Source organism: Clytia hemisphaerica, unplaced genomic scaffold (genome assembly GCF_902728285.1).
Source record: "Clytia hemisphaerica strain Z4C2 unplaced genomic scaffold, Clytia hemisphaerica genome assembly, whole genome shotgun sequence".
Lineage (NCBI taxonomy): Eukaryota > Metazoa > Cnidaria > Hydrozoa > Leptothecata > Clytiidae > Clytia > Clytia hemisphaerica.
In genome coordinates, this window is record NW_027103363.1 from 99,022 (window position 1) to 171,110 (window position 72,089).

The 72,089-nt window shown below is 34.8% G+C and overlaps 2 protein-coding genes, 4 long non-coding RNA genes and 1 pseudogene across 7 annotated transcripts; 5 read left to right on the forward strand and 2 right to left on the reverse strand.

Moving 5' to 3' along the window:
* Positions 1 to 1,025: 1,025 nt before the first annotated feature.
* On the forward strand, positions 1,026 to 3,283 carry LOC136822817 (uncharacterized). Its single transcript, XM_067079132.1, has 2 exons — positions 1,026 to 1,106; positions 2,750 to 3,283. Exons 1-2 carry the CDS (start codon positions 1,073 to 1,075, stop codon positions 3,211 to 3,213), a joined length of 498 nt encoding a protein of 165 aa, XP_066935233.1. The 5' UTR covers positions 1,026 to 1,072; the 3' UTR covers positions 3,214 to 3,283.
* Positions 3,284 to 11,717: 8,434 nt separating this feature from the next.
* Positions 11,718 to 12,590, forward strand: LOC136822915 (uncharacterized; annotated as a pseudogene).
* An 18,459-nt stretch (positions 12,591 to 31,049) lies between these two features.
* On the forward strand, positions 31,050 to 32,054 carry LOC136822827 (uncharacterized). Its single transcript, XR_010848946.1, has 3 exons — positions 31,050 to 31,093; positions 31,515 to 31,637; positions 31,840 to 32,054. It is a non-coding gene; the product is annotated as an uncharacterized lncRNA (long non-coding RNA).
* Positions 32,055 to 41,025: 8,971 nt separating this feature from the next.
* Positions 41,026 to 46,521, forward strand: LOC136822926 (putative nuclease HARBI1). The gene is made up of 2 exons (XM_067079234.1): positions 41,026 to 41,650; positions 45,923 to 46,521. The coding sequence occupies exons 1-2, from the start codon at positions 41,026 to 41,028 to the stop codon at positions 46,357 to 46,359; spliced, it is 1,062 nt and encodes a 353-aa protein (XP_066935335.1). The 3' UTR covers positions 46,360 to 46,521.
* On the reverse strand, positions 42,283 to 44,910 carry LOC136822973 (uncharacterized). The gene is made up of 3 exons (XR_010848974.1): positions 44,811 to 44,910; positions 43,534 to 43,608; positions 42,283 to 43,290 (listed from the first exon to the last, which is right to left on the reverse strand). It is a non-coding gene; the product is annotated as an uncharacterized lncRNA (long non-coding RNA).
* Positions 46,522 to 54,616: 8,095 nt separating the features above from the next.
* On the reverse strand, positions 54,617 to 56,798 carry LOC136822833 (uncharacterized). 2 transcript variants are annotated; one of them, XR_010848948.1, is made up of 4 exons: positions 56,695 to 56,798; positions 55,764 to 55,937; positions 55,267 to 55,582; positions 54,617 to 54,689 (listed from the first exon to the last, which is right to left on the reverse strand). It is a non-coding gene; the product is annotated as an uncharacterized lncRNA (long non-coding RNA). The 2 variants fall into 2 exon arrangements; XR_010848947.1 differs by lacking the exon at positions 56,695 to 56,798 and having other exon boundaries at positions 55,764 to 56,018.
* Positions 56,799 to 64,171: 7,373 nt separating this feature from the next.
* Positions 64,172 to 65,014, forward strand: LOC136822845 (uncharacterized). The gene is made up of 3 exons (XR_010848950.1): positions 64,172 to 64,220; positions 64,454 to 64,642; positions 65,000 to 65,014. It is a non-coding gene; the product is annotated as an uncharacterized lncRNA (long non-coding RNA).
* The last annotated feature ends 7,075 nt before the right edge of the window (positions 65,015 to 72,089 follow it).

Below are 72,089 nucleotides of genomic sequence, written 5' to 3' on the forward strand. Positions count from 1 at the left end.
ATTTGACTCAGTATAACCATAGATCTATAAAGCCCGAAGAGCTAGATGTCGGGCTTTAAGCCATTACAGGCAAAAAAAAAGTGAATATCGGAAAAAATATTGTTGCTATTGTTTTCGAGCTTCAAGCTTCTGATTGGTCTATTGCTGAAATGTCACGTGTCCTACCTAACCACAGTACACTTTTCAGCATAAGCTTTACATCTAGCCCTTCGGGCTTTATAAATCTATGAGTATTAAAATATCCCCTTCTCACAGACAGACGATTTTTTCAGCCAGTGCGGATAAAAATAACGCACTGAAACTCGATGGGGGTTGATGTTCCCATATTTTTTATGGCTGGGGATTTAAATTCTTTTGTTTTCAAGTCCGAAAATTGACTGAGGATGGGAAAAATAACACAATATTTTGAAGTGAGGATTGGTTTATTTGATTATTTTCAATGGGAACATAAATTATAATATGTAAGTATAATAAGGAACATTTTCCACCCAGGACGATATTTTGGCCAATTTTTTCAGTGGAAAGGGGTCCCAGTGGGGCTGTGAGAAGGGAGTGCATTTAAGGGCTAAATGGTAACGTCAATTTAGTTTTAATCAAAAACTAACTTAAAGTCCAAGTTTGAAATAGCTAATATCTGAAACGATATAGCCGGTTGCTAGGTGGCTCTTAGCAACGGTCTAAAAGGGATGATAGTTAAGTGGAAATTGAAAGAAATATTACAAATATAGAATATACGGGAGGACGGATATGACGCTGTGATTCAAGCAAGTTACAAACAAACTAATTATAATAATTAAAAATATTGAAATGTCTGTAAACTGCCTCCTGTATGGCCCATATTAAAGTAATTTTCTTTTTCCGGCCTATATTTCATCTTCAAACGCGAGAAATCAGAAATATTATCATGCAAGAATGTTTCAGTAATTATCTCCATGGACATATATTATCTCCTTACGAAATGTGATTATCTCATCATGGTAAAAAGGGTGTTTCTTCGGGAATCAAAATCATCATCAAACTCAAACAACAACACTAACAAGCAAACACTGAAGAACAACCAACCAATCCAAAAATGAAGACCATCATTGCTCTTGCTCTTATCGCTGGTAAGTTTATTTCACATTGATTTTACTGGATATTTCTTTTAAAATGTGTTTATTTTTTATTAATTTCGCTTAGCGAAAGTATTACGATAGCCTTTCTGCGGCGGCGGCGGGGGAGAATTTTTTTGGGGCGAAGATTATGGCGTTGGCGTTTGACCCGGGCGTTCTCTGGTTAGTTGGTTCAGTATACTATGGAGATAATCATAAGTCGCGTTTTTTTTGCTCGAATATTAATTCCACAAATTTAAGCATATAACTGATTGTTTTTTTATTTATTTTCTTATAAGCATATACTTTATAAGAATCAACTCAATAACTCTTGATAGACGGTGATATACCTTTCGGTAATTAGTTCTTACAAAGTAAACAAGGGACAGCAAACAATATGAGCATATTTGTTTTTCTTATAAGCATATACTTTATAAGAATCAACTCAATAACTCATGATAGACGGTGATATATCTTTCGGTAATTAGTTCTTACAATGTAAACAAGGGATGGCGAACAATATGAGCATATTTATTTTTCTTATAAGCATATACTTTATAAGAATCAACTCAATAACTCTTGATAGACGGTGATATACCTTTCGGTAATTAGTTCTTACAAAGTAAACAAGGGACAGCAAACAATATGAGCATATCTATTTTTCTTATAAGCATATACTTTATAAGAATCAACTCAATAACTCACGATAGACGGTGATATACCTTTCGGTAATTAGTTCTTACAAAGTAAACAAGGGATGGCGCGCAATATGAGCATATTTATTTTTCTTATAAGCATATACTTTATAAGAATCAACTCAATAACTCACGATAGACGGTGATATACCTTTCGGTAATTAGTTCTTACAAAGTAAACAAGGGATGGCGAACAATATGAGCATATCTATTTTTCTTATAAGCATATACTTTATAGAATCAACTCAATAACTCTTGATTGACGGTGATATACCTTTCGGTAATTAATTCTTACAAAGTAAACAAGGGATGGCGTAAAGTATGAGTATTTTTACTTTTCTTGTAAGCATATACTTTATAAGAATCAAATAAATAACTCTTGATAAACGGTGAGATACCTTTCGGTAATTAGTTCTTACAAAGTAAACAAGGGACGGCGCACAATGTGAGCATATTTATTTTTTATAAGCATATACTTTGTAAGAGTTCTTAAAAATTAAACAGCAATTGTTCTTAAATTGGTCTTATTTTTTTAGTGATTTTAAGTCTCCTTGTTCTTATAAAATTGTTTCATCAAGGCTCGATGTAAAGTAGATTTCAGATTAGCTTTAATCTCTACTTCTTCTTTTTCCCATGCGGTTCAAATTCTAGGCGAAATTTTCGACTTCATGTCGTCTTGTTTTATGTTCTTTTAGATTATAATTTTTTCTCGAAATAGGTATTTGATGTCCATTAGGTATTGACGCAAGCTAGTAAAGTTCAGTGGCATTGACTTTCTTATATTCAGTTGACGCTCTCTAATTCGATATTTTCAATAGAAATTACCTTGGTTCATCGAATAAGGGAGAGTATCGAATTCATGATATGCAGTTTCTTGTTGACGGTGGCTTTCAATATTATCGAATAACGGAGCGCTTACCAAGGCGCCTTATAATAATCATCAATTTTATTTTATTTTTTCAGCTGTTTCAGCCATCACCAACCCACCCATCACTGGAACAACGCCACCAGCTATTCCATGCCCTAATTCATTATGTAACGGAAAATATGATGGCAATTTTGCTCTTGATTACTACACAAACTACTTCGTCCAATGTGTCGGTGGATTGGCTTACTGCCAAGCTTGCTTCCCTCTCTCTTTAGAATTCAGTCAAACTTGCAACCAATGTTTGTACAGCAAACACGACGACTGTGTCACCACACAAAAATGGCACCCAGCCACCACCTTCGAATGTCCAGACAAATGCCCCCACTATGGACCAGACTTCAGCGGAAACATTGAAGACCCAGCTCAACCAAGACAATATGTTGCTTGCTGGAAGGGAGTCACTGTCGGATGTGTTGCTTGCCCAGGAAACTTGAAATTCAACCAACAAGAAAACGCTTGCTTGTACGAAGGCAAATACCTCACTGAACCATCCCACTAATAATTTTATTTCAACCTTTATAAATTGTTAAACAAATTTTCTACTTAAAATGACAGAAATTAAGTTATTTACAGTACTAAATTTTCGAAAAACATTTTAGTCAACACCCTTTCTATATTACTGTTTGCAAAAGCTTGAGGATAATTGAGCGTGAGGATAAATGCTGTGCCATTCAACGTTTTCCCTTAATATAGTTCAACGTGAAAGATAGAGTATTTTCGATTATTTTCATCTAGCAGGTGCTTGGTTTATTGATTTGAAACGTTTCCATTGGCTACAATATTCTGATTGATAAAACTTGCCTTAGCGATTCTTTGAAGCTGTAGCGTGTAGTCAGCTAGCACACAACGTCGTTTCGACGTTTATCTAATGTTTACAACGTTCATATAACGTTAGATGAACGTTGAAACAACGTTATCTGCCAGTTGGGATACCAGTCATCATTGGCTGGTATCATCCAATCCATCAAAAGTCAATTCTCACATTACTGCCACACAACGTCCAAATAACGTTCTCTTAACATAAATAACATCCAGATGGCGCTTGAACCGCTTGTTGAACGATGTGTACCAGCTGGGAGATGTGGATCAGGAAGAGGTCAAAATAATCAAGGGTCCACTATTAAACTTATTTTGGCGGTCAAACTCCCTTGAAAAATCTTTGTAGTCTTAGAATAAACATTAAACGATTGTTATTGATGTTTCTTTCTCATTTTTTATTATTTTTTTCAACTCCAAGTAGTTTTATTGTTATTTGGATTTGTAACATTTTATCTCAAAATGGTGACCTCTCCAAACGCGCCTAGTCAAAAACTGGAACTGGAACTAAAACTAAACACTGGACTATCAGCGTCATAAAAAATGATCAAAAAGCAAAGTTCAGCCAAAAGTAAACTCTAGTCTAACTTCCCTTCCCAGCTGGCACACAACGTTGTTTCAACGTTCATTTAAAGTTATATGGATGTTGTGAACGTTAAATAAACGTTGAAACTACGTTGTGTGCCAGGTGGGTCGAAAGGGTTTTTGAAACGTCTTTTTTGTCATCAGATTAAGCATGCAATCCCATTTACACTGATGACATAATCTATTTACACATTGAGAGGTATTTGAAGGCCCCTTTGAACTCGTAACGCGAGATTGTGTTCTTAACGCTTGCTCCTATTTACTGCCACTCAACATTTTTTCTCAACTCTTTGAGTTGTTTCAGACAAAAATATTTTCTTCTCATAAATCATTATTACCAATAAGATCTTTTCAAACAACAACTTTCTTTTCTATACATATGACTCCACAAGTTCCCAAACACAATAAATAGAATAGGAACTTCGACCATAGTTGTGATAGTTTTTGTTTCTGTGTGTTTCCGCATATGTAGTACACCCCTGTATCACAGCCCACTGGAAAATTTTGCCAGAAATGTCACCTCCGGCGGGAAAATATCCTGGAATGGCAGCCCCACTGGAAAATTAACTATGATTTCATCCCCATTCGAAATTCAATGTTCAAAAACTGCACTCCAAAACCATTCCAACTGGAATTTTTAACCATGGAGCAATAAAACTTCTATCCCCATTGGGATTTAAATAAGATTGACTGAGGAAAAAAGTTCCACTGGGGTCGTGAGACAGGGGTGTTGTAGTGGTGTTTAGTCATTAGGTCTGAGTCCGGAGCTTATGACGCGTTGATTAATGACGTGTGCAATGAGCCTGTGTATGACGATATCTGTTTTTCAGACCATAAAGGTAAAGTGATCAAATTAAATATTTTCTGAGCTTTTTGGAAAGGAGTCAGTCTACTAAAAACATCAGAAAATCGTCGTAAAACCTTTTTAATTTAGTCTCACAAAAGAGCTGATTTTAGATATTATGCTCACACTTTTCAAGCAAAATATCCCTCGGGATTGCGTTAGTCCTTTAGTTTCTTTTAGTTTTAGTTTAACCTGCACGCTACGCGACTATATTTTGTATTTTAACTCAAAAATCTGTGTTTTGTTTTGTAGAGTTTATAGTTTAATAAGCACTGTTTATAAATAAGAGCTCTTGATTTGGAGCTTCAAGTGGTCTTAAAAGATTTTGACACCTATTTTCAACTTCAAGCAGCTTTTTTGTTATTTGGATTTCAAACATTTTCTTTCAAAATGGCAACCTCGTCGAATGCTTCTAGTCTACTTCACCCGTCACATCGTCATCAGAAATTATTAGAAAGCAAATTTCAACCAGAAGTAGACTCAAGTCTAGGTATCTACTGATGTTATATCGGAAACGAAAAGAGTGTTATCGACTTATTTTAGAGTACCCATCGACTTGGAATTAATTTTAAGAAATCACGTGACTCTCAGCCATCACAGTGGTAGAGCACCTGGCTACGGTTCGCAAGGCTTTGGGTTCAACCCCCAGCCAGGTCATACCAAACATTCTCAAAATGGTACTTCACGCCTCTTTGCTTGATGCTCAGCAATTAAAAGAAGGATCAAGGGTAAGTGGACAAAAATCAAGGGAGAAAGAGTGTCGCCCTTCCCTACCTTCGGGTAGATAGCTATCGAAAGAGGAGCCTTCGGGTCGCCTCCGACTGCGGTCGCAGACTTATTTACTTAGTTAAAACGGTGACTTCAATGCCTCATACTACTTTGTTTGAAGCTTTTAAATTAGAACACATAATAAATGTTGAATTGTATGTTCTTATAAGCAAATTGTCGCGTCAACTTGTTCAAAAAGAATCTTGTCCTTGAGTTTTGATTGATGTCAACATTTTTGCATGAGGATGTCAATGATGACAAGTTGTATGAGATCAAAGTTCAAATACTTTTTTTGCGTTTTTTATTTGAAAAGGCCAGCAGAATGCACTTCCCTGTTTAGTCGCTCAAATAGTCAAGTGTTATGTCATGTTACATACCGTTGGAAAGCATTTTTCATGCTTGTTCAGAAAGGCATCACAACCCATATCTGAGAATGAAGGCAATAAGAGTTATTGCAGAATGCTTTTTGAAAAATGACGTGATTGCTGACGTCAGCAAAAATTCAAGGACCACCCGAAAAAGTTCATTTCTATCAAATTAAATAGAGGACTTTTGGCACATTTAGACTACACTAAAAGTGCGATCGAAGCGCGCGCTAGTGGATACCGGCCTTAAGGTCTCAGGAATAACGTCGTCGTAAATTATCCTTCTTTTTAACGTCGATTTAAAGGGTTTTTTCACCCTTTTTTCATTATTGAACGTTTTATTGAAGGTCAAAAGATCCTGACCTTTTTTTGACGGACGTTTTCTGCTATCAGGAACGAGGAATGAGACCTAGTATTAAGGCAGGAGATATGGTGATAAGTTTAACCTTGAGCCCAGGTTAATGTTTATTTAAGAGTTTGATAGCCTCCGCCCGACGCGGTCCACCTGGTCCCGTCATTTTAGTGCTACTCTTCTTTGTTTCTTTGGCTATACTCTGAAAGCACTTCCAAGATCCGAAATGGAGGCATACGATTCAAGAAGAAAGTTTTTACCACCCTCCCGCCCTACGGATATTGGTTGCCGCCAACCCTTTTCTAGTTTATGTTAGTTTATCACTAGCAGGGGGGACTAAAAACTGATTATGGGTTGACCAAATATTTCAATGCTAAAACCTAAACGCATTCGTCTCAGTCATTTCTACCCCCCCCTACCCAATTGTACGATTTTTGTACGCTTCCCAATTTTTGTTTAAATGTTATTTAATGATAGTCATTGGCTTGTTTTCTTGGAGAGGCGAGTTAATATTACTTGCGAGGATGAGCTATTGTGCGAAGTTTTAATTTGTCGGGACAAGCCCCCTTTCTCCCCTAAGTGGTTTGCGTGGATGCGTGAATGGACTTTTTCACTTTCATGAAGATTGTGTGAATGCGTGAATCTTGAAAAAAAAATGCGTGATTGAAGGTGGAACGCCTTGGGAGATCATTTTTCCTTCAAAAAAATTCCTGCGCATATGGTACTTTTCAATTTTCTATATGAGTTCAATTTTCTGGATGAAATTTTATTCCTGCCAAATATTATCCTATTAAAGTAATTTATTTGTGACTTGTGTCATAGAAGTTCTAATATCTCTTCGAGCCAAGAGAATAGACCTTTTCATAAATTACGCCACGAACATCGCTTGCCTCGTTATAAAGTTATTGCCATGGTGATTAACTCCCAGCGGATTTTATTAAAGCTACTTTCTATTCTTAAAAAATCATTTCATGTCTCAAGGAATTGAAACAGTTACCATGGTGATTATGTAATCACCATGGTAACTGTTTCAATACGAGGCAGATGATGTTCATGACGTAAATTATAAAAAAAGCGTGTTTTCCTAACGTTTCGGCATTTCGGAACGATTTAAATCACAATCTAATGTGTGCGAACTTCAAAACAATCGCAACATTTATCCCTCCGCAAATACGACAAGACGACAAACAATGCCTTCATATCTTGTTGAAATGTAAGACCTCACATAGAGGAAGGTTACACAAATCAGAGATGCGATGCAGGCATTTTGTATCAAGTTGAAAAAAATGTCAACATTAGAATATTGTTTTACATTCAACTTGGATTTTTTTTTTTTTTTTGTTATCTTTGGGATAATTGAAAGTCCCACACAGAAAGGACAGATGACGGCATAAAAAAAAAGGATTGAAAAAACTTTGATGTTGCTACCTTTGAGTTTTAACCCGAAGAGGAACCTTTAACCTCTTTCAAGCGAGAAAAGGTGAAGCCTTCAAAATGTCACCGTATTTAGAATAACGGATCAAATCTATCGCATTCTTTGTTATAACGCGGCACATTTTTCGAAATCTAGCGATGGATTTTACTTTCAAGCCGTCGGTGTTTGTGTGAAAACCACGCAGTGGCTTTATTTGCCATCCAAGAGTTTCATTTTAGGCCCTTGGGGACTTTTAACTTAATTTTATAACTCCACCAAAAAAGGCTATCCGGGAAAAGGTTGTTTCAGCAGTAGTTAGCTCTAGTTTTATATCTAAGTAAAATGCTAAAATTCAAATACATGGAAAAGTGGAAAAGGCAATCAAAGATTTACGGTAAAACTGACCTTTGATTAGCATATTAGTGAAAGGTTTTACTTTCGGCAAAGAATTTTTCCCAGTTCTCTTGAGAAAATGATCCATGTTCTAAACATCACTTATAAACGTGAAATGACAAGATTTGATGACGTCATCAGAAATGTAAATATTCAAATCGCATGTCCCGTCAAAAAGTAAACCGCAGAAGAAAAATAAGGAAATAATTTCCTGTGCGTGCTCTAGAACTGGATACTTTTTATTACACAACCCTTTTTGAAATTATATTTGCTTTCTATAAGTTGCTTTTAGTTACATCTTTCTCACTACTATTACAAAGGTGCACTGAGCTCTAAAGAGTCTGGAACACGCACCAATTCACAACTGTCCATGTTACCATTGGAGCGATCAGTTTCCAAGCGATCTTTCCGAGCGGACAAAATCCCCGCACGCGATTTCTTCAAGATATATTCAAACAAACCAGATTGATTTTTGAGAAAATTGGGGAAAATTTTCGGAAAATCATTAACCTTTAGACACCGCTGTTTTTAAAAACAGCGCGCGCTGCTGCCGCTGTTTTTTTCATGAAAATGGAGGTTTCGCGGAAAATGTCATAAAATCTGAACTGCTAAAGCTTAAGTAAAAAGTAAACCCATTTTGAAAAGCTAAGGATCTATTTTTTCAGATAATACCAAAAAGACGCCTCATCACCCTTTTAAACCTGACTACACAGCCTCAAATCAAAACAGTAAAAATTCCATGTTTACGATTTTTTCACTTTTTTTCTTTTTTTTGACAGATTGAATGAAAAAAGTGGGTACAAGGTAAAGATTGGTCCCAGAAAAATTATTTTGTTTTAGTTTATGTTATAAGCCACCATTGTGTGAAATTTCAGGGCTGAAGAAGCTCATTTCATCTCAGAATCTAAGTTTCGGTGAAGCACACTTTTCCACCAAAATCGACACTCTGGCCGCAACAGGTAAATTAAGTGGTCCCGTTGCTCTAAAATTGGCCCTGCACTTACCTTAAGGCTGTAAAATTACTACAATAATCATAACAGACTCTCTATCATGTAAATTCAAGCAATAAAACACCAGAATAGTGGAAAAACTGAGGCAAAACAGCCCTGAGTTGTTGGAGCTAGAGATAGGCATGTATGTCAGGAAATACCCCCTAAACCCCCTTCAAACCACATAAAAGCTGCCAATAAAGGTTCTCTATCTCATATAATGATATTTATATGCTGAAACCAAGAAAAAACCAGACATAAACATGACTTTTCAGTCCAAAAATCCATCAAACCCTCTGTCTACCACTAAAACGATGTTTTGTTGACATTTGAAAAATACACCGACATTGAGTTCCGATATCTCAAGATGTATAAAAGCAGGACCCGTAAAATTTTGAATGAATGAACCTTCACCCCTATCCTGTCTGCTAAATTTTACAGAATAGAAAAATTTAAATTGGTCTTTATTTTATTAAACTTTGAAAGGACCCCAGTATCAAAACGTACGTGGTACGTCTCTCGGCCTGTATATATGACGTACGTGGTACGTCTCTCGGCTGCTAAAGGTTAAAACCTGCAGCTATCGGGTAAATTTGTATAAGATTGAGGAAAAGGTAAATTTAGAAAGGATAACGCAATCAAAAGTGAATTTTCAAGTTCACGCATTTTTTAATTCGCACATTCACGCTGTACTAACGCACTTTGTAATACATACTAACGCACTTTGTTATAATTGACCTACTACACTTTGTAAGAAAGATCGACGCACTTTGTAATACGAAAAATGCCCATTCACACTTCCACCCAAGTAGACAAAACAAAACATTTACCTGCCCCAATATTGAGAACAGGCCCTGGCCTTGGTTAGGAATCAGCACTTGAAGGGGGGACTACTCGCTTTTTTTATAAGAATGGTGTAAATCCATTTAATCAACTTTTTTGGGAAAATCATCCTAAAATATTCTTACAACATTCTTATGTTAGGATCCTAATTCAGACTAGATCTAACATTTAGTACATACGTCTCAAGCTTAAAATGACATTTTTGTGAAAGGAGTAAGCCTTACTTGGGGGTAGTTGGCAATTTATCCTAGCTTGAGTAGCCAAATTCCATGATGGTGATATTATATTCTTAGCATTATTCTTAATTTTTTGGCCATTTTCATCATGAACATTCTTATAAAGTGTATTCTTATAAAAAAAGCGTGTAGTTGAATGAGACTTTTTGAATGAATAAATATTTTTGTGACAGTGATTAGCCTGTGACATTAGAAACATTGGACTTTTGTCATTCCCGAAGTTCACCTGAAATAATACACCCCTGTCTCACATTCCCAGTGGAATTTTTTTCCTCGGTGGGTATAAAAATTCCTATTGAAATCCCAATGGGGATATAGTATTTGTTCCACGGACGGTTTAAAAGAATCCAGTGGGGATGTTTTGGAGTGAAATTTTTAAACATTGAGTCTCAAATGGGGATAAGATCAAATTCAATTTACCAGTCGGACTAAAATGGGTATTCTCCAACCGGGGACGGAATTTTTGCATAAATGTCTATAATTAACTGTAACCAAAAAATACATAAATGTACCTTTATAGTAAAACATACCGCCAGTAAAGAATTCCCATCACTTCAAAGGGGAGCCGTTTCTGTATCAAAAATATTTATTTAACAAAAAAAGTGACACTATCCCCTCCTGTTTGAGGACTATACGCAACAAAAATGTATTGAAGGGAATGAAATGGTACGATCAGACTAAAAAAGCAGAACACCCAAAGCTTCTATATAAAGAGTTGAAACTTTATACACATGTTAACTGATCGCTGGTGAGTGATGCACTTACTTAGCATTGAATATATGTGGATAGTTTTGGTGATATAAAACTGACAGGTTGGAAGTACGGGCGGCAGTTTCATAAAAATGGTTATATTGATTGAATAGTGAGAAAGAAGCACTCTTGATTTGATATCGATGTATGCGGGTCGTCGGTTTTATGGATATGAAATACAGCCAACTCACTCTAATTGGAACCTTTGTTATTCGAATCTTTCTCTAATTCGAGGGAAATTTTTGATCCCATGAATATCAAATTAGAGAGACTCAACTGTAAGTAGGCGATCCATATTGGTAACTTTGAATCAGGAAAGGCCTTGGTTTGATACAATGCTGTAATGAGATCACTGAAGGGGTTCATGTTTGTAGATGTGAATAGTTGCGTTTTTTTGCTCAAGATTGTGACTAAATGTGACTCGACTGCGACTGACTGACTGACTTATGTATAGAAACGAGATGGAAGATACATCTGCAGAAGGCTATATGCAGTGTTAAGATTTCCGTCTTAAAATTTATATTTCACCGAAGTTTCAAAAATATGTGCTAATTTATTGTGTAAAATCCAATTTCCGTCTCAAACGAAAAACCTTGCTTTGACCACTGTATAAAATTTGTTTTTTCGAAATTTATTTGTTCTGTTTCAGGTAGCATATTAATCCAAGAAATATTTTAAGATGTCGATGCTATATCTGAAATACATTGATTCTGGATTGCCCGTTCTCATTCATGCTATTTTATGCATCTTGGCTTATTTGGTTTGGCCTGTTGCCGCTCTCTTGATTGGCCCGGTGATCTGTCTTTTCCGGACTTTCAAGTTTTTTGAAACAAGCTTGATCAAATATAAAAAGTTTGGCACCATTTTTAGTACTACGTGCCATTTCTACATGAAACTGAAAATAACCGGAACTATATAGTCGGGTTGTTCTGGGTGCAGGGTGAACCCAATATTACCAAATTACGGAAATGGGTTTTGTACCGATTATTTGAGAGTAAAAGTGAATTGGACGAGACGTATAAGAGACTTTCACAGCGGATTCGAAGACGATATCTTTCTTATGTTTGGGAAGATGAAAATTGTTTCAATATTAAACAACACATGAAGATGTTTAAAGGAGCAACACCACGAACAGAAGCAGAAGAACAAAAATCTTCGAAAATCTTGCAACGGAAGAGATCTCCAGGAACATCTCACCATGGTTATTTAAAATCATCCCAACAGCAAATAAAAAATCGTATCTCATTTTCGTCAAGTTTCATCATACTATCGGTGACGGATTCGCGATGGTCGGTTTATTATCCCGACTCGTTGATAAACGTCCTGAATTTCTCAATTTCTCTAAATCGACACGATCGAAAAACGAACTTCATGGCTAATCCAATCAAAAGAGCCGTCACCGGGATTATCACCGGACCGTTAGCCATGTTGGTTTTGGTGTTCTCTTTCCGCATAAAGAACCCTTTCCGCGCCAAAACACCGCCCGTGAAAAAGATAGTTAGCTGGACACCATATCAGTAGACTCTCGCCTATTATTTTGGATTTAGTTCAAAGGATCAAGACTAAGACAGGTTAGTTTTAAATTTTCTTTGGCCCCATTAGCTAAATTTTGGAGCCGTGCGCAGCTTGTAGGGATAAAAACTACTTTCACTTTCGTTATGAGGCGGTATGCGTATTTTTTTTAAGTCTGAAAATTTAGACTCTTTTAATACTTTTGATACTGGATCAGTGACCACCCCCTTCAGATCATAAGATTGTTACATATGAAGCTGTTGTCTCGGTATGGGCTAAGTCTTTGGCGTTATATTGTCAAAGCTCTTTTGCAAATTTAACTAGGATGCGAATGTATACGTTTTCTATTCATTCTTTTATTCTACAATCATGGTCGTAATATTTGAGAAAAAAGGGAAATCCCCCGGGAAATTTTGAAACCACAATCGATTTGTAAGTGCTCTAAAGTAGGTTTGAAGGGTAGAGTTTTAACTCTGAGTTTTAACACTAGACTTAAGACCCTTAGGATCTCAGGATCCAAAAGTTCAAAAATAGTCCAACAAGGCTCAGAATATAGCCTGGAAGTCTGCCAACCCCTCCCAAATTGAAATATTCGATCAAGTTAAAGAAATAGCCCAAAATCGACTTTCTCGCCAGAACTTTAAATCTTGAAAAACGTTAAAATAACCGGAATTCTCATTCTATTTCGACCATGATTGTAGAGTCGACAGTCAATTAGCCTCCGTCTCGGAAGAGGACTGGGCCCGAATTTGCGGACTTTTTCACAGTTTCACTTTCGTTTTCGGCTATACGACAGCGTTTTCAAGCAGAAAGCAGAGGAAATCTGTGAAATTATGGCAGGGAATGCTAACCTATTTTTCCAGTGTTTCTCAAGATTGGAGCAAGATTATTATTCCAGAAAGTTTATAAAGGCCTAATAGTTTCAGATTAGTATGATTTCATCAGAAAAAACATTTACACCAAAGCTCCTTATTGATATGTGAAGGCTACCAAAAATAGCAATGTCCTCCATCAGAACAACTTTAACCCTATTCAAACTAGGCTTTTAGGGGCGGTTCAGAACTAGGGGGGGGCTTTTCCTGTACCACCCCTTAACTTTTGATCTAGTGGGTCTTTTTGGATGAAATTTGGCACACAAGATCCTTGTCACGTAAGGTAACTTTTGACAAAAAATTTTTTTGATGACGTCACTCATCATGCCCAAAGTGAGCAAAAACGGAAATTTTCCATTGTTCTTATAAATAGCTATTGTATTCTAACAGAGGCTTTAGAAAAAAGTTGCCAGAGTTTAAAATGCTTATTTTATCCTAAATATTCAATAAATTACGGTTTAAACGATATATTTGACATTAAAAATAAATTTGTATTGGAAAAGTGTGATTTTTTGTGACACCTTACTGTCAGAAATGTCATCATGCTCAAGGTGTGAAAATATTTAGGTGTCAATTTTTTTTTCATTTTGAAGCAAAATAAAAGTTAGGAATTTACAGAAAATTTCACGGCAAAAGCTCTATAATTTCAGGAGATATTACCAATAGTTTGACTTCCGAACAGAAAGAGCCCCCCCCCCCTAGTCCGAATAGGGTTAACATAAGGGACAAGGACAGTCAAGAAGTCTACTTCTTTGTTGAAAATTTGCACAAAATACTAAGAGAAAATGGTACTATGGAAGCCCATTCTATACTCCTAAATGATAGTTGAAAGATCAGCAGTTGAGAGGGTTGATTAAAATAGAACTCAAAGCACACAATAAAGTATACATACCCTATATATTTGTCCAGAAAGAACTGGCATGTTGTTTGCTTTGTTTTGGTGTTTAAAAATATGTACTTATCAGTCCTAAAAAAATAAAAATTCGAATATAATGAGGGCAATGAGTCTGGTTAAATGTTACTATATTTACAAGAAAGGATTACTGAAAAAATACTACTGTGTGTACTACTGATGAACTAAACTCAAAAACTAAAACTTTACCATAAATTTACATTACGACAATTTAAAAATCTATCTTTAATAGCAACAAAGAAAAAAACATGGCTCAAAGTTTTAACACGGCGATCTTTGATTGGATTAATCGGATTCAAATTTCCTTGTTTTAGCCAAATTTTAGGAAATTAACTGAGAAGAAATGCTTTCTTTTTCTTTTATCTTTTAAAGGACAAATATAAGTACATTCTCTGAAATTTCAAGTCTCTAGCACTTTCCTATCCGGAATTATCTTGATTCCGATTTAGAGGGATCTCAACAGGGATGAGGACGGGATAGAGGGATCTCTCGGAAACGAAAGTGCCCAATAACTGGTGAACAGTTTGATGTATCAAAAAACTATTTTTCCTACTTTTACATTGCTAAAAGGACACTTTAGATACAAAATTTCATCTCCTTATTTATGAGTATTACTTAATGAGATACAAGGGATATTAGCCAAAATAATCCCGATTTTACAAAAGTTACAATGAAAGATCACTGTGTAAAAACAGAGCTAGTCAGTCAGAGCTTCAATTCAGTAGGTATAGATCTTTCAAAATTTGAAAAAAGACACTGCATTGGTTACTACCACTGACCTTCATATAACCCTGGACAAAGCTTCTCAATCCCAGCCAAGCAAAATCTTTGATCGGAATTTTTTGTAAATTGGTACCCTAATATCGGCAATACTCGATAGCGGTGTAAATGCATCGAGAGCGCTAGGTCTACTTTTCCTCAAATTCTTTTGATGATGTAGCGGCGTTAGACGTTAATCTTTAGCATTGCAATGGCTTCTCCTTTACCCTGAGTATCAGAGGTTAAGTTTTCAAAGAAAATAGTAACCTCTGAAGACAAATAATAGAAATTTTATCGCGCATGTGTCAATCTAATCACTGTAGAAAAAATCAAAGATGAAGAGCAAATATTACCATATAAATGTCTAGCAGACTGTATCAGTATGCAGTTTACTATTTACGAATTCCCCAGAAACCTCCAAGTGTAGTTGAAATGAGTTTATTTCAAAAGAAATCTTTTACATGATCCCCAAATGTATAACAGTAATTACTAAACTTTTAATTATGGAAATGTCACTATTGAATCGAAATAATAGACAGACTTTATGTTATGATTCTCTATCACTGACTCTTTTTACAAAGCATTGATGACTTTTTGTAAGTTGTGTTTTCAACGACGGGAATAAAAATATCGACTATGACGCTCATCCAAGATCTTGGATGGTCGTCATGGTTACTTTTGTCTTCGATGATTGCGCGATGAATAGAATCTCGATTCGTCGGCACAGCGTAAATATATGATTTTGAGCTGTGCTTTTCACGGTACTTCTCCTTGGGTACCAATTCTAAAAAAACTCCAATCAAAGATGGCAGATATTGCTTGGTCCAGGGTTATATAAAGGTCAGTGGTTACTACAAGACATACTATCCACACGGTTTTTTCGATTCATGAAAAAAATAAAGTATTTATCAAAAAAATGTTCTCTTTTTTTTTGGTAATCAATTCCAAGAAACAACAATCAATATACCTTAAGGGAAGAAATTTTCGCGGGAATTTAATTTCGCGGTTGGTCAAATTACTTTTATTCGCGGGAATTTAATTTCGCGGTTCATCAATTTTCGAAAAATTCGCGGGAATTTAATTTCGCAGTTGCAAGATATTTTTGACCAAAAACGTTATTAAATAAGCAAAAAACCTGTTTTAATTCTTGAAATTATTACGAATTAGTACGAATTTGGGCGAATGCGTGAAATAAATTAAATTTCGCGGGAATTTAATTTCGCGGATTGACGATTTTGTAAAATTTCGCGGGAACTTAATTTCGCGGTTTTAGGCAAAATCCGCGAAAACCGCGAAATTTTGTTCCCGCGAAAATTTCTTCCCTTAAGGTAACAGTTTTTTGAAAACCATCCCACAGTGTAAACATTATCAACCAACTAAACCCACACCGCCAAAATTGTAAAAATAAGTCAATATAATTTCTATCAACAATTTCTTGTAAAATGTTTTTTTCCAACATCCTGATACCAATCATGGCTGGAGGCATCATGTGTAGAGTGACTGTGTGGCATTTGACATTATGACAGTCGACTTGAATCATGATACATTACTCACATTTCACTGGATGCATTTTCGCTGTGAAATTATCCGCAAAATTTTCTGACCGCGTTCTGAGACGGAGGCTAATTATACACATAATACATGTTACAAGTTCTGCCTACGGATTCTCAAGCTCGGCTATAATAAACTATTACATGTTAGTAGCAGACCCGACTGACCAATGTTATGTAGCAGGTTGAAACATGAGTTTCTGCTGGAAAGATGCAGTTTCTTTTCAAGTTAAATCTTCAAAATAAAACAAACTGTGTGGGTTTCTTTACTTCCAAACAACCTACCAATAGTTTTGGAACACTCCATAATAAAGGAAGATGGCTCTTCTTGTGGATTGGCTTTCTGATACCCCATATAAACACGATGTGACATGAAAGTGAAGAGACATGATTTGTTCATTTTTGTTTGATTTGTTGATTCATATACCTCATGGCAAATGGGATAGCAAATGACTTTTCATGTATTCCTTGGCTCTACATATGATACCTCTAACTTTGAACACCTCCAGCTCCAGAATGTTGAAAAAAGCATTTTACGAGATAAGTTTCAATTATACTGTAATTTTCATGAAAATTTTTAATCGACAGATTTGGCTTGGCCTCAGTTTTGTTTTGGTTGATGTTAGGTATCGTGATCATTAAAAGCAATGATGAAATCATACTAATCTGAAACTATTAGGCCTTTATGAATTTTCTAGAACAATAATCTTGCTCCAATCTTGAGAAACACTGGAAAAATAGGTTAGCATTCCCTGCCATAATTTCACAGATTTCTTCTGCTTTCTGCTTGAAAACGCTGGCGTATAGTCGAAAAGGAAAGTGAAACTGTGAAAACGTCCGCAAATTCGGGCCCAGTTCTCTTCCGAGACGGAGGCTAATTATGTCAGTCGACTTGAATCGTGATACATTACTCACATTTCACTGGATGCATTTTCGCTGTGAAATTATCCGCAAAATTTTCTGACCGCGTTCTGAGACGGAGGCTAATGATGTCATGATGTCTTGTTTAGCAGGTGCCATTCGTCGCTATCTTTCAGAAGTTTGTCAAAAAAAGCCACAAGATTTCCCAATCGCTATGACCTTCAATGCTAGATCGAGTTCCGCAAAACTCGCTGACACAATCCCGCTCGGGAATAAATCAGAAGGATTATTCTTGAGTCTCCCGATCTCAGTTGAGAATCCGATCGAAAGATTAGATATCACAAGAGCACGCTTAAACAAGCTGAAAACACTTTCACATCCTCATTTATTCTCCTTCCTCTATTTCTCAGTCATCGGGGGACTAGTCCGGGAGCCAAACCCAAAAAATGGCATTTTGCTTAACCAAAGATTCTACAGGATAAACTATACATTTTTGGAATCCTCAACTATCCTAGTTTTGGAAATGGTCGGTCCCCAAAGCTAACTCCTGGTCAATTTTTCATACTGGGCCCGAGTTTAGGGGGTACTTTTTACCCTTTGTAAGGATTTGTTAAGGAAAATGCCATTCCAGGGATGATATAATTTGCTGTATCTAGTCAATCAGTTGACCAATTGCTTTGAAACTTTGCAAAAAGTTTCAAAGTAGGCTGATAATTATTTTCGGCAAAAAATTTTTGTGAAAAATGATTTTTATAGGTTTGCCTGGGAAAAAAAGGGGAAAATTTGGGTATTTTAACTAAATTTTGACCCTTTTTAAGTCTGGGACCTACCCAAACAACTTTTAATGAGACACAAACTAGGTGTTATGATAGACTTTGATGCAATACATCAGAAAAATTTCAAACAGACAGTATTTAGTATTATTTCAGGGCTGCAGGGGGTAAAATTGCCCATTTTTATAGGTTTTTACCTTATTTGAGCAATTTTTACCACTAATCTTGGTTAAAACGTTATCAAAAGTTGTTTGAACTTGATTTTCGTGTAATATATCCTGAAAGATTACAATGCTGACTTAAAACTGACAAAACCAGGGTGCAAATGGACAAACCAGGGGGTAAAAATGCCCATTTTAGGCTATTTTTATCGTTATATACCCTTCAGTCATTTCTTAGTACTTTTGTTGACAACTACACAAAGAAATGACGGATTTAAAACTTAAGTTATGGCCAAATGATGACATTTATTTGACGTAATTTTGTCAGTTTTATTTTTCTTTCCTCTTCCGTTCGCGTCGATTAAAAAAACACAATGGTAACTTGAGCTGCAGAAATAGACATTTGACCCCTCCATACAGGGCGATTTTAGCTTTAGGTTCTCTTTGCTTTTTCTTTCATTCTTCGGTTGTGCAGAATAATTAACAGCCTGGGAAATGGTTTGACACTAGACGTATTGTATAATTCGCAAGTTGCTAGCAAAATAAGAGACTCTCTAAAAATCCCTCTTCTAATAAAGCCGCTATAGAGACAGGGTCGTAAGAGCCTTAATGCCCCAAACACATTACATAATCCACGGCGGCACAACACCCGCCGCTGCCTGCGCATCGCTCTTTTGTTTTCCTTCTAGTTATTCTAGTGTAGATGGTGCCTTAAGGATCGAACATTTTTTATTCGAATCACAAACCCCACAAATCGTCCGTCGAAATAATCACAAAACATAAAAATAAAACAAAAACAAAAATGTGATTTATTTCTTGACAAATTTGACAAATTTGATTACCTCTGTACTTCTTTATCATAGAAAATCCACTTGGTTTTGCAAGGTAAGTTTCGTTCACTAAAAGAGCACTCCTCCCGCCCGCGCGACTTGCAAAAACCTCTCATTGATTGACCTTATTTGATACTTGATACTTGCTGTTAAAAGTCAAGGGATGATGAAGATCCTTTCTGTCACCGTTCAAACTATATTTTTCTACATTTAACAGCAAAATAAACATTAAAAGCCGAAGAACCACTGCTTAGATTGCTTAGATGCGTGCCACCCGCGCGGCAATTTGATCAACTTCAGATTTTAAGTCCGTGTTTCGGCTTCCGGTAATTTTGTTGCTGTTCACTGCTAGGGTACACCATTTTAAAACGGCATTTTTCGCAGTCCTAGCTACCAAACCGAGAAAGTTTTCATGGCTTCAAGCCAAACCATTCAAGGTCATTTTGATAAAATCATCGGTTTGAAGATGTGATTTATATAGCAAATTTTATAGCAAATTTTCGCTTGGGATAGAAGTTAAAGGTACGTGCACAATATTCTTCGCAATAATCTTGGTTGCTTGTTACAAGAAATATTCCTGATAAATTCATGATGGATTTGAATTTAAGTTAAGGTGAGTAGTTATATTGTTAGGGACAGATAAAAAAGGCAGATAGGGTTTTTTAGCTAGGCCTTTTTACCATTTTTAGGGTTAATGAGGGTTTTTGTGTATGTCATTATTTATTTAATCACTTGTATAGAATTTTGAATTGTTATTATCTCTTTGTGACGTCCATCCAGCTCACATAAATGACCTTCAAAATGCCCCTCCATACTGTGTATATCTATGTATACACATATAATAGCATGCCACACAGAACAGGCAGTCAGGCACTTTCTGTAATTGCAGTATAATTGTGTATACTTTAGGCGTACAAACTTTCGCGAGCAGAAACTTTCGCGATTTTCGCGAATTTTGGCCCTTTTCGCGAAAGTAAATGTATTTAAAAATTCTAGGTAGGGCCATTCGCGAAAGTTTATGCTCGCGAAAAATTCTTGAAAAAATAGAAAATCTGTAAAACTTCAAACTTTGAATAAAATGTAACTTTTATGGTACTTTTTTGCCTGCTAAAAGACTAATAAGTCAAAGGAAAAATGTTTCAAGCCAATCCAAGAAGTATTTGTCCCTCTAAGCCATTGTTTTATGTGAAAATTCTCAATTTTACGTCTTGATTCGCGAAAGTTTATGCTCGCGAAAAATATTTTTCCGTTAAATTCGCGAAAGTAAATGTCGTGAATTTCGCGATTTTTCGTCCTCGCGAAAGTTTCTGCTCGCGAAAGTTTGTACTCCTAAAGTACCTTGATCGCAGGAAGCGCCTGACTGACAGGTCGGAAAGGATATCCTTGCTTTATGCTTTGCACAACAATTGCATGGCATGGGGTTATTCTCATTGCAATCGGTGATTATGTTAGGCGGCAATCAAAAATATGTTCCATTCGGGTCGTCCAACCGACTGTTTATTTTCAAGAAAACCCGATTCGGAAAGACGGTAAGATCGCCGGGTTTTCATTATTTTTTGTTTACTTAACCCACATTGAGTCCCTTTCAAGTTTTTTCATGTACCCTTATTGAAATTTTCATGTCAAAATTCAGCAACGCGGTAGGGCCAATACCCTGGGGGCCGAAAATAAGGGCCACTTTAAGATTGACACATGCGTGCGCACATTTAGTTTGGCAAATTAAAGATGGCGGCATATAAGATTCGGTTGATTGCCGACTTGATTCATCGGGATTTACTAGATCTTAAAAATCCGACAAAATTTACTACCGACCGACCGACCAACCAACCGACCGACTGACTGGATTTGAAGATGTTTTAGGACCCGAATGGAACATATTTTTGATTGCCGCCTTATGATGAGCTGGATAAAATTTTATTTTTCAGAAAATTGGATTTCGTAGATGAAATATATTTTTCCAATGGGGTCATTTTTTTCTTTAATTTAAAGATTATTTTATATACTGAAGAAATAAAGTTGCTGTTTCAATTTTTCTTTTGGCGTTTTTAATTTAAAACATATGTTTTGCCCAAAATATCTTTTCGTATTTACACTGGGTATTGAAAACCTGTTAAGTGTTGCAAGTGCACACCTCATGTAAGATTTCGAGGTATGCGAGCGGCAGGTTAACAAAACACTACAAAAAATTAAACTACAACTACGCAGCTCCGCTTGCAGCTCTACTCTACCATTTTTGTTTTGATTTAACTTTGTATTTTAATGACCAGCCAGGTCTTTCATTTGAGGGCTATGCATGTTACCCTCCACTGATGCAAGTTACCCGATCTCACGGTATTGATAGATAATCAAGGTTTAAAAAAATTGTGCGTATCTATTTCAGAAATTAAGGTTGATTTCTGTAATTCTGAAACCCTGTGTAAGGCACGTGGTTGTTCTTCTGTTCTTAATTTTTTTTTAATATGAGCGATGGCTATTCTTTCATTCTGAGGTGATGAAACTTGAATGAAAGTTGTTAGTTTGATGGCTGGCTTTAAACGTGAAATATCACGTCTTATCGTTAGACCCTAAAATGCACTTAATTTTGAATTTATATTTTATATGAAATCCGTCATCAGATATAAGATATTTCAATATAAATATAATTGAAGCTGAAAAGACCTAGTTTTGAAAAAAAAATCATTATTTTTGCATCTTTAGCTTTAATTATAATTTTATTCTTATATTTAGTTTCTCTGGTTTGGTCAAACATGTTTCGAATTTTTTACAGACTGGTTTTATTTGAAAAAGCTAACTAGATTCAGAAGTAATAAACCAAAGCTACTTAACAACAAGAATAAAATTGGGGAAGAAGAAACTAATTCATACAACTCACTTAAGGACAAACGTGACACTGACACACGCACAAACATCAAGCTACAAACTTAGCAGAGAGGGGAACCCAATTTGAGAAAAGGCAAAAATAATGTGTGAAATTGAATTATGCCAACATAAATGCATGATATGACAAACAAATTGGGTTTAACTATATAAAGCCAAAAAACACACAGTAAATTTATAGGAAAAGACTGAACTTTGAGCAATCAAATATTCATAATCCTTTTTGCAGATGCGTAGAAATGGGAGAAATATGAATATCTGATAAAATTATTTGTAAGAGTCTTCATCTGTGGAATAAAGAATTATATTATATCTTTACTTAGTCTTTTAATAATAGTTTCAAAAAGTACTTAATGATATTCTTGACTAAACAAAAAAACAACAGCAGTATTGCTTACATTTTATTGTCTTGGGATGCAATTTTTGGGTTGTTAATCCAATTTATGATCATTTTAACTGTTACAACATGATTACCTTTACTACATTGCCGATAGGTTTCAAATAGTTACATTTCTAGCCGAACCTGGACATTTGAAAAGGAATATTCTCAAAGTACTAATATTTCTCCTTGTGTCCAAATTTTGAATATCCATGATGAAATGAATATTTTGATTATTGTTTTCAATTCATTTTGAATAGTTGATAATTCGAAAAATATATTATTTTGAAATTTATCAAAGAATTATATTAAAGATATTGATCAAACCATTACAAAATTTATTTCTGAAAATTTTATTTTGCTTGAAACAGTTTTGACTAATTAGTAATATCTACATAAGATGTTTTTTATAATAAATTGAACTAAGTGTGTTTTTAATTACAAAGGTTTAACAAATTTGAGCTATGGTATGCCTTTCGTTTAAATTAATCGTCACATTCTTTTTACCTGTATTTAATACTTTTAAGTGTAATTAGATATAATATAATGTATATATATTTTTAGATAGTTGGACAGGAATTCTTTGAATTTCTCACGTATTTATGTAAAAGTTCTCATGTTATATAGAATATTCTTTTGAAATTCACTTAATAATACTTTTTTCTTTTATTATTAATTCAATATATTTATTGCACTGAACAGTGTTACGAAAAACTATCAGTATTTTCCTTCTTTAATACTCCTTTAAATCGATTTTTGGACCTACCTGGAGGTCCTATAAATTAACCTGTGTTCGTCCGTCCGTCTGTCCGTCCGTCCGTCCGTCTGTTACCAACTTTTCTCGGGATCGAATCATAGGAATTTTTTGATTTTTGGTACAAAGGTGCAAAATGGTAGTGGCCAAAATGTGACGGAGCTTGATTTTCGAAAAAAAAATTTGGGGGCAAATTTGGGCCAAAAAACGGCTAAAAAACGGGTTTTTTGGACTTTGTGAAAAATTGGATCATCAATTTTTTCAGATTTTTTGCATGAAAGTAGGGTACCATCATAGGTAAAAGATGGTTCAAGCATATTTTTGCAAAAAAAATTTTTTGGCTCAAAAAACGCATGTTTATCTATAAGAACCACTATTAATAAGCATACATCAATGTTCTCAGTCAAATTACTCAATTTTTAATGAGATAGATGTTTTTTTGCTCATGAGGGCTTTTTTTTGAAGAATATGTGTGTTTAGACAGGAAATTTTGGTTGCTTGGCGTGTTTTTATAGAAAAACTGGCCAAATTCGTTATTTTTTTATAAGCACATTATCAATTACTTAGGTACTGTATTAGCTTTTCTCGAGATTGGCTTTTTCATTTTTTAAGATTTTTTGCACAAAGATGCATAACTATAAACCCTTGAATGTGACGGAGCCCAATTTTCGAAAAAAATGTTTTTGGGCAAATTTGGGCCAAAAAACGGCTAAAAAACGGATTTTTTGGACTTTGTGAAAAATTGGATCATTACATTAATTGTTTCTAATTTTTTGCATGAAAGTAGGGTAGTAGATTTTTGCAAAAAAATTTTGTTGGCTCAAAAACGTATGTTTATCTATAAGAACCACTATTAATAAGCATACATCAATATTCTTAAATTCAAATTTCAGCACCATAGGTTAACTTTTCAGCCCTCATACATAGCATGTAAACATTCTGAAATTTTAGCTCAACTGAAATTGAGAATTTATCTTCATTCCTCATACTATAAATAAATAAAATGATACTTTTATATTAGTTAAGTAAATCAAATACTTATAACAATCTTTTTTCCTTTTTTTAGGAAATAACAATTGAATCTACTGAACTTGAAGAGGGAAGATGTCTCTACTCCACCAAAAGCTATGGTAAATAATCTTTAGTAAATAGAATAATGCTGTTATGCTCTATAATACTACTAGAATCATTCACATTCAGATTATTTAACGACTCTCGAAAGTATACAACCTAATCCTTTCTTATCAAACCAGGAAGTAACCGTAGGCTTATCGCATTCCGAAGACAAACAAATAACAAACACCAACTTTTCATCTTCGGTAAATTTGGTTTTATTTTAGTACAGTTTTTTTTATTGGAACTGTTAATTTTGGCCAGGCCTTGATGTGCTTATTTTGTTGAGAAATTAATCGCTTAATCAGACTGGTCATGTTCTTGTGATGCTCCTATTTTGTATTTGAATTTCAGCTTATAATATAACCTGGGTTATAATAAAGAAAGAAAACTTGCGGGATATATTTCATTCTGGTAAGTCTCTTTACAGTGGTATCCAAATCAAACTCCATTTATTTTCAATTTTCCAATAATTTTTTTTATCTATTCAGGTAACAGTAAAGGTCAAGCCATACGGAAGATACGGAAGGCTAAAGCTTTGATGACTCTGGATGAACATTTTTTCACTGTCATTTTACCAGATTTTGATAAAAAGACTTATTCGTTAAAGGTTTTTCATAATTACTAACGCCAAATTATTTTAAGTTGTCACAAAAAGCTCAAGAAAAATTGAGCAAAAATAATGTCTTGCCATTGATTAAGTTTATTATTTCAAAAGATTAAGTTGATTTTAAAAAGTTACGGCCGAGTAAGTATTATTAAGTAACGACCTAACTTCCTAAATTGTTACAGCCCTACCTCTATTTAGCAATAAATGTTCTTATATTTTTAAAAGAGCTAATATAACTGAATGATACTTTAAAGGGTTTTAATACCAAATTTCATTGTTTTAAGTTAAAACTGAGTAATTACTGTTTTCCTCCTTTTGTTTACGTTTAGAAAAAAGAATATGTGGTTATCCGCCGAAAATTAGTAATTCAAGAGGACAGCTTATCTTGGTTGTATGGTTGCTCGTGTGACCCATTTAAACAAATCTACATCGATGGCCTTTCATTTGATAGCGATTATGTCCAGAAAGATCAAGGTATTTTGAAATACCAGTGCTCAAGCGTTTTGAACTTCCCGTGGAAAAACGAATTTTCTTGTCCAAATAAACTAGAAAATAAATAATGACTCCCCTCTTTAGAATAGAATTTTCTTAGAAAAAGTCTCATGGCATCGATCTGAAATCAGCAGAGTTGCAAAAACATCACATATTTTGATGGTGAAGTTGTAATAAACTAGTATGAACCGGTAGTATTAATTTAGGGGAGTTAGAATTTACTGTTACACCTTCAGTTAAAAAACATTTTCTTAAATATCTGATGCGAAATATTTTTGCTTTCCACTAGATTTATGCATCCATCAAACCGTTGCAAAGATTCTAATTCCCGAACTTGACGGGTGGACCGAAGATGAAGACCCTTTTGGTATACTTTTTTAGCTAAAGTTTTGTTTGCTTTGTGTTTTTTACATTGTTTACAAAATGACGGACTCGTGAGACCCTTGAAGGCTGTCCTGGGAAATTTTGCGCGCCTGAGGCGCCTTTGCGATGACCGGAGGGCAACATTTCCACTACAGCTGAAACGAAGTCTTTCATTATTGTATTTTGCGAACTGTTTCCTTGCACGCTTTTCGAAATTTTGTTGAATACGTCAATTCAAGAAAAATTAGATGAGAATGAAGTCATGCATTCCAGATAGTCGTGCAGAATTATTGCGAAAGATTAGCCGGTTAACAATATTCATTCTTACCAATGCACGCATTAGCCATTCTAATTACAGGACACAAAGTAATTAGATCTTTTTTTCCCTAAATTTAGAAACATTTGAAATCCATACACTGAAATCCAAAACGGTAAGTAATGCGAAATGCACTGAAGATGACTTACGTAGTTTGAAAAGAAAATGTTGGTTTTTAAATAGTATTAATCATCAGTCGTTTGTTTTGTTTTTTCTCCTGTTAATTGACAATTACTTTTAAGTAAATTAAAACTATACGTTTTAGGAGCTCTAGTTAAATAGATAATTGCGCTTTAAACATTTTGTTTGTAGCCTTTTTTTAGTGATTTGATTGGATCTTCATCATACTTTGAGGTCTTTGAAAAATCAAGACGTGTTTTTGTGAGCTGTGCTTTTGTCGGGGAGAAGATAAAAAAATTAGCCTGTATCTTATGTTGCATTATTAGGAGACTGATGTATACGATATCGCTTTCGCCAATATAAACACAGTTCTTGTGGTGGTCGAGGGGGATGTTGGGGTTGTGACGTTTAATGGAACGCGGTTTTACTGCAACATATGTCACAAAAACCATTGTATCCATACAACGTACCTGAAGAAAAGACAAAAGGAAGATGAGCCACCTGAATTTTTGGATGATTATTTCAAGATCAAGCCATCCACTGAACACACGAAAACCAAAGACGCAGTCTCTAAGAAGCAGATTCCATTTGATGTCCCTCCCCACATGAAACATACTGCTCAATCCCCGAATGAGTATTTGCCAAAATTTAGAGAACTCTTTTTTTGTACTGACGACGATGAGTTATGCCGTGCAGATTGTGGTGGTGCTTTGATGACATCAAGCAGTTTTTATGACGTTCCGCTTTATTGCAAAGGATATTCGATTATGTGCAGAGGTAGGTTGTATAGTCTTTATGCACACTTTCTATAATTCTAGGTTGTATTTTATGCCACATGCCTCATGTTTCTATTGTTTTTAATAAAAGTAGATAAATATTTAAAATCGTCTTTTCAGTGAAGACAAAAGAATGCGAACTGTGCCACAAAGTTTGGGATTATGGGGGGATTATGATGGTGGATGTCAATCCATTCTAAACATGGAAAAGTTTTTGGTGCACCACAGCCTTCTCAGAGACTACATGTATCATTTTCTCCATAGCAATAGGTACTATTAAAGGAGTGAGGACTCGAGAAGTTTTTTCTTTTATCAAATATTTTATTGCGTTGTGTTGGCATTATTAAAGATCTTTGCTCTAAAGCAAGGTCTAGAGTTTTGAGTCTAAACAGAATCTCGCGTTAAACGAAAAATTATTTATATTGCCTTTATTATGTTATTCTTCAATTATACACCTTTAACTTACATGTTCACCTTCAGTTTACAATAAGACAATAAATATATAAGAATATCTTGACTGCATCAAAGATGCTTCTTATTTATTTATCTATATTATAATACGCTTAAATCGGAACTCTCCCATTCTCGCATGAGGCTTTTTCGCTAGCGATTTTTAAATACACGGCAATTTTTTTCGCGCCTTTTTGATTGTATATTCAATTCTATTCGCCAAGTGCACTTCCATTCAAGAGAGCACATTTCTCCTTGATGGAGAAACACAACTGACTGTGTAATAGCACTATCAACATAATTTATAGTTTTTAAAAAAAAAGTTTATGTCGGTTATGAAATAATTTTGATTCACATGGGAATACGTCGAAGATAAAATTTGAGTTTTCAAAAAGACATCATATTTATGATTACCCTTGAGATTAATAAAGCTCCGATGACATTTCCCTTCTATTTGATACTCTGATAAAAACATTTCAATTTAATGGACTTGACAATATGAGAAAAGTTGATGACTTATTCCCAATTCAATTATGAAATTTTTTAATCAATGTTTGCTATTTTTTGTTCTATTGAGATAGCAAAATGAAAACGCTTTTACTTACGCATTGAGTTTAATTGTTAAATAATTGTTGACTCTGTTAAGAGGTATTGAAAAAAGGCACTCTTTATATTCCACCGTAAAGCACTGTGGTCTTTGGAGTGATCGGTGTTGCCAAGTACCTCTAATACTGAATTTGAATTTCTATTTGTTTTTTATCTTCATCCTTGCGTGAGGAAAATAATAGTCTTTCCTCTCCCAAAAACCCAAAAAAAGCACGTTTAAAGTATGACCGATTTCTCGCGAGAAATTTTTAACTCAATTTTCACCAATATTTGCATGAGCATTATTTTTAGCGAGTCAAGAACATTATTGTTTGAAGGTTTTCAACAAAAGAAATTATGACAAATTTACAAATTTAATAAGGAGAAGAAAAATCAAAATTCAACTAAAAATACTTTCACCATATTTTTTAATGTGCATTAATTTTAGTGTCCCCTTAAAAATTTTAAACATCAATTTTTACGAAAAAGGCCTAAATTTAAGAACATTTCTTCTCGCAAAATAAGTACATTTGTATACAAATCCCTACAAGTTTCTGAAAAATAGAAAAGCGAGCGAAGCGAGCGTATTAAAAGGAGTAAGAAGTCGTCTCGGACGACGCCGGGACGGCTAGTTTATCTTTATTCTTTTTATGTTTCAAGTTGCACCCTACACGGATATTACCAGATAATGGTGAAGGAACACAGTGACGCAGGAAGAACCCTTGAAAGATTCCGTCACAATGATTTACGGTCGTCGTGGTACGCTTTCCTCAATTTGTTGTCCATCTCTTTTGAAGACGGTGCTAAATGTGGTCAATGTGGCAAGATACCTGACATCGTAGTGTGTGATGCCACCGGAATGGGTTATCAACGAAAATTCCTGACAGCTGGTTTATCCGACAGTGGAAATCAATTTGTTCATAAAAGATATTCGTATGATTACCTTAATTGTTACTTATTACGTGAAACACAAGATATAAAAGGGGGCAGGCAATTGCACCACGACACCTATGACAGTCAGTACGGCGGTGACGCGATTGTCAAATTTGTAAAATGCAGTTAGTATACCCGGGTATACCCAGTTACTGATCGCAAAACAGATGGTGTGAGTATGAAAAGCAAAGCAAAATTTGTGTACTGTAAATGGTAAAAAAGCAAACTGTTCAAAAAAAATTGAGATTTTCGAGAAAAAAATGTTCTAAATTTTGATTTATCAATTTTAAAAAGAAGAATTTTGTTTCGAAGACGACTTTCGCAAAATTTCTTCCAAAAATGATTAGGCCTTGTAAGTACAAAAGGGGCTTATGGTCCTTTTCAAAATGTTGAAAAATCAGCTAGCTCACATTGCGTTCTGGAGCAAATGCTTGCCCCTGAATATATCAAAATACGTCAATTAAAATTTCAGGGAAATATTCACCACAATATTTTGTGACATGGCTAGATCTACAACGCAACTTGTTTGTTCTTTTTTAATCAAATAAACTTTGTCAGTAAGTAAAATTAATTATGTTGTCAAATTTCTCCGTTTTTGTTATTCCTCCAGAAAACATGAGGATAGAATTGCGATTTCAGAACAAAACATTCGGAAGAGGACGAAGAAATGGGTGGATGCGAAACTAACCAAATTCCAGTCGAACTCATTGATATTAGAGATGAGAACCAAATACAGAACCATCTATAACATTATGAAATGGTCATTGGACACATACACGAACGTTAAAAAGTTTCCCAAGAGCCTCAAAAATATTTTTCAGTTACTTGTATCCACGTCACCGGTATGTTCTTATATCGAGCCATCTGACGCTGTTTGCGAATTGGCATTGAAAATGCTTCAGCCTAATGTCAAGTCAGACAGTAAGCTTATGGAAGAGATCCAACATCACCTACCACATTTCCACCTTCTCCTATCATCATTGACAATCGAAAACCAGCTTCCTGATGATTTTAAAGGTTTGCTTCTCGATTTGACAGACAAAGCTAAACAGCCTTTCAAAGTCGCTGAAAGAATTAACACTGAAAAGTGTACAAGCACATCAGAAATTTGTAGGTAAGATTGAAGTGAGTCTACATCTGATATTATTAGTTACATGAGTCTTCTCGAGTCCCACCTCGAGACGACCGTGCAACGAATTTATCCCGTTGAAGTCCCTTGTTGCATCTCTTCTCCAAAAGCACGAAAATTTTTCAGAACTATCCAAGTAGATACTTACATCAACAAAGAGCTACAAAGTAAATCAAACAGTGAAAGTGGGATCAGTGAAAGTTACATTTTATAACATCGCAATCAAAAGTCTTGCTGTATCCATTAAACTCAAGAAAAGTAAAAATCAAAATAACTTTGAAGATTTTCCTGGATTTTCTGTTTCTTGACTTTCTCAACCCCGACCATTTCAATTTCGATTTCAAGTCTTTTCAAAACAAAACATTCGAATCTTGATCAAAACATTCGAAAGCACATTCGTCAATATGCAATGTCTTCTTTTTTTTCTCAATCGAACGTGAGGAAGACAGATACGGTATATATCCCACCTCCACGTGATGTCTTTTGACCAATGAAATTGTTAGATTCTTACTGATGCGGGATAAATGTTTGTATCGAATACGTTAGGAAAGAATTCTTGAATTTTCGCTTTTTGCAGGAATTTACTTTCGTGAATTGAGCTTTTCAAAATATTTCGTGACAGAAAACTGTCGCGATTCGGCTTTTCCTTCTTCTTATATTGATTTCCATTAATTTCTGTGAAGAAAAGGGCTAAAACCTGACGTTCTTCCACTAATGAGCCTCAAATGTGTCCCAAAATTATTCTTTCAGGCTTGGTTCTTCAGCCATCTTTTTCAGGGAAAAGGGGATCCTTAATTGATTATTATAGACGGAAGAAAATTAACTTTTTTTGATTTGTTTTTTTTCTCACCCAGCTTGGAAAAATAGTGACATATTCAAGACAAGACTTCCTACAGGTATAAACAAAGCGGGGGGGTACTAGGTTTGCGAGGTGACGGGTATGTCCGAGCCAAAAATCGAAAATCGACCCTTTGAGAGACAAAATTTTGGTGATTTTGGGACCCTTTGAGAGACTTTTTCCTAAATTTTGGTCCATTTTTTCCAAATTTTGGTTTGATTTTCACCAAATTTTGGTGGCAGAGACTAACTTTTGAATTTGTACCCCTTTGAGAGACTTTTGAGGAATGAGAAAAGGTACCCTTATGGCTCGCACATACCCGGCACCCATTTTGCCTAAGTACCCCCCCCCCGGGAAACAAAGAAATTCTACAACTTCAGAACCACGTCGAGCATCATTTACTTGTTTAAAAACTACTGCCAAAAGGTCTTATTTTGAAACGAGATATGTTCTTTGCATAGTTTTCTTTTTGATTTTAGCACCCAAATACATCATTTACGACAACGCCTGTCATCTACAAACGTACGCATTGAATAGAGATCCACTCTATTTCCAGTGGACGAAGTTTCTTGTCGACCGTTTCCATTGGAGAAACCATACCGGTAAGCTAGAAAGACCCAGAGTTATAAAATTTTATTTGTCCTTCATGTTATTCAAATTGCTTTAATACAATTTCTTTACAAACTATTCTACGACAAGAAACAGATTCAACACCTTTAACTCAAATTTTGTAACTTTTGAGACTTGCACTCAAAATGTTTCCTTTGAATCATTTTATTCCATGATTACGTGTATATTTTTCAGCTTGTTCACTGGGGTACAACATGGCCTTTTATTCGTTCCTGGAGAAAATCAATTCGGAGATCAACGAACAGGAAAATGCCAAAGTAAAAAAACTTAAATCACAGCTGGCGTACATGACCCCAGAACGATTTATCGCCCATTGCAAATTGTTTTTCTGGTTCAGAAATAAAAAAGCAAATGAAAAATAGTTCATATATTATTACATTTTCATACTCTTAGGGAAACTTATAATGAAGTTTTTTGTAAATAAATTTGTAAATAAAGATGAATTCAATAATTTAGTTTTATTGTTTACCTTTTAAATTATCCTGTCCTGTCTTTTCACCAGATTTAAAGGTAGATTAAATTGAAGGTTTTTGATTTCTTTTACACTTAGTCGTTTTTTGTTTTGGGTGGTCAAATTTTTTTATCCTCCAGCTCCCCCCCCACCCCCACATTTAAATTTTTTTCTGGAAGAGCCAATTTTGATTTCTTGTCTCTTGGTTGATTTTATTTCGAATTCCGAGTTTGTATCGTCCATCAGAAAACGAAAAGCCAAGAAAAACCCCGAATAATACTATCTGGTATAGCTAGAGTCAATATGTCATCAAGGATTTTGATTTCTTGTCTCTTGGTCGTTTTTGTTTCAAAGTCCGAGATTGCATCACCCATCAGAAAACTAAAAGCTGAAAACCCAAAATAGTACTATCTAATATATCTAGAGTCAATGTGCGTTCGAGGATTTTGATTTCTTGTCTCTTGGTCGTTTTTGTTTCGAATTCCGAGTTTGTATCGCCCATCAGAAAACTAAAAGCTGAAAACCCCGAATAATACAACCTCGTCCCCATGACGATTTGCTTTTTATATAGGATGTAGCAAATCGCCCTGGCAAACAACATTAGTATTCCCTTTGATCTGTTGTTATTCACCGACACGGAAAATTATGACAGAGTCAGCATTTTTTTCGTGTGGGCGTCTATATGTAGATCGATGTGAAGTGCTAACTGTCTGCCTGGTAAAAACAAAACAGTTTTCGAAGTAAAACTTTCAGTCAATATATTGGACATTGGATATATAATGAAATGTCAAAAGTGTTATCTTGTTATTTTTGTACGAAAGACTGGGTAGGTCTTTTTTTTATGATGTATACTATAGGTTGGAAGGAGACTAGCCTACCACTTACCACTACCACTATACAATTTTATTGTATGCCCAGCATTTTCATTAAAATTGCAACTGAATTTTTGGTTGTTGTGTTGTTGTGGGACTGTACTTTTGTAAGGACATAATCCAACAGGGGTGAGAGGGGTGAGATGACAATAAATCTCAATTGAACATATCTTTGGGCTTTGTATTTTCAAATTTTCTCGTAGTTTGCACCCCCCTCCCCCTTTTATGAGTATACCAACTTTTTTCTGGGGTCTTTCTAGGGGGTACAGTACCAGGATTTGCCAAAAAAACTGGGGTGGGTGAGAATTTAGGGGAAATAAAATAATAAAGGGGGTTTGAAAATTTTGGCCAATCTGATAAATACAAATATGGTCAGTTAAAGAATAAATGTGATTGATAGCAAAAGTGGGGCTGAGAGTTTGAATTTCTCAGATTCTTATAACGGTTGAAAACATAGCCAATCAAATTTTGTTATTCTTTTACTGGTCACACTTTCTTAGAGAAAGCGCAACTTTCGAAATTTGGTTTTTATTTTAGTAAGTGAGGACAGCGCTAAATTCGAATTTCCCACTGTAAAAAATGTGAGTCCAATATTGGACTCACAGCTCAAACCCGTCTTGTGTACATCAAATTATAAAAAACACACGACGGGTCTCCTGTCCAAGTTTCATTGGGCCATTCCAGAAAAAAAACATTATATACCCCCTAATGGATGACTTCAATTTTTGAAATAAATTTTGGCACAGAATTCCAGGCAAACTTTAAAGAGAAAGTATCGGAATTCCATGAATTTTATTACTTAATTTTGCATTAAAGAGTATTGGAATTCCATGATTTTTTTAGGTTATACAGTAACGGAATTCCACGGTTTTGATAGGTATTTTGTAAATTTATTCCGGACTTTCTTGAAAGCAATTTGCTACGGAAATTCCATGTCGTCCATTGGGGGGTAACGAATAAAAACTGGAGTGGCCCATTGTAATGGCTGCATATACTTTGTACTCTTTAGATAATTTTGGTGGTGCATATAGAGCAAGTTTTCTTCAAAACGGATGTTCTGTAAGAAAGGGGAGGGGATAAAATTCCATCATAGAAAGATACCCTCTGTGAACTATGTTTGCATAAACAGCCTTCTGACCGAGTCCCTGTTTCACTAATAATAATATTTAATTCAAAAAGCTAACAAGATGTGGTGTGGATAATTTTAATATGGTGCAGTGAGAGCTACAGATCGAATCTGTGTTTGGCTGGACGCACCAGTCTTTATGATTAACTTTATAAAGATACAGTCTGTATTGCAATAATTCTTTGTATTTGTATAACAAGTGTGTGCATTTTGAAAAAATCCACTTGCAAATATTATTTTTTTAAGTCAGCTTATTTTAAAGCATTGCATGAAAATTGAAACCAGCAATAGCTTTTTGTCAGCAAAAATAACTACTTTGCAGACAAAATTTTAGCCTATTTGGAAGAGTCTTTTTTATAATAAGTGTACTAATAAAGGGATAATCAGATTGTTTGTAATTCAGCATGTGGCATATCCTTCTATTGTCCATTTTAAAAAAATTCAAATTTTGATACCTCAATTTCGGAAAATTGTTACACAAAAATACTTTGAGGTTTTACTTGGTACATTTTGCGAAAATGATTTTCACGGTTGCCACCCACCTTTTGCTAAAATTCTTTCATATTCCAAGAGGTTTTTCAGGATATTTAGTATAAAGATTGCATTCCGTGGAACTAATTTTCGCAGTACTCTTTTGCGCTTAATTGTAAAGGGGGTCACTTTGCAATTTTCCAGGGAAAAAATCCCCCCCCAAAAAATCATTTTATAATGATACCCCCCAATTTTATGAAATTTCCCTTTATTCTCCTAAGGGTTATTGGGAAAATCACCCCAAAATCAATCTTAATATTGACCTCCCCATTTTATGGATTTGCTCCCAAAGAACCAACTCCCCTAATTATTCCACCCACCCCGCCTACAATTAAACACAAGAGTAGACACCCAAAAACGCAAAAATTATTTCCGCAAAAATTAGTTCCTGCGAAAAATATTGCTAAACTTGTTCTTGATCAGAGTGATTTATTCATCCCTAATATATGGGCTCTTTTACTTTATAGTGTGTTATAATTTCCTGGAATTCTCAGACTTGGAGAAGTAGAGAGATTTTTCTGAATGAAAACAGTGAAAATCTTTAAATATTTCAATGATCAGAAAAGAGCTTACAGCTTACATATGCATGTGCTTGATTCTCTCCTACTGTAGAAATAATTTGACTCAAAAATATTCCAAAATAACCTGCCTGATTTGTTTCCAAAAAGCCTATTATAGCACCATCAGAAAGAATTTATATGCCCAATTACCAACATCATATCCTTTTGTAATATGATATATATAGGATGAAAAGTGAAAAAAGAATAAACCTTGTATATCAAGAATATTTTGAAAATTTCTTTCTGTCACTAGAATTTTAACAACACAATCAAGTGTCAAGACACAAAATTTGTAACTGTAAGCCTCTTTGTAAAATACACTTACAGGGGGGGGGGGTTCATGGTTGGCGGAGGAGCGGAGTCGGCCCTTTTTTCGGACAGAGTGGCAGCAATTTGGCAAAAATTTAGACAGAATTACGGAAATTGGGTTCTCTGACGGAGACGGAAAATTAGACAATTTTAGTGCAGAATTTCGGAATTTAGCAAAAAAATTTGCGGAATTTCGGAATTGGTAAAAGATATTCAAAATTCTGAATTACAAAGGAATTTTCGGTGACGGAATTTTGGTTCAATTTAAGACGGTTTGACGGAAATTGGATAAAAATTCGCGGAATTGCGGAATCGGGTACCCCCTGAAACCCCCCCCTTACACGTTGATACGTGTCTTTTGGAACAGACTGTACGTCCTAATGATAGACCAGGCTAACGCAATGTTCTATTGAATAAGGGAAATTACTTCAGCATATATACACAAGTTGTCCTCAGTCAAAACAGGATAATTTATTTCATCTTAAAGCAATAATAGCTGTAATTTATGCTGTAGTGATTAGTTATTCAATTGACCATCCTGATCACCTAGGCGTCTATCATAAAGGTTGGTGAGTCCAGTCTAAACACAGATTTGATCTGTAGCATCACGCTTCACCTTCTCTTGATAATTTTCAGATAAATTGAAACAAACATTGCCAAACAAACTCTGGTACTTTTTCTTCATTTCAGAAGAAATACACAAAGATTTGGTTAAGCAACATAGTCGCAAGAAAAAAACCAAGAATGGATTACTGTATTATCAGAGATGTCAAACTATCAGTTTTTGACAGTAAAAATCTTCCATATATATTCCCAAGTCAAAACAGTTTGAAATGAGATAAAAGTGAAACATTTAAAGACGTAAAAAATCAGGAATCAGCTCACAAAATCTTTATGAGTAATCTCTTGTTCATTTTTCTTATCTAATTAAATCCAAACTTCTTGTGCGAGAGCCTCACAGTTTTGAACTAAATCTCCATAGATCTCAGAGTTTTTCTGCCACCTTTTAAAATCACAACAATTTCAATGTGAAAATTTTTGTACAAAGAAAAACCTCTCTGTACAGGGATAAGTACTGGGAATACCCAAAATTTTATCTTTCATATATATCATGATAGCCTATTTGTCATAACAAGAAAGTTCAGAATTTTATGAGGGAGGTATTAAACAGACCATTTTCTACAAGTTTTTTGGAAGTTTTTAACAATTTCCTCAAAAATAAAAATCACATGGCTTTCACACGAAATCTCCAAGTTTTTAGAGGAACAAATTAAGTCTCCAACTCTTTTTCTTTTTTATACTAAAGTTCTGGTTTCACCACCTTCGATATCATACATGGAAAATGAAAAGTGTTGACTTCAAGTATGAATGAATCCCTTTTTAAAAAAAGCATTTACCTTTTTATAAACCATCTATCATCTGTATGCTTCCTTCTTCCCATTTCTATCAGCCTGTGTCTGGTTTATCAATCTTTCCATTACCATTGGCATCAAGAGCCATTTTTTCAACTTTATAGAGGAGGGTAAAAAATGCATGAACAGAAACTTATACACACTTTCCATCGATGAGCTAATGTTTTGATCGATTAAGGTATGTGATTGGTTCTTAGTAGCTGTGACGTCAATGCAACCACGGCAACATCAGTAAAAAATTATCTTCCAGAAAATGAAAGCTTGCGAAAAAATAGTTGAAATTCAACTTTTTTTTCGCTGACGTCAGCGAATCTCAATCCTTTTTTGCCAGGGCGATTCGAAACGACCATCAAAATTATAAAAAAGTGAGAATCAGGCCCTGGGAACGAGGTTGCGAATAATAGTATCTGGTATAGCTAGAGTCAAAATGTCAATGAGGATTTTGATTTCGTGTCTCTTGGTCGTTTTTGTTTCAAAGTCCGAGATTGTATTGCCCATCAGAAAACTAAAACTTAAGAAGAACCCCGAATAGTACTATCTGGTATAGCTAGAGACAATATGTCATTTAGGATTTTGATTTCGTGTCTCTTGGTCGTTTTTGTTTCGAATTCCGAGTTTGGATCGCCCATCAGAAAACGAAAAGCTGAAAACCCCGAATAGTACTATCTAATATAGCTAGAGACAATATGTCATCAAGGATTTTGATTTCGTGTCCCTTGGTCGTTTTTGTTTCAATTTCCAAGATTGTATTGCCCATGAGAAAACTAAAACTTAAGAAGAACCCCGAGTAGTACTATCTGGTATAGCTAGAGACAATATGTCATCAAGGATTTTGTTCGTGTCTCTTGGTCGTTTTTGTTTCAATTTCCGAGATTGTATTGCCCATCAGAAAACTAAAACCTAAGAAGAACCCCGAATAATACTATCTGGTATAGCTAGAGTCAATATGTCATCAAGGATTTTGTTCGTGTCTCTTGGTCGTTTTTGTTTCAATTTCCGAGATTGTATTGCCCATCAGAAAACTAAAACTTTAGAAGAACCCCGAATAGTACTATCTGGTATCCAGTAGCGGCCTGGCTTAATTTTCTTGGTGGTGCAAATTATGAAATTGGCGCCCCTGGTATTTTTGTCTTTAATTGCGCCCTCCACCATTAAGTGAAAATATTAAACTGTGAGAGCAGCGACTGGTTGAAAGTAACGCCCGGAATCTCTGAGTAATCAAAGTCTTATTTATACGAAGGTGGTGGTAATGATAACTCGATATCTATTTCCTTGTTATTTCCTGGTCTTACTTTACTGTCCATTTATGATGAATGGCTGAATTTCGAAAGTTGGCAGGAGTAAGGGTTCTTTGTAATTGTGGCGCTGCAGGCAAAAAAAATTTGGTGTAAGAAAGGTCAAACAGCTTAAAAGATAGTTAGTCCGCATACTGTAAGACCACAAAAACCACAGCGAGCAGTTTCGATCAATCTCTCATTTTGGGGGTGAGCATCCTCTTTAACCCCTGGTGGATACAAAACTTCTCTTGCTTTGACTTTTCGCAATTCATTGTTGATAGTAGTTTTGAAAAAATTCGTAGAATAAAATGAAGCGCCGCAGGCGAAAAAAAATTTACATTGCACTTATAGAATAGAAGGCGCTAAAAACGTGTCAAAGGGTGCCAAATCGCCCAACCAAACATCAAAAAAAAATTTTTGCGCCCCCTTAAAAAGCTTTTTTGGCGCTCCTCTCAGGTCTTTCTGGGTGGTGCACTGCACACCCTGCACCCCCTGCCAGGCCGCCACTGGGTATAGCTAGAGATAATATGTCATTGAGGATTTTGATTTCTTGTCTCTGAATTCCGAGTTTGTATTGCCCATCAGAAAATTAAAAGCTACTGGTAAGGACCTAACAGAAGCACTATAAGATTTTTCAGCATGGAAGCATTTTGAGAAGTGTAAAGGGATAGAAAAACAGCTTCTTGAAAACAATTCCGAAATTTTATCGACCATTCCTATTTGAGAGGTTAAGAGCGTCAGATAGCACTCTATTGTAGTCAAAGGGCCCTATATCCAATATGGAATGTGAATTTCAGTTACCTGGAGCGTTTTGTAAATTATTCCGAAATTTTATCGATCATCCTTATTTGAGAGGTTACGAGCGTCAGATAGCACTCTATTGTAGTCAGAGGGCCCTATATCCAATATCGAATGTGACTTTCAGCTACCTTGAGCGTTTTATATATAATTCCGAAATTTTATCGACCTTTCCTAGAGGTTTACTACACGTTTTTTTTTTTAAGAAACTAGTTTTACCAAGCAGCCTCAATGTTTCTTAAGAAATCGGCCTTTTGAGCCTTAAATGTTTCTTACATGTTTCTAAACTTTTTGACATAATTAGCCTTGATTGGAAGGTTCTTATAAAAAACCGAGTTAAAAAATGTTATTTTCTCATTCTCTGCCTCAGCATGTTTCTTAGATGTTTCTTAGTTTTTAGGCATTCTGAGCCTCATGTTTCTTAAAAGTGTGTTTCTTAAAAAAAAAAAGACGTGTACCCTCAGACGGTCTTCGATAGTAGCTGATAGTAGCTGTTGACGTTATCTATTTTCAATGTAATTTTTGTACTCATTTGACTTTCATTTCAAAAATCCTCGGGTAAGTTATGGCATGTCTCAAAAACTGAAAATTACCATAATTTTTAGATCGCATTAGTCGACAGAAAATGACCAAACAAATGACTGAACGTGAAGGGTACTATGATGTAGTTTCTAACCTAATGTGTAACCTAATTGTTTTTTCGCTGATTTTCGCGAAAAACCGCAAAAACTGATTATTACGTCATAATCGATGACGTCATCAAAACTAAAAATTGAATTTCTCAAGAATGGTTTATCCAATTATCTTCAAACTTTCACCAAAGATGTATTTTACTAAAGTCGATCATTTGAAAAAAAAATATTATCGAAATTTTGATGACGTCAGTAGAAAATAGGATTTTTCGTTTTTTACTAATTTCTGCTGACGTCATCAAAATTTCGAAAAGAGTTTTTTTTCAAATGATCGACTTTAGTAAGATACATCTTTGGTGAAAGTTTGAAGATAATTAGATAAACCATTCTTGAGAAATTTAATTTTTAGTTTTGATGACGTCATCGATTATTACGTAATAATCAGTTTTTGCGGTTTTTCGCGAAAATCAGCGAAAAAACAATTAGGTTACACATCAGGTTAGAAACTACATCATAGTACCCTTCACGTTCAGTCATTTGTTTGGTCATTTTCTATCGACTAATGCGATCTAAAAATTATGGTAATTTTAAGACATGCCATAACTTACCCGAGTCAACGGTTACTCCTAGGTCTTAGACAATCAAGCAAACTTAGACAATCGTGCAACGTTTAACATTTTGGAAAGGTATTCAATCAATAAAATCATTTCGAACTACAGATTTATTACTCTGAAAACGTTAATTCGAGTACTCCATGTATAACAAAATGAAGAAGTTTACAATGATAGAATATCTCTTATAAAAAAATATAAAATACAAAATAGAATTTCAAAAAATATATGAAACACAAAACCTTTAACACTTTGTTACACCTATAACTCAACGGTTAAAAAAGCCACTTTTTGTATCGACTTCATCGATGTTCATTCTGCGAAATTTGATCAAAAGATATTCTGATATTTCATATACCAGAGATTTGGGAAAAGAGGATAAGAATCGCCGCTGCCGCTCGCTGTTTTCTCATTGTTGATCATTGAATTCGGCGTCGTCTGAAGTCGCTAGGCTAGGGAACAACTTGGCCAAGAAGGTACTGCGAAAAAAATGGCGTTATGTGCAGTATTATAACAGTTCAAGAAAAACTGTCTGAATTTACTCCTTTGGAGGGGTTTCCTACTTATATAAACAACTGGGCCCGGTTGTTCAAAAGTGGATTAGCGGCCGATTAGCTTAAGTCCGGATTAAATAGCGATTAGCGCCGATTAACGAAAATTTGTCTGTTGTTCAAAAAATATCACGATTAAAAAAGAGATTAACTTAGACTTAAACACCCCAAAACTTAATCCTGCTCGGGAGGTGGATTAAGGAAAGATTAAGCTTAAAACAAAGTGAGAAATGGCCGCCATGAACATGATTTTATATGGAAATTTGCAAAGAAGACGTCCAAGAACATACAGACTGAAAGATTTTATGCATAACAACACTTTTTCAGATGAGGACATTCGGATGCGCTTTCGCTTTTCACGACAAGGCATTGTGTTTTTAACCAATCTTCTCAGACAAGATCTGCAAAGACCTACACAAAGAAACCACGCTTTGTCTGTGGAAAGTCAAGTGTTGATTTCTTTAAAGTTTTTGGCATGTGGAAGTTTCCAACAAGTTGTGGAAGATGTTATTGGAGTGGATAAATCAACTGTTTCAAGGATTGTTCCCCAATTTTGTCAAGCTCTCAATCGCAAGAAAAACCAATTCATTGTATTCCCTACCACTGCCCAACAAAAGACAGAGATCAAGCAAGGTTTTTACAGAATGGCTGGCTTTCCAAGCACAACTGCTTGTATCGATTGCACACATGTAAGAATCTCTTGCCCCCATGAAGATGAAAAGGACTTTGTAAACAGAAAAAATTATCATTCTATAAATGTTCAAGCCCTAACTGATCATAATTATCGTTTCCTCGATGTTGATGCAAGATGGCCGGGGTCGACACATGATCACTGGGCGAAAAAAGAGATTTCCAGTGTGTGGAAAGGCGTGGAAATGTGACAATTCCACATCTTTCCAATGAGTGGAATGATGGTCTTTCCACATCCATTGGAAAGTTAATAAGGTTACCTTTCTATCTTTCCACAAGGTCATCTTTCTAACTTTCCAATCAGTGGAAAGATCATTACTCCAACTTTCCAACTATTAGAAAGTTCACTTTTCAAACTGGTGGAAATACGTAAATGTCAACTTTCTACATCTTTCAACTGATCAAAAATTTCATCTTTCCACATCGATTGGAAAGTTTGTAAGGTTACCTTTCTATCTTTCTACAATATCATCTTTCTAACTTTCCAACAATTAGAAAGTCCATATTTCGAAAAAGTGGAAATACGAGGAAATATCAATCTTCCACATCTTTCCATACTGTTCAAAAATTTCATATTTTCACATTGATTGGAAATTTAGTTAGGCTATCTTCAAGCATTTGAAAATTCTTTTTTCTAAAGGTTGTAAAAACGTGGAATTTACGTTATTTCTAAATCTTCCAAGCTATTGGGGATTTGATCTTTCAACAATAATAGAAAGTTACAAAGGTTTGAAATCTGAAGTTCTTTCCAAACAGCTGAAAGCTCTAATTCCCACAGGAAATTAGAAGTTATATAATTAGTGACAAGTTGCGTTTCTTGCTATTAATGCTACTAATTTAAGAGTAAAATTTTGACTAATAAAATATTTCATAATTATATGCTTTTACATCGATAAGTTAAAAGCCACTTAATCATGCATATGATATGGAAATAAAATCTAAAGTACACAGTTTTCATAAGAATTGCATAGATCCGGGAAAGCCTCAAATTTGTCAATTTTTGGAATATCTTTCATTTAATCGTCAAAATTTTCTCTATTCAACTACCAAGTAATTGTCTCAAACGTGAGAAATAGAGGAAGGAAACAAGAACTAATAATTTCAAATTTCAAAAGCCCAAGAATAATTTTAAGCCTTGTTTATTTTATAAATGGAAGACAAATAAATTTTAACTGAAAAATATTTTGAGGCTCAGCATGATTTTTAAAAGTTTGCAAATATTTGAGTCTTGCGATTCTTATAAAAAAATTAATCTAATCACAAATAATAATTTGAAAGAATTAAAAATGGTGAGGAAGAAAGCTTGAGAAATCAAATTCAGCTACCATAAACCAGATTTTAACTTTATATATTGAGGGTTATTTTTTTCTAAAATGTTTAGAAAACTCTAAGGTTGCAAAAAAAAAATCATTGTCAATCTTGCCTGGACACTCTTAAAAAGCTTTAGAGTATAATGATGAATCATTTTGATGATCTAAAAAACTAATAAATTAATAATAAATAATATAAAAAACTCTTACCAAGATAATCTAATTTCCATGGATTTCAAATTAAATGAAAAACTAAAAATAATGCTAAACTGTATATATTCCAAAGAGGAAACTTGAATAAAAACATGAAGCACAAGCAAAACCAAGTTTACATCAAATTCATTTGATAATTGTTCAAAAGTCAGCTTCCACTATATAGCTATAAAAATTGGTATGCAGCAATCATTTGAATAATGGCTGGGATAAATTCATAAGTCGATTTAATCGATATTGAAAATCACAGCATCCTACAACACTTTGATTGGACCATCTCTCCTGAACAAAATAAGAAAATACAAAAGCATTTAATTCATCAAGTCTGCCAGAAGTCTTAGAAACTATCAACTTTGGTACATGATACCAGCAGTCAAGTTGTTGCTTGCATCTCCCTGATGCCTGAAGGAGAAAAGTTTCTAGTACGAATTCAGTTTGTAATGCTCTTATTAGTTAAACTTAGGATACTCTCTGATTTTAATTGTGTTGAATACAAAAGAAATTTGAAGAAAAATACATACTTACAATATCAAATTTATTGCAGAACAATGACAATGATTTTATCCATGTTCACATCAACACATTGTCGAACGTTGTGACCTGAGGTGAGGAAGAGTAAAGCATATTTACACACCAGCTTGAATTAAAGAATTATCTAATCTCAGCTGTAAAAAAGCTAAAAGCATTTAAAGCTGAAACTTTTTTATTCTTCTATCCATCCCATTTAAAATGCCTAACATTTTGTGTAATCAGAGAACAATTATTTCTATCATTATGAAAAAACCAAAACCAAAAATTTAATTCATTCTCACTTTAGTTTAGCTAATTTGTTTTAATTACAATTTTCAAGAGACAATTTGATGCAATATAAATATAGATTTGATACTTCTTTGTGCTGTTCTGTAAATCTTGAAAAAATATATGGAGCACAACCCTTTCATAGCAAATGGACCAGGCTGGACTTAAAAAGGTTGGTTTGTCAATCCCCAAACCCTAGATTTTGAAGATGGGTAGGTTGGAAGGAAAAATTATTTTTTTCTGAAGGTTTAGTTCCTAGTTTAGTTGTTCCCTTCTTAGCCTCAATTGGACTGCATAATTCCACAAAAATGTTAGAAAACTGCTGAAAATCATATCCTGAATGCAACATATCAAGTGCAAAAAAAGGGGGGTTTGTCAGTTAGTAGGGGTTCGAAATACCGTTTTCACGTCTAAATTTTTGCTGAATCCCGGAATCTCGAAAATTGAAAAAAATAATAACACCGTCACACCGGTTTGTACAAGTTCAAATACCGGCTAATGACAAAAAAATAAGGCCAAATATCGTCACCGTCTAATTTTAAAATACCGTTTTCCCTTCTTTTTTTCGACTTAAAAATGGCCAACCCCCGTCACACCGTAAAAATACAACCCCCCCCCCAATAAAGGACGGCTATTCAAGTTTCCATTGAACCTATTTCTATATCTATTTATTTAATTTGAATAAACTTTACAAAAGTCTCGTAAAACATGTCTAGGTCTGTTTCTTTAGAATTTTAGAAATACAGTATTTATTGTTGCAATACATTCACTAGAAACAACAATCATAGAAAGAAAATATCTAGTCACAGTCCCCTGAAAAGGCATTAATGTGATATTGCCAGAGGCATCTCTCAGAAAAAAGTGACAGACTGCTGAAAAAGTGCCAAAGAAAGCATCATGTGAAAGAGTCTCAGAAAAACTATTCCAGCTAAGACAAAAAGGACATTTTCAGTTCTAATATTCAAGTGGCTAAACTCTGAAAAGTAGCTAAATTTGGTACTTACAAAGGCTTAGGGGAGAAATCTCCTCTTCTTCCAACAACTTGGTTTGGCTTGCTTCCTGCTTTCTGCTTTCATCAACCAGAATTTTGAAAGACTTATTTTTTCCAATGTTTTGAATTTGTAGACGAAAATGAAAACCGGGGGTTACAACCGAACAACTCAAAGTGGTTTTTAATTATTTAGCACATGTTTAGCACAATCTTTACACTTTGCTAGGTGCATAGATATTTTGAATTTATTTTAGACTTTTATATATTCTGAAAATAAATCATGAATTTAAACGTAGTTGAAAAAAGGATATTTTTACAAGTTATTCTTGACCCCCAGAAATCTTATGTTTTTCATTAATATTCAAAATGGCCAACGCGCCATAACCAAAAAAGCGCGCGCACACATTTAGACTTTGAAAACCGTGGGTTGACAAATTTTGATTTTCTGATATGCCTTAAAAAATGACACTATTTTATACAGAATTAGATTATGCCAAAAAAGTGATGCTTTTAATTAAGGGATAATAGGAATAAGTAGGGTTGCTTAATTGAATCGTTTGATTCGGTTCCGGGGATAGTAAATATTTTTAAAAATTTGAAAGTGAAGAAAACAACTTTCCATAGATTGGAAATTCCACTCTTCTTCCTAAAATTGGGAAAGTTAGTAATAGTCATATTTTTGAAAATTGTAAAGATGGAAAAAATCATCTTTTAACAAATTTCCATAGATTGGAAATCTCATTCTTCTTAAAATTAGGAAATTTAGTAAAAGTCATATTTTCGAAAATTGGAAAATTGGAAAAAATCTACTTTTAACAACTTTCCATAGATTGGAATTTTCACTCTTCCTAAAATTAGGAAATTTAGTAAAAGTCATATTTTTGAAAATTGGAAAAGTGAAGAAAGACCGCCTTTCAACGAGTTTCCACGATCATAGAAATATCATCTTTCAAATTTTTGGAAAGATAGTGAAGATGAAATTTCCAAAATTGGAAATATGAAGAAATGAGATCTTTCAACAAATTTCCACAAAATTGTAAAAATGGTCTTTCGCTAATTGAGGAAAGATGTTAAAGATGAACATTCCAACATCTTTCCAAAATGGAAAGCTCTAATTTCGCCCAGTGGATAGTTTTATTTTTCGTGTTTCTGCAGTCAAAAATCACTTGGATAATAACAACAACTCGATAGACGATGGCTTGGTTATTGGAGACTCTGGATATGCTTTATCACGCTACCTTTTGACCCCCTATGATAACCCTGTAACACCACGAGAAAGACGATTCAACCGATGCCAAAAGAGAGCTAGAAGTTCAGTCGAAAGAAGCTTTGGTTTGTTAAAAGCACGATTTCCTGCGTTACGATTTGGTTTGAGAGTCGACCCTATAAAAGCATGTCAAATAATTGGTACATGCTTTATCCTTCATAACATTGCTATTATGTTAAATGAAGACCCATTTGACGATGAAGAAGACCCAGACGACTTTGAGGCAGAACCTTATGATGGAGACGATCAAAATCGTGGTGCAATACGCGATCATATTGCAAATACATTCTTTTAAAAAACATGTTCAAATACATAAGATCTTTATCAAAAATATTATCAATTTACATTTTACAAACGACACAACACACCACCGACCACACACAGTCATTCAAACTTTCTAATATTATTTGTTTACAAATCTCTGAATTTTCGAATGTTTTCGTTCGTTCGATCTTGTTAAACCTGTTTAGCGAACCCGTCGAGCAGGTCGCACTTGTCAATCTCTAAACAAAACATTTTTTCAAAACAAAAGAATTTTTTTCAAAACAAAAGATTTTTTTTTCAAAACAAAAGAAGGCGAAAATTATCAAAAGAAAAAATCGTTTTCAAGACAAAAGAATTCTCTCAAAACAAAAGAAAGATTTTTTTTTAAACAAAAGGAACTAACCTTTGTCATAACAGTGTCGACAAAAATTATTTGTCAACAAAAGGGAGACAGTCAAAAACAAATGAGTGTGGTAAATGGTGTGCTGTGGAAAAAAATAAGTTAACTGTATATTATACCAAGTTTTTTATTTATTGTTCGTTATTGTTGATATTTTCTTCGGTAGGGTCCACATAAACAAAGTTTGTTTTCATTAAGGTCAACTCTAAAGCTGCCTTTTCTTTTTGTAGATCGAGCAACTCAGCATGCCTTCGTTCATTTTTTATCTTCAATAACACTTCTTTGTTTTTCAAACGCTGAAATTTTAGTTTTGCTTTTTGAATGTTCAGCTCTTTGATTAGACATTGTCTTTGAATAGTTAAGGTGCTTGTTTTATTTTTCTTTGAGGGTTTCTTTGACTGTAAGATGTTTTTCTTCTTGTTTATTGTTGAAGGATTCTGGCTGGTTTTAGAGGGTGGACTGAACAACATCACATCATTCTCGATGAGTTTATTTTGGCTGCTAGGCCCGGGTTGATCCAATGAAATCGAGTTGCTCTGGATATCTAAAAAGACAAGGGTGGATTAAAATATTATTTATTTTATTGGTATTTTTTTTCTTTCGTTATGTTCAAGAACAAAGAAAAACTTATTACATGCATTGTTCTTCCCTGACTGAGTGAAATTAATATCATAAAGAGAATTATTTGTACGAATAGAATAATCGAAACAAAGAGTTTTCTTTACCTGTATCATCAATGAATGATGAGGAGAAAAAACCATCTAGGCCTTCAAAGGAAGGGCGTCCTTCGAAAAGTGAAATTACTTTATGCTGAGCTTCAGTTGGGGGTTTTGTTGGAAAAGGGTTTTCCCAGAGTTTTCCCGCGCGATTACTTAATCTGACGTTCGAACAACGGAAGTTAATCCCCGCGATTAACTAATCGAAATTTAATCGCGATTAGTGTTAATCGGGATTTAATCTAATCGACTTTTGAACAACCGGGCCCTGAAAAGCAAATAACGGTCTTTTGGGGTTTCCACTGACAAAAAAATCTGCTGTTTCATGCTTTATTTTTTGAGAAAAAGATGGCGGAAGCAGGCATGCTAAAATTGGATGTGAAATGGGACCTTTTTATTTTTAGCTAGTTTGCCTTACTGGAAAGTCTTTCAGAGTCAAAATAAAGTGGTTTAGGTTGGAAAAAGGTTGTAGGTGACTAGCCTAGCTTTGGTTTTTATTGGCACCTTCTAGATCTTTTTGGCACATCCTTCAAAGATAGCTGAAAAATTATATGAAAAAGTGTATTTTTTGTGTGTTAAAAGTTGAATAAAATTAATTTTTTTGTGTTACAAACATAATTTTTATGGGTAGCAGTAAGGTTGATTAAGTGACAACCTATAGCTAGTTTTACATGACACATATCCTCAAACTTTCTTAGCATTTTGATTGAAGATGGGCAAAATCGACTAAAAAGTTGTATTTTTTTCCTAGTTTTAGATGAAAAAATAATGTTTTCCTAGCAAAACTTGCTTGATGGCAATGGATTTTAGATTTGGTAAGTACACACTAAATTATCCTTGATGCCTTCTTAGCTTCTACTGAGGAAAAACATTTTTTTGGGATTGAAATTTCAAGTTTTTGTAACAGAAAATTGCAATCAAGCTCTAATTTCTTTTACTTTATGTAATTTAAAAAACTATGATTCTGAAAGGGCGATGACTCTGACCGGTTAGTAGATTGGCTCTGACCGGTTAGTAGATTGGCTCTGACCGGTTAATTTAATAGATTGGATTGGCTCATGAAGTATTGACGGTTATCCAGTTATATAAGATTTATTTCACCGGTTGTTGTCGGTGGTCGGTGTAATTAAGATTTGTTGTTTGTGTTCTGTATTTGTTCATGATAGCTTGCTGCAAAGATCCTAATTCCCATTTTCATTATTATATACTTTCAGGTTAGTTACCATCATACTGCCCAATAACCTAGATCTATGAATTATTTTGTACCTTCACATGTTCACGTCGTTGGTATACAATGAGAATTGGCTTAAAATTTGTCTGAATTTGTCACGTACAAGGCTCAATATCTTTGTAAACACCAACAAATTGTGCTAATAAGATGGATGAGTGGAAACCATATTTTCAATGGAAACAACAATGGAATAATTCTATCAAATTGATTATGTGCATTGTGTTTACCTAACAATTTGTTTCTATCTTGGATGTTTTTGGATTCAAATTTTTCCCTGTAAACTGTACATCAATTTGTATCATATGAAATCCTCTCTGGAAAGTACATCTTGATTTGATTTTGATATGTAATGGCTGTAATTGCCAATGGAAATGAGTTCTTATGTGTATATAACATAATGTATGTAGTATATATGAAATTTATTTTTTAATGGCAACTGAATTTCAATACCAAAACATGCTGCATTATGTAAAATAATTTTTTTTTCTGATGACATTACTGATGTCATGGTTTGTTTGCAGTTGGATTGAGGACTTTTTATCCCTATTTTACCAGGATTTCCTGCTTGATTACGCAAATAGTCCCAAAAAAGACACCAGAATGCGGGTAGACTATAATTACAAGATATGAACCAACCATAGAGATATCAAAATGCTTTAATAGAAATTCCAGTTTGGACACTGAACTATTTTCATGCATTACATTATATAATTATTCATCTTCAGTCTGATATTTATGCTCTTTTTCTCTAAAATTTCATTTGAAAGGGTAAATTGTTTTTTATCTTTGAGTCACACCTCTATTGGAATTAGTGAGCCCCCCTAAATCCAAGAGTGTTTCACAATATATATGTTTATTTTCCAAAGTGCTTTTAGTGAGGAAATCAAGTCAAAGTTTTTTGATTGTAATTAATTTTCTTGCAATTATTTAAGTAACTTTTTGGAAGCAATAAGACAAATAAAATTGACAATTAGAATCAAATTGGTTCAGAAATTTAACCAGTTTATTATTATTTTTTGTTATTACAACACGCGACCAAATAAACATTTTTTTATAATTTTTGTTAATGTATTCTTTTGTGTACTACTGTTTTGTATTATATTGCTATGATTTTTCGCTTTGTTGTGTAAACTTCAAAAAGTTCTTACAAAAAAATTCATGATATTTTTGATTTCTTGTCATCGATATCATGAATTGCTATTGTTTCTGTCCTGTTTATTTTCCTTCCCTTCTCCTTCATTGTTTTAATATTCAACCAAGCTCTTTTTATGTTTATATGATTGTCAAAACACTTTAGCCCGAGAAGTAATGAAAAACTATTCGTTTTACCAGCTTCTTTTTGTGTTGAATGCAATGAATTTTAAATTCTTTACTAGTAGTTATTTCTACTTCTACAAAATAATATGTGACATCGGTTCGAGCATTCCTTGAGGAAAGTATTTTGGCTAAAACTGAAAGTTTTTGGCTCGACTAACACTGTATCCGCCCTGTCCAAAATGAAAAATGCTTATAAAAAAATACCAAAATACCCGATATTAAAAATATTTTTATTTCACTTTCGATATCAACCACGGCTGCCATTTTTTGTTTGTACTTCTAGTCTTGTGCGCATAGTATAATCAAGCGCTCCGATTGGTTCAGAACTAAAACAATCGATCGGGCGCAGATATTTCAATAGAACAAAAGGCTCCCTAGCCTATATTTCTATAGCTGAATAGCGCAATTCTTATCCCCTTTTCCCAAATCTCTGCATATACAAAGTTCCCTGAAATCATTGTTTGTATATTTGATGCAAAATCTCTTAATTAATCTCTACGCTCCTATTTTTTTTATAGTAAATCATATATTATATATACAAAACTATACAAAACCATTGCTCAATCGGAATAGTGAGCGCTCAAGCATTAGATTCGTGCATTTTCCTCTAACCATTCTTTTTATCAATTCCACGATAACCTTAAAATAGAAGAAAATGAAAATTGTTTCCCAAAGTATGCGAGAATTACAGAAAATTCGAATAGCGAGAGGTATTAGAGAGAATCAGGCAGAGTTGACTGTTGACTGTACGTTGACCATTAAATTTGCATCAAATTCTAGGCTTAGCATTGTTCTTATATTGTTCTCGCTTTAGACATCCATGTTTTTTTTTAATACTCGGACTAAAAAAGCAAATATTTATCCAATTCAATTAAATGTAATGGCTTCAAGGGGGGGCGTACGGTTTCACGGTATCCGGGATAAGGCTTTTTTAGACACGGGATAACGGTATTTGTGAAAAAAAACTACGGGATGGCGGGATTTCAGATGACCCACGGTGACGGTATTTGTCAGATTTCAATCTCGGGATACGGTATTTTGAGTAAAAATCTACGGTATTTCGGTGAAAATCATAGAAGGGTGGTACAGCCGGTACGCAATTCTCACCACAACCAGAGAGTTAAAGTGTACACGGGGCTTTAAATATTCGAATACTTTTTGGGTACAGCCGTTTGCTCCCATCTTTACGCAATTCTCACCACACAGACACAGAAAAAATTCCCGCACAGCGTGAAGTGTAAACGGGGCTTTTAATATTTAAATGGAATATTTTTCGAATGTTTTCAATTGAATCGAATGTTTTCATTGAAAAGTTTTTTTCACACTCGTGCTGCGTGGGCGACGGAGACAGTTGAAAAGTCTTTATCGTATCGATTAGTGTATGTAGTTGCTTGATCGAATGAATTGAGCATGTCTTCAATCCAATGCGGAGGACTTTTCTATAAATTCGGCCAATCTGGCAATTATCAGGAAAGCCTCTTCTTTCGTGTCACAATTCCTGAAGAAGTTCGAAAAAGACGTGACGAAGTTCAAAGATTACATCAGGTTAGTGTTATCCCGGGGGGGGGGTACTAGGGTTGCGAGCTGACGGGAGGGGAGGTGCCGCCCGACTTTCGAAATTTGGACCCTTACCGGGACTAAAAAGGAGGGAACAAAGGAAAATTTTTGGAATTTTACGACCCTTAGCGGGACAAATTTGACGAATTTTGACCAAATTTCGATCTTTCAGGGGGTAAAAAGTTAAAATTTTCCTATTTTACCGACCCTTAGTGGGACTGAAATTTGATTTTCTGATTTTTCCGACCCTTAGCGGGACTTTGGAAGTCCAAAAAAGGTACCCTTAAGGGCTCCCCCCGGGAGTGTTATTGAGAGTATTTTTATACTTTTTTATCTCGTATCCGTTTTATTTATTGCTGATTTTTTGTCTTGTATGTGATGTATTATGTAACTGAAAGATGATGTATGAGATGTTTTGTTCTCGAAATCATGATCTTTTAGACATTTGATATTTGAGGTCAACCCTTTGTTTTGTATCTCTCTTCTTGCTTCCCAGAGATAATCGTAGGGGGCTAGACTAGGGATCCTAGGGGAAGCCGAGGAGAATCTTTAACCTTTCTTAGGAAAGAAAAAGTGAAGCCTTAAATTAAAAAATGCGCCGCATTTTTGAGGACGGATTGAATCTAGCGATTTCTTTGTTTTTGAGTGATACTTTTTCGAAATTTTGGAGGTAAATTTTACTTTCAATCCGGCATTTGTTGAAAAACCAGGCGGGTCTCGCTAGGCCGCGCAACTTTGGTAGGATTTGTTGGCTTCAATTCCTTCCAAAGAGATTGACTTCTAGCCTTCTACTTCATTGACTGGAACGGTGGAACCCGGGAGGGGGTACTAGGACTGCGAGCTGACGAGTTGACTAAAACCGACCCTTATAGAGAGGGACTGAAATCGAGGAAAAACCAATTTTTCGTGAATTTTGTGACCTTTTTTGGGACTATTTTGCTTGAATTTTAGGCTTTTCAGGGTCAAGAAATTAGGTTCCGTTGTTTTTACAACCCTTAGGATGACTGAAATTAGATTTTGTGATTTTATGACCCTTAGCGGGATTTCGAGGTCCAAAAAAGGTACCCTTAAGGGCGGCACATACCCGCACCCTTCACTTGCCTAGGCACCCCCCTTCGGGGCTGGAATGACCCATGAGCATGAGCCACCCTGATAGAGTTATAATACACCTTTCCCGTAACCGTAATATAGGTAATGTCGGAATTCCAGTTTCGTTCTACAACGTTTCTCGAACCGTACGTATCATAATCATACGGTTGATGAGTGAGCTAAACGTCTTTTGCCAAATAAAAGGTCATGATATAAATCTTTGGAGTTCACATTACCAAACTATCAAGTTTGACCAAGGAACGTTCTTGGTTTTACGAAAATTCTTCACGGGATGACGGGATTTCCTCGAAAGATTTACGGGATGACGGGATTCCAGATTGCCGTACGCCCCCCTTCAAGCAGACTTAAATAACTTTACACTAACCTCTGGCAACAACCATCTTTCAATTACCATATCCACCAATACTGTAGAAAAACGGTTTTCGATAATCATTTTCGCATCAATGGTGAGTGATGACTTTATGCAATCGATAGCAAATTTACGCTAAAAAGGTCAAAGATATTATTTTTTGTCCTCGTTTAAAACTAGATTTTTTATTTCACGAACTGGACACAAAACTGTGTTAAAATAATTATATTCGATTGAAAGAGTCAATATTTTACATGGAGAGCCAAGTAATCTAGGACTTTTAGGCATTCTCTTGATTGTTTTTGAGGGAATCACAGCCAGCTGACTTGGCTATCTAAGACATCCCCTTCTCGCAGACCCGGTAGGATTTTTTCAGCCAGTGGGGGTAAAAATAACCAAAACTCGATGGGGATTGATTATCCGATCTTTTGTATGGCACGGGGATTTGAAATCCATTGTCTTCGAGCCAAAAAATACAGTGGGGATGGAAAAAATAGCACAATATTTTGCAGTGAGGATTTGCTTATCTGATTATTTTCAGTGGAGACAGAAATTTGAGTACAGTTTCCACTGGGGACAATATTTTGGCCAATTTTTCCAGTGGGAAGGGGTCCCAGTAGGTCTGTGAGAAGGGGGTGTTCTAAGACTCGGCCATCGCTCCTAGAAATTTAAAAAAATAACGTGAATTTGTTTGGTTTAAAAAAAGTAAGGAATGCTAAAATTCTTTGAAAGAGACTTCATTAATACATTTTAAAGCCCACCCTGTATAAAAAGACTTGTTGAGCTGTATTGAGACATTTACCTAAGCATATCAATATTAACCACGATTTTACTACGATCGCAATCACTTAAAGTGGTCATAATGCATTATCAAAAAATCAAACGAATCATTAAAAAAAACATTACCAAACCGAAATTTTGAAGAATTTTTTTCTGGAAAAAAGTTTATACCACAAGAAAAAAACAACCTTGAAATCAAGCAGTGAAGGCAACACTTTACGGCTCAATCTGTTTTAAAATCTAAATTATCATTACTTCTATCAGCTAAACAAGCTCATGTTAAAAATTCCTTTTAGAAAATGACAAAGCGAAAGATTTCAGAGAACTTTTTACGCTAGGTAGAGCTGAACAGTCTTCATGCCGTAAAATGCTAGACAACAGAACTTACTTTTGAAGATGACATAGTTTTCATAAAAAATCTATTTTCTTCTGCATCCCGATCGTTGACAAGTTTCGTGACAATATAGTAGAAGTAAACATATTAGACTTCAAGAACGAATCATATACAAATTCCTTATCCACCATCGTCCAAAAGATAGTTATAATCTAAGTTGTTCGAAACTAAGTATGAGTTTAGGTACAAATTTTAGTCATAATTCTTGAAATTCATAAGCTGTTTGAACGTGGAGCATTCTTTTCTGCAATATAGTTATGTCAATAATATATTTGAAAAGGAGAAATTAAATTAACCATATTGCACTAAAAATATTTCGACCAAACCAAATATTATTTTCGATCGATGTTATTAGGTCAATTTTATGTTATCTTTTTTCTTAAGAAAAGGTTAGCATGAATCAAAAAATTATCACTGAATGAAGTTACCTCTAATTGCCTATCTCGTTTGAAGAGCAGCATTGATTCTATATGTTTATCATCACCCTGAAGAATATGTTCTTTGATCCTGAAATGTAATTGGCAAGAGATTGTTGTTGCTAGTAAAGGTCAATCTCCCGAAGCAGTTCTTTCTTTATTTCAACTCATTTTTCATTGGTTCATAGAAATGTAATGGGTCACTTTGTGGCTAACCACCCCCGAGGACCAGGTACAATTTAAAAAAATTTAATTTTAATTCAAAATCATAGATAGAACCAGTGACATCGACAGGTAAGAAAATTTCTTAAAAACTTTTTTCTCCCAACACAGATAATTAGCATGCTAAGATTCTGACCACATAAAGAAAAGAGAGGACTCTACTATACCAAGTAGTTTGGCCCACCTATCACGAGTGTTAAATGTTTTTGTTCTACCTAGATAAAAGGATAAAATAGACCTTTTCATAAATTACGTCACGAACATCACTTGCCTCGTTTTGAAATTATTGCTATGGCTATTAACTCCCAGCGGATTTTATTACAACTACTTTCTATTCATAAAAACCATTTAATGTCTCAAGGGATATGATCACCATGGAAATTATTTGGATACGAGGTAAGTGATGTTCGTGACGTAATTTATGAAAAGGTCTATCAATCACTTACATTTGTATTACTTGAGATTCTGATGAACACCCACAATCACGATCGTCCGCGGCACAGAATATGTGGTACTCCAGCAAACTACTTTGGCACTGGAATGTTTGTGTTGCCGTCAATACCGCATTACAATAGTGGTTGTGTTGGCGGCAGGCTTTATCAAATGATACGCCTTTCAACAAACAACAGTATTCTGTTGTTTGGTCATTAAACAAGAGATGAATCTTTCCCTCCGTATCTCCGAACACAAAGAGACCGGCTTCTGTACTAATGGAAACAGATATTCCGAAGGCTAAAAATACACCAACAAGCTCAAAAATACCTGAAAAAAGAATTTTTTCTTTTGCATTTTCTAGGTTTATAATTCACCATACTCTATATTTTATCATATATTTTAGCAAATATGTCGGAAGTTCAATTTAAGCCATAACTAAGTGATGTTAAATCATAGAGAAATAAAAGATGTCGCATTAATTGTCGTCTACATGAAGTCTGTAACAAACCTGAGCAGTTGTTTATCTGTCATCGTTATATGTCAATATTGGTCGTTCTATACTATGAGCAAAATATTTGTCATTATTTGTAATTACGTTTACAAAGGTGTCAGTTGGTCAGTTTAATCAGTTATGAGGTTCTTGCAAGTTTTACCAAAGTTTAGACGTTTGTTGTTTTGGTGGCTTGCATGAACAGAAAAATATGTAAAAAAATGTCTTATTAATTGTCGTCTACATGAAGTCTGTAACAAACTTGTACAGTTGTTTATCTATCATCGTATCTACACTCACTAGTCGTTATTTACCGGGTTCAACAAGAAAAGTCCATCCATGAAAATTCTGTAGTCTTCAAAAGCAGTCAAAATATCTCATAACACAATAGACATCCCTGTCTCATAGCCCCGGTAGAACTTCTTCTTGCAGTGAGGATGAAAATTTCTATCGAAATCTCAATGGGATAGAAACCCTTTTGTCCTCAGGTAAAAAACAATCAAATGCAGTGAAATCAAAATTAAAAAAATCATTTCATCAGACTCTTGAAATATTTGAACCTTGCTTTTCCTATCTTTGTTGCATAAAAAGTTAGTCATTTTTTGAAGTAGACCTAAAACGGCTAAAAATGACCTAATTCACAACGTAATGCAACTCTTTATCTGAAAGAGAACACAACAGCAAGGTTCAAATATTCCAAAACGTCTGGTGTCACTATTTTTGAAGCAGAAGAAAAACTACATTTTCTTTTTCATCTTCATTTTCCAAATTTTCAAAAGTCTTTAATCTATTTGATTATTCTCCTTGAAAATACCTTTCCAACGGTGTATAGTATTTTTGATATAGCATATAAATACATGCTGAGAACATTTGAAAAGTTTATTTTCTTTCTAGGAGAGTCGAGTTTCGAGTTTACATGGATTTTTGTTGAACAATGAAAATTTCTTACTAGAATCTATTGTTTTCTGGATTATTTGTTCTTCCAGCTCCTTCTTGTTTGTTGCACCAAATAAGGTTTGCACGACCTCATAATTCATATCACCAAAACCATTTTTGATCTATCGATTAAAAAGAAAATATCTCTCGGGTGAGTTAGGGCATGTCTAGATTTTTAAAAATCACAAATCCCGAATCCGCGACCAATAGCACCCATTCTCAGGGATTCACTTATGGATTTTTAGATGACCTATACCTTCAAGTTTCAGGACCCGGTGTTACGTAATTAAATATTAACCTAAAAATTAATTATTAAACAAAGTGTGAATTGTGACGTCATCAAATTATGACGTCATAAATCGTAAATTAGCTCTAACTCTATAAGTACATGTCAAATCTTTGTCAAATTTGGACCAAAGACGCATCTTAATGGTGCCGAGCTTTTCAATGAAAAATGTTTTGAAGATTTTGATGACATCAGCAAAAAATGCAAAAAATTGAAAAATGCAATTTTTTTGCTGACGTCATCAAATTTTTCGAAAATTTTTTTTTCAAAAAGTTACATTTCAGTTAGATGCATCTTTGGTTCAAATTTGGGATAGATTTGACATGTATTTTTTATATTATAGCGATTATACGATTCATGACGTCACTAAATTCGATGAAATTATGACGTCATGATTACAATTTCTTTAATAATTAATTTTTAGGTTAATATTTAATTACGTAACAACCGGGCCCTGAAACCTTAAGGTATAGAGGTACTTTAGAGCCCTAAGTGGATCTCTGAATCTGGCTGCTATTGGTAGCGAAAACTTAGGGGAAACTGTTAGGTTTTTGAGACTTGCCCTAAGTCACTCGAGCTCTTGACAAGACGAAAATAAACCAAAACATATTCTCTCTCTAGGAATTGAATACAACAAGTTCCGAAGTCTGTACATCTTTTGCAGTTCTGTTAAACAAAGCTTATGTTTCATCTAACCTTGGGTAAGGGGGAAAAATCGCAAAAGAAACCCTCGACCTTTATTCCATATTCCAGCAGGCATCCTATTTTATCCGGGCGAACTTAGAATTTTCTAGATACCACCCAACTTAAAATAAAGAATAAATAAAAAAAATAAAAAATAATGAAGGTGGTGTTTCCGTTGGAGGTGGTGTTAATATCGCTACGCGGAAACTCTATGGAATGGGGAAACCAAAGTAAAAGATCAATTATGTTTACACAAGATTTTTCTTCCTTTTATCTTGAAAAGTAAATAAAAGCCCCGACTGATCCGACTAATCACAAAGTATAAAGGCCTATCTACACGTATATTTATACATGTGTTTTATTCTCCTCTTTGGATGTTTTAGTCTTAAACAAACAAACATTCTTAACGCTAAAATTTCGCCCTGCCCTGAGTTTCATAGCGCTTAATGGAAAAGTTAAGCTCACTAAAGGATATGACTCGTTCCAGAAGAAACTTACATATTAGAGGCTTAATCAAAAGAACCTTATTAGGAGAAAGAAAAACGAATTTTTCGAAGTGTTCGTACATATAGTCCATCTAAAAATCCCGGTCTGGAAACCTTTTGTTTCTTTCCATTGTTTCTTACTTGAACTTGGGTTTGAGAAATTAGTTTGTTTTGTTCACTTTTTGATCATGTTATTGAATCTCAAACCAATCCCAAGAGGAATACTTGTTAACGTGATCAAAAACCGAGCAAATTGATTTTTATCTTTTTATAGCAACAAAGGAAAAAACTAACAAAAAGTTAAAACAATAAGCTTCCAGACCAGGAATTTTTATACGGACTATGGTTCGTATGCTATTCTGTAATGCGGAAACCTTCATTCTAAGTGCTTCTACGCTATTTTGTAATGTGGAAACCCTCATTCCAAGTGCTTGTACGCTATTTTGTTTTGTAATGTGGAAACCCTCATTCCAAGTGTTCTAACGCTATTCTGTAATGCGGAAACCCTCATTCCAAGTGCTTGTATGCTATTTTGTAATGTGGAAACCTTCATTCCAAGTGCTTGTACACGTTTTTTTTTTATAAGAACGTCAAAAATTTTCGAAGCCTTCGGATGTTCTTAGTTTTTTGAATTTGAAGCCTAAAAATGTTCTTAAAATGTTCTTAAAATGTTCTTATTTTTAGCATTTTTTGAGCATTTTGATGTAATTTCTTAAGAATTGCATGTTTTAAGTCTCCAAAGCCTTAGAATGTTCTTAAATTTTTGGGCCTCAAAGCCTTATGTTCTTATATAGTTTGTTCTTATAAAAAGAAAAACGTGTATATGCTATTTTGTAATAGGGAAACCCTCATTCTGTCATTCCAAGTGCTTGTATGCTATTTTGTAATAGGGAAACTTTCATTCGAATTAGAGAGATCATAGGTACTAAAGAATCATTCGGACTTGAATTAAAAAGATAAAGTACACGTTTTTTTTATAAGAACGTCCAAAATTTTTGAAGCAAATAATAGGAGGAAAGTTCATGTAACAAAAGTGGCAAGTGTGAAAAGAGCTCACACCATACGCGTTTAAAAACAATGGAGAGAAAAAGAAAGAAAAAGTATCAGACGATCATGTTTATTTAACGCATCAATAGCTCTATTTATTTAATTTGACCCCACCATGAATATTTTAGTGATTTCCACATTCCATAGAGTTTCCGCATAGCGATATTAACAGGAGGATAACCTGATAACAGATTGTGTATTTTCTGGCCCAGTACGCTGAAGCTCTAAAGACGTGGGCGAAAATATACAATCTGAAGAATATGGTCGCGCGCCTTTACGCGGACCGCGTAGAATTTTATTTAAGAGGAACAGGTCCGAGTGCAATGTCGACAGGGAAGGGTGTCATGGCCGACAACTTTTGGGTCGGGAGATATGTCAAGTTCTCTCAAAGCAAATTCAGAACTTTTTTTGAAAAGAAGCATGCAAAACATTATTGTATTCCACAAACAAGGTTCTTTAATGGATGAACATGCTCAAAAAAGAATCTTTTTTTGCTTTAAACTGATCACACAAGAGAAAACAAAGTATAATAACATCATATACACAAATATCACTTAAAAAGAGAGAAAAATCATAAACAAACATCTTTATATTATCAGTAGAAGAAAACTGAAGCTATAGAAAATGAATAAAAACCATTACTGAATACTTTTATGAAGTTTATAAAGTATAAAGACCAAAAAACTTGAGTTTTAAAACAATAACAAACATTCATTTTCACCTTCCGCCTCCAATTTGAAACGGATGCTCTTAGATCGGATGGCCAAAAGTCACCTTCATTTTTTTTTTTATTTTTTTATCCACGGATCGCTGATAGTCACCTTTCCGGGTGTTTTGTTGTTTGGAATTACTTAGGTCAGGATTGCTAGTAACGGCTTGTCACTGTGCCGGGTGCATACTCGGCGCCTTGGGCCCCGCAGGGTTGCTAGTAACGGCTCGAATTTCAGTCAGGTTTAAAAAAGGGGTACTTTTACCCATATTATAATAATATTACCCCCGTCTTTGCCAGTTCGGTATAATATGTTATGAATTGCTTTTTTTGCTGTGCGGCGATGGCTCAACGGACATGAATCTGAATAACTTAATAACGAATCTGAAGATCTTTCTTTGGTGGTGGTTCGAATCCCACTCGGTGCGAACATTAGACTGGTCAAAATTGATGGACAAATGATTGACAGGTATGAAAACTCAGTCAGAAATGAGAAACTAAGTCTCAGAAACTCAGACAGTCAGAAAAGAGAAAAATAGGATAAGAGATAGGAAAGAAAAGAAGGTGACTTTTGGCCATGCGATATAACATTTTCCATTTGAAACCTTCTCACTGGCAAAGCATTGTGGGACATAATTTTAATTCCTATCTATAAAACGCACTTTTCATGGAGCGCCATTTTAATTTTTAAGTTTTCGGCACAAGACAAAAAGTTGACTCAAAATTTCTGTAGAGATAGGGCCATTTTCCTCAGATGTTAGTTTTTAGCGATCTTTTAGAGCTTCAGCGTGTCGCGTTAAGAAAACTCCACAGCTGTTATCAGGTTATTGTAGGATGGCACCAACATTTGCCAAAAAAATTGGAGGGAGTGGGAATGATGGGTGATGAGTGGGATCAAAATTTTGGTCAATTTAGTCATATACAAATGACTACAGGCTGTTTTAAAGTAAAAGTATGTACCAGCAAAACACAAATATGCATCATGTTAAATAAAATGCTAGTTATTGCTATATTGTGGAATTGTTTGCTCGTGTTTGGTGATGCATTTAGAGCGAGTTCTTCTAAACAATTTTTTGCTGCAAAAAAGGGGGAATTGGTATAATGGGGGGATACATAATTCAATGCAAACTATGCTTAGCTTTACAAAGCTCAAAAAATTGACCTATCAAATTTTATTTGAAAATGTTCATTGTAAGCCTTTGTTTATTTTCAGCTACTTACAGGCATCTCAAAGCTGGAGCATTTCTCAACCTACCCAGTGAAACAACGCTGAATGCCTACAGCCAGTTTTGCTGCACGAATACCGGTTTTGATGTTAAAAAGATAGAGCAACTCCTGAAAGAAATTAAGATAGACGATTGCAAGGATTATGAAAAGAATGTTGCTCTGGCATTTGATGAAATGCATATCAAATCGGGACTAGTGTATGACAAGGGATCAGGGAAGTTGATTGGGTTTACAGACCTTGGTGACATCAACACTGAAATCGAAAAAGTTGAGCAGCAGTTTGCTGGCAGCCAAGAGCGTCCATTATCCACACAAATATTGTGCTTTATGATGAGAGGTATATACACCCACCTCAATTATCCGATTGGCTTCTTTGGTACCAACGGTTGTCGAAGTGATCAGATCTATAATTGTGCCTGGGAAGCAGTCAGAGTGCTTGAAGCAGTTGGTTTCAATGTTAGGGCATTCATTAGTGATGGGGCATCAAGTAATCGAATATTTTATGCTATCCACCAATTGCCTGATTCTAGTGATCAAGATGCTGAGAGCAACATCCACAAGGATGGTAACCTTTATTGGTGCTGGAATGGGTTCAATGTTGCTAATAAAATATATTTCTTTTGTGATGTCCCTCATTTGATCAAAACAGCTAGAAACAACTTGGAGAACTCGCATGTACATCTATGTTCACGAAGTAACAGTAAGTAGCACTCATTACTTTTTATAAAATGTTCACTAAAGTCTATTCACGATAAGTGTGCACTCTTTTTTCATTTACCTATAACTTTTGAAGGAATTCTTCAATCTTTATAAATTTAGTATCATTGGAAAGATATTAGTGAGTGGAACAATTTGAAATAAAAAAAACTTTAAAAAGATTATAAAAATGAAGATGAAAATGAAGAAGAAACAAGCTATATGCTGAATGGACCTACCTGACGATGAAAGTTAGATAGCAATGCGAAAAGAAAAATGAAAAAAAATCAGTCAGAAAATATAGCACTTAGCGAAAATACACAACACAATAAATTCATCATTGATTTTTGATGGGGGGAGAGGGAAGGGTTGTAGGGAAAAAATAAATAGGAAGTTATGGTCGCAAAATTCAGTTTTATTGACAATTGAATCATGCTTGATGGTGAGCATTGTTATCAATAATGTTTTTGTGTGAAAAATATAGAAATATAAAGAAAAAATCCAATGAAGATCTGCAAAAATAAAGAAATTCAAGAAATACTGTCTTTCCGGCGAAAAAAGGTTGTTCCGGCGACTTTTAAAATAGTTCCGGCTTCAAAAATCAATTTTATTGAAAATTGAAACATGCTTGATGGTGGGCATTGCTATTAATAATGTTTTTGAATGAAAAAACAACCAATTATAAGGAAAAAGTCCAATGAAAATCTAGAAAAACGGCGATTTCCGGCATATTTCAGGCATTTTCCACCGGAAAAAAAATTTTCTCAAAAATCGGACTCGGCCATGTTTAAGGCATTGTTAATACGCATCTTTGAGCAAAAAATCAGAAAAAACTAATGATAAAATCTCGAGAAAGTGCCAAAAAAACAGTTTTTCCGGCATATTTCCGGCATTTTCGGCCGGAAAAAGATGTTTTTCGAAAATCGGGCTCCGTCACAATTTAGGTATTGACATTTTGCATCAGTGTGCAAAATTTCATGAAAAAATATAAAGTACAGCTCAAGAAATTCAAAAAATACCGTTTTTCCGGCGAAAATCGGCTGTTCCGGCAATTTTTAGAAAGTTCCGGCTTCAAAAATCTATTTTATTGAAAATTGAAACATGCTTGATGGTGGGCATTGCTATTAATAATGTTTTTGAATGAAAAAAACAACCAATTATATGGAAAAAGTCCAATGAAAATCCAGAAAAACGGCGATTTCCGGCATATTTCCGGCATTTCCGGCCGGAAAAAAATTTTTTCTCAAAAATCGGACTCGGCCAAGTTTTGGGCATTGCTAATACGCATCTTTGTGCAAAAAATCAGAAAAAACTAATGATGAAATCTTGAGAAAATGCCAAAAAACCGGTTTTTCCGGCATATTTCCGGCATTTTCGGCCGGAAATGATTTTTTTTCGAAAATCGGGCTCCGTCACATTTTGGCCATTGCCATTTGGCATCTTTGTGCAAAAAATCAGAAAAAACTAATGAGCCAATCTCGAGAAAAGCTGGTAACAGACGAACGAACGAACGAACGAACGAACGAACAGACAGAGGTTAATTCATAGGACCTCCACCGGGGCACCCGGAGGTAGGTCCAAAAAATGAAGATCTTGTAGAAAAGTGCTATAACTATCATTTTCACTGAGGTGAATCCCTAATCATCGAACGTCATCACTGTGACAAAAATTCTCAAAAATAATCATTCAGTCAAAAGATATCAAGCAAAGTTATAAGCTGATTGAAGTCTAAAAACGCTGTTTTCTGCAGTTTTTTGCTGTTTTTTGGGGTCAATCACTTATGAACTTTTTATCATAACTTTATGTTGAATAAATATTTTAATAAAATTTCTTTACAGTGATTATCTCCTAAGATCAAAAAATCTATCCAGTGAAAATGAAAGTTATAGCACTTTTCTACAAGATCTTCATTTTTTTCTTCTTCATTTTCATCTTCGTTTTTAGAATTCTTTTAAAGATTTTTTTATTTCAAATTGTTCCACTCATTAATATCTTTCCAATGATACCAAATTTATAAAGATTGAAGAATTTCTTTAAAAGTTATAGGTAAAAGAAAAAAGAGTGCACACCATCTTTAGTCGAATTTTGTAGCATCATCCATAGTTTGGAAACATTTCAAACAAAGTCAAATTTTCGTTGCTTTTGATTGTTAAGGGGTTTTTTGAATTTTAATAGGTTTACCCTATACGCAATGGGGAAATTTTGTGCTCATATATAGATAACTGTTATTTAGCTTGATGGTTACGAATTGAGCTGGCAGCATATTATCGCAGTCTATGAGCAAGATCTCATCCCAGATTACTAAAGACGAAGATGGTGTGGCTATGAGGAAGTTGCACAAGCTAAGCAATGAACATATTCATTTGTCACAAAGATTAAGAATGAGAGTGAACCTTGCAGCCCAGGTAAGTCATAAATTTAAAATTTTGGGAGGATATACTTATTAGCGTTGATCGATTCAGAGTCTTCTCATTTTTAGTGGAATCTTAAAGTATCTTGAAGTATTATTTATAAACTCAAGCCTTACTTCATTCAGATATTATTGACTTTGTTTGTGATAAACTTTCATCCGAAACAGGATCTTTTTATATGGGAATTAAATCTCTTGTGTATAATACTAAGTTAAAAAGTTGTACAGGTTTTGAGCAACAGCGTTGCACTAGCACTTGATAAACAGAATCTTCAGTCCACAACCTCGACTCAGAAATACATTCGAAAAATGGATCGATTCTTTGATTGTTTAAACGGTTGGTCACTCTTCATTGGACAGAGAACAAACAAAGACGATTTAAAACCTTATTTTGAAGTTACAGACAAAAGATTTAAGGTTTACAATGGCTATTAATTGTATTTTTATATGATATTCCTGATATTCCTGATTGCTTATTTTCTTAGCTATCATAAAAATGTCATCATTTTTTTATTTAGGCTATTACTTAAGGAATTAAATTTTGTGGTTTTTGCGGATTTATGCCCAAACCGCAAAATTAAGTTCCCGCAAAATTTTTCAAATGCGAAAAACAAAGGCCGAATAATTCACAGTACAGCTCTAATTTTCTTTCAAGTGAGAAATCCGCAAAATTAAGTTCCCGCAAATATTTAATATTAAATTTTGAACTGCAAACCGCAAAAATTAGTTCCCGCAAAAAATAGTTCCCTTAAGGTAAGTTTCTCTGTATTTTAGTTTCTCGAAGATGAGTTTTGGATTTCTTTTCGGATTGGGAAAAACAACTCGAAAACCTGAAAGGTGTTCCTGAAGAGGTCAAACCAAAACTGATGATCAGCAGCCAAACAACCAATGGAATAAGAACAACAGGTAAGAAACGTTGGATAAGATTGACTTTGATATCTTGTATGTAGGTAAAAACATTTCCTGATATTGTGATGTTATTTTTACTTTGTGAGTATCATAGTGAGTATCAACCAATCATCTTTCGTATTTTAGATAGTCTATTCCATTGTCCGTTCGCCTATAACGATTCAAAATTGCATCTTTAGTTTTTCGAAATGATAAGAATTCAGCTTGAAAATGCGCAAATTTTACAAAAGGTATTCACAGTTTAACTTTGTCATAGACAGAACCCATCCCAGGACACATCCCCCCGGGGGGGGCAGTGGGTTTACCAACTGAAGGTATGTGCGGCGAAAAAATTGGCTTTTAGAATCGCACCCTTACAGTGCAGAAAAAAATCGGTGAAATTCATACCCTTACAGTGCATTTTTTCAAATTTTAAACTCTTTTAGCGCAAAAAAAATCAACATTTTCGAGCAAAAATTTGCAATTTTTCCCAGATTTGCTGGCATTTCCAGCGTTACAGTGCATTTATCAAAAGTCCTCCCTTACAGTGCATTTCTGATATTTTGAAAAACATACCCTTAACCGCCGCACATACCCGTCGGTCAATTTGCCTGACTGCCCCCCCCCCGGGACCCATCCCCACTACAAAATCTCAGGCAAAATCTCGTCCCAGTGAGTTTAAATCAGCTCTAAAACTTTTGGGCCATTTACCGGGTATTTTTAAGGTCGAATTGTTTAAAAGGTATGATGTTACTATGGGTCGAAGTGTATGAGGGACAATTTCCAGCAATTTGTACAGAAAAAATGATGATTGTAAGCGAAGCGAGCAAGAAAGACTTTGAACTTTAGGATAGACCAAGACTTCAGTGACTTCAGTCAAAACAAGATAACTATACTGTCAAAATCATGGTTTTCAAGAATTCTTTTTTACATTTTATTCAATTTTCAAGGTTTTCAAGGTTGCTTGGTCTAATTTCAAGGTTCTCAAGGTCCCGTAGACACCCTGGTTCGGTCATTATGAAATCCTCCAAATCGATAGGAAACAGCACCAGAAGGATGAAAAAGTGCTTCCCTTCCCAAAGATTTTTTTATACCCAATGCGTTTTATACGCATGCGTCCTACAAAAAGATTATTTAGCCAGGTACTTTTTTAAGTCACGAACATAGAATCCAAACAAGAAAAGATCCCTACCCTCCCGCAAAAAACCGCTAGATGATACCACTAGGAGGAAGGCATCTTAAAATAATATACAAGAGCAAAAACATATAGTGTAACAATAAAAAGTAAAAGAGCATTTCAAGTAGTTTAAAATAAGGAACCCCTAAAACGTCTTGTTTAAATTTCACAGTAATACTCACTCAGTATGTCATGATAAAGTGTTTAAAAGGTTTCAATGGAAGCAGGGATATGTCAAGTTGAAGGATGCTGTTAAACATTACCAGTCTGTCATTGGAGTAATCAGAGCAGTGTATCAGGAAATGCTCAGTTGTTTCTATGGAGTTATTTCTAAAGTTGCAAAAGATAGAGATTGATTGATTGATTGAGATGGAGAAGAGGAGAAGAGCCACGAACATCATCGTTCACGGAATAAAAGAAGAAGAACAGGTATGCGATAATAGTGACAAAAATAATCATACTAGGGACTGCGAATGGGCTGATCAATTAATTAAGGATTTGCATGTTTCTTCTAAGATCAAAAAAATATTTAGAATAGGTAAGAAACCAAATCGTCCACTGTTAATTTGCCTCGATAGTGAAGATGATAAACTTAAGATCATGGGAAATCTCCCATCACTTAAAGGTAACGATACTTATAAAGGCATAAGTATCACAGAAGACCTATGTAGGTCCCAACGTGAAAAGTATAAAGAGCTATCACAACAGGCGAAAGTCCTAAATGATGACCTAGAAACCGATGAATTTATTTATCGGGTTCGAGGATCGTCAAAAAACGGCTTCGATATAAAGAAGGTGTACAACAAAACACAAAAACGATACAACAACCCAATCAATCAATAAAACCGATCGATAACGATAACGACAGCCTGAATGAAAACCCACCTAACAAAAACGATTCAAAAAACACAACCACAACAATTAGTGAACTTACTATCATCTACACAAATGCAGACCAAATGACATCTAAGAAGAAAAACGAACTTTTAAAGCACGTTGGTACTGAACAACCTCATATAATTACGATCACCGAAGTCAACACCAAACGGATCTCTGAGAGAAAAGATCAAGACTACTCAATTGAGAATTATTCTACACCATATAAAACTAACATAGGAATACAAAAAAAGAGAGGAATCATCATTCTAGTCCACAAGTCTATTGATCACCTCATCCTACAAATACAAACGAAAGTTGAATTTGAAGAGACTTGTCTGTTAGAAATTGCAATGGAGAACAAAGACACCATGTTACTCGGATGTCTTTATAGAAGCCCGACAAAAACTGAACCAAATATCTTCGATGAAAATAACAAGAACATGAATAAGCTCATAAAAGATCTCTGCCTAAATCCGAAATACACCCATATATGTCTTATAGGTGACTTTAACTATAAGAAAATCGATTGGGTCCATTGGTCCTCACCTTGTGAAGAAGATAGCGACGAGGAGAAATTCCTTGATGCTTTAAGAGACTGTTTTTTATACCAACATGTCCTTGAGCCGACACGGCGACGAGGCACCGACAAACCATCAATACTCGATCTCATCCTTACAGGGGAAGAAAATCAAATTTCCGAGATAAAATACCTTGCCCCACTTCATCTCAGTGATCACAGTGTCCTCTCCTTTAAATTCTATGGCTATTTCACAATTAACAAGTGATACTTTTATGGACCTACCTGGTTATGCATTTAACACATTTATAATTGATATCTACGTGACGTGACCATTAAACAATCATTCAGAACACAAATAGTGACGATCTATCAAAATTAGTCGTTTGTTTCTTATAAAAAAAACGTTTAGAAACCAAAATTTCATGCTCTTGAAATATTCTTTCATATTCAAGACTTTGTGAGCAAAAACAAACATCTATCTCATCAAAAAATTGAGTAATTTGGCTAAGAACATTGATGTATGCTTATTAATAGTGATTCTTATAGATAAAGATGCGTTTTTTGAGCTAAAAAATTCTTTTTTAACAAAAATCTGCTTGAGCCATCTTTTCCCTACTTTCATGCAAAAAATCAGAAAAAATTAATGATCCAATTTTTCACAAAGTCCAAAAAACCCTTTTTTTAGCAATTTTTTGGCCCAAATTTGCCCTAAAACATTTTTTTTCGAAAATCGAGCTCCGTTACATTCGAGGGTTTATAGTTATGCATGTTTGTGAACTAAATCATAAAGAATGAAAGAGCCAATCTCTAGAAAAGCTAATACCTAAGTAATTGATAGTGTGCTTATAAAAAAATATCGAATTTGGCCAGTTCTTTTATAAAAACACACCAAGCAACTCAAATTTCCTGCCTAAACACACATAATATTCTTCAACAGTAAGCCCTCATGAGCAAAAAAAACATCTTTCTCATAAGAAAATTGAGTAATTTGACTAAGAACATTGATGTATGCTTATTACAAGTGATTCTTATAGATAAACATGCGTTTTTTGAGCCAACAAAATTTTTTTGCAAAAATCTGCTTCAGCCATCTTTTACCTATGATGGTACCCTACTTTCATGCAAAAAATCACAAAAAATTAATGATCCAATTTTTCACTAAGTCCAAAAAACCCCGTTTTTTAGCCGTTTTTTGGCCTAAATTTGCCCAAAAAAATTTTTTTTAGAAAATCGGGCTCCGTCACATTTTGCCCACCACCATTTTGCACCTTTGTACCAAAAATCAAAAGATTCCTATGATTCAATCCCGAGAAAAGTTGGTAACAGACGGACGGACGGACGGACGGACGGACGGACGGACGGACGGACGGACGGACGGACGGACGGACGGACGGACGGACGGACGAACACAGGTTAATTTATAGGACCTCCAGGTAGGTCCAAAAATGAGCTTGATAGATATCAATACAGCAAAGCCAATTACCAGTTTATGAGATCTCATCTAAGCCATATCAATTGGTCTATCGAATTCATCCAAAATTCGATTGAATTAGATGTGAATGAGAGTTGGGACCTATTCCTAAAACAAATGATCGAGCTCCGAAACCTCTATGTGCCACTTACCCACAATAAGAACGACCTGTCAAATCAAAGAAGGAAAGGGAAGCATCCCTTAGATCCAAAAATTTGTCAGATAATCAAAGAGAAACGTAAGGCGCATAGAAAATGGATCATCTCACTTCAAAATGACGACACTGAGAGACGTAGAAGGGAGTACGTAAGATGGCGCAACGCCGCTAATAGAGCCCTGACTCGCTCCAAGAGAGAGTTCGAAAAAAAGATCAGCGAACAATCAAAAACAAATCCAAAAAGATTCTGGAAATATGTACGCAGCAATCTGAAAGTAAGAACGGGAATACACCCTCTCCTCGAAAACCCTAATAATGAGAATTCGATCAAATATGATGACAAAAGTAAAGCCAACATACTCCAGAGCCAATTCTGTAGTGTCTTTACACGTGAGCCACTTGAACAACTCCCTGAATTCCATTCCAGGACGGATAAAGAAGTAGAGATAAATATACTAACTGAAACTATTAAAAAGGAGCTCAAGGCGTTAAATCCAAACAAATCCATGGGGCCAGATGAACTTCACCCAAGGATGCTCAAGGAGCTCGCTGAATATATTTCAGAACCGCTTTTCCTTATAATGACAAAATCTCTCAACGAAAGTTGTCTCCCAAACGACTGGAAGCATGCTAATGTATCACCTGTTTACAAAAAAGGAAACAAAAATATAGCTGAAAACTACCGTCCGATTAGCCTGACATCCATTGTGTGTCGAATGATGGAAAAGATTCTTAAAACACATATTATGTCACATCTAGAGCAAGAGAAACAACTCTCTAACAAGCAACATGGTTTTATCAATCGCCGATCAACAGTAACACAACTGCTAAACTATCTAGATGTGTGTACCGAAGACATTGCTAACGGTAAAGCTGTTGACGCAGTATACTTTGACTTTGCAAAGGCATTAGACTCAGTTCCCCACCAAAGGCTCTTAATCAAATTAGAAGCCTACGGAATAAGAAATAAGTTGCTTGAATGGATCAGATACTTCCTGAAGGATCGATTTCAGATAGTTAAAGTAAATGGAGCTGAATCCGAAAAACAATTAGTTCTTAGTGGAGTACCCCAAGGTAGTGTCCTAGGGCCTACCCTTTTCGTTCTATACATCAACGATTTACCAGATTCAATTAAATCACAACTCTTTAAACTTGTCAATAAAGTAGAATCAATTGAAGATGCACTTATAATCTAGGAGGACATCGATCGACTACAGCAATGGTCAGATACGTGGCTTTTAAAATTTCATCCTGACAAATGTCATGTACTAACGTTAGGTAAGCCGAATATAATTAAACATGTACATCAATACACACTCGGAGGAAATTTACTGAAACATGTACAATTCGAAAAGGATCTCGGAGTTATCTTTGACCAAAATCTCTCATTCGACCAACATATATCAAACCAAGTAAAAAAGGCAAACTCAATGGCTGGTCTAATTAGAAGAACCTTCACGTATCTCACTCCTGAATTATTCCGTAAACTTTACATAACATTTGTCAGGCCCCACCTAGAATATGCACAAGTCATTTGGTCACCAAAACTGAAAAAACACAAAAAACTTATAGAAGGTGTTCAGCGGCGCGCTACAAAAACAGTTGAAACATGTGGACGACTATGTTATGAAAGCAGACTACAAAGAATTGGAATCCCAAGTCTAAAATATAGGCGTGCGGTAAGTGATATGGTTGAGATCTTTAAACATTTAAATCACTATGAAAAATCGTGTGTTCCTAAGAAATTTAACCAACGAATAAGACCAATGAGAACACATAATTCTGAACTGGTAAGAATTTTCGGGAACGATGGTGTCCGTGGACCCCAAAGCAACTCCCTTTACTATCGGGGCATTCAACAGTGGAATAGCCTACCTGAAAAAGTAGTTAAATCATCTACAATACAAGAGTTTAAAGAAAACCTCGGTCTAGCTTGGAAAGAGAAAATGTTTGAGTATGATTGAAATTGTCACTATTGTTGCATATCTGTTTGAAGTTAACCTTTGTAATAAACCAAACCAATGTATGAGCGATTTATAGAGGCCCATGTGCTTGCACGGTGGCCTGGAAATCTGTAAAACATTATTATTATAAAAGGGATCAACTGTGTCGACAAAATTATGTCTGAATTTATGTTCTCGAAGATGACTGAAACCAACCCGAAGACGGTTAAGTAATACCACACCTTTCTTGTCAGTAGCACCGAAAACCGAATTAGCGTTTGGTCGGAAAAAATTTAGTATCGCGGTCTTAAAGGAAGATATAGAAGGAAGATTTCGTATATTCTCGTCCAGGTTATTCCACTCATTAAGGGCTCTGACCATAGTGAATTATTCATAATTGCCGTATTCAAAATGTGTTTTCTGACTGATGTAACCAACAAAAAAACTATGGCATGTTATACATTTTCTGTTAGACAAACTATTCCTGAATCTGAAAATTCAAAAATTGCATTGAAAAAATTTTACGAAGAAGAAAATGAAGACTTTTGCGAGGAAGAGTATTTCAACTTTGAAGAGCTTAGTTTCGGCGAAGAAAAAACATTTTGAAAATTTTTTTGCAATAGATGGTGTATATTTTACCGAACAATAAAAATTTTTGCGGAAAATTTTTGTAAGTGCTTCTTTGTCTTGAAATCTTCAAAATAGTGGTTTTTCATCAATTTTTCATTTGGATTTTGCTTAAAAAACAGTCATAACTTTTGACACATCGTTTTAAAAAAATTTTCCGCAAAATTTAAAATAGTTCAATTCTTTCCGGACAGTGTAAAGA

Bases quoted from the DNA above. Each gene is read 5' to 3' on its own strand.
- LOC136822926 (XM_067079234.1), top strand. From the start codon at position 41,026: ATGGCCGCCATGAACATGATTTTATATGGAAATTTGCAAAGAAGACGT. The intron at 41,651-45,922 runs GTGTGTGGAAAG...AATTTCGCCCAG, and splicing joins GGCGAAAAAAGAGATTTCCA to TGGATAGTTTTATTTTTCGT.
- LOC136822817 (XM_067079132.1), top strand. From the start codon at position 1,073: ATGAAGACCATCATTGCTCTTGCTCTTATCGCTG. The intron at 1,107-2,749 runs GTAAGTTTATTT...TTATTTTTTCAG, and splicing joins TGCTCTTGCTCTTATCGCTG to CTGTTTCAGCCATCACCAAC.